The following is a 72,089-nucleotide window of genomic DNA, read 5'->3' as shown; positions in this document are numbered from 1 at the left end:
AGTGAGCAGACTATAGACAACCTAAATGGTTAACTTCTCTGTAAGCCCAACATCCATTGAGTTCGATAGATTTTTTTCTTTCCCCTTTTTTTTTTTACATTAGACAAGATTGTTCATTCTTCACTTGACATCACATTGTCTAATACTAATATAAATGAACGAAATTCATCAGCGGATTCCTTGTGATTCCAGTCGTTTCAACCGCACTTGCCATTTCCCAGAATTGGGCTTGCAAAGCTGGTGTCATACTGGGATGCCCCTCCCCCGGCAGCCATTTTGAGAGGGTCGGGGGATGTATACTAGCTATAGTAGCAGGGCTTGACATTAACTTTTTGAGGCACAGTGTCATCTGGACGGTCTTTTTTTATTATTATTTTTTTCTCAACTTTTTTTTGGACAAATAAATAAGACCCCCTTGGCCCCCTCCACTCCACAGTCCATAGTCTGCATACAGCACAAAGCTGCTAGGAGCATCACAGAAAAAGTGAAACCAAAAGCCACAGCTATATAGTAGCAGGGCTTGACATTAACTTTTTGAGGCAGAGTGTCCTCTGGACAAGTACATTTCCCTTTCACTTGTCCAGGCACAAAAGTCACTTTGTTAATTTGCCATCTCATAGTCTTTTTTATTTTATTTCTTTGGACAAATAAATAAGACCCCCTTGGCCCCCTCCACTCCACACGCCATAGTCTATCCAGCACAAAGCTGCTAGGAGCGTCACAGAAAAAGTGAAACCAAAAGCCACAAGTACATTTAAAAATGTTCCTTAGAGCTAGTACGCTGCATGCATGCATTGAGGCTCAACTTTATTATTTTTTTATTATTATTATTTTTTGCGCTGCAGAAAGGCTCATAGACATTTGGCTTGTCCTGGTGTCCGGGACAATTATAAATCCTTATGAACAAGTTAATTAAAAATGTACTTGACCGTGATAAATGGGTTACAAAATCGTGGGATAGAGATTTAACGAAAAATAATTAAATATACTTGTTGCTTTTGGTTTCACTTTTTCTGTGATGCTCCTAGCAGCTTTGTGCTGTATGCAGACTATGGACTGTGGAGTGGAGGGGACCAAGGAGGTCTTATTTATTTGTCCAAAGACTGAAATGGCTAATTGACCAGTTACTTTTGTGCCTGGACAAGTGAATGGGAAATGTACTTGTCCAGATGACACTGTGCCTCAAAAAGTTAATGTCAAGCCCTGCTACTATAGCTAGTATATATCCCCCGACCCTCCCAAAATGGCTGCCGGGGGAGGGGCATCCCAGTATGACACCAGCTTTGCAAGCCCAATTGGACTTTTCTTGTTTCCATTGTTGTCCTATGTAATCAATACATCAACATAAAAATCACACACAGTATTAAGTGAGCGGTGGCTTTCACTGCATGAAAAACATTGAATATGGGAAGCTTTCACTCGGGTAAATCCCCTCATTCCCTTAAGAATGCCTCCCTCATACCCAAGGTTATAGATACCTTCTCTGAGAAGATCATTTGCATATATTCCCCCGGCCAGCCAGCCCCCCCTTCTAGATTTTCACACCATCAGTACCCACAACCCCCCTCCTCTCTTTGTTGTGGGGAGGGGGGAGTAGGACTGCAAGAACTGATGGTGTGAAAATGGTGTGGTGTCATGGCTTGTGTTGCGGACCGCATGCGCCATGGAAGTTCGGTATCTTCCATGGCGCACGCAAGAGACGACCGGTTTGCCACCGTACGTACATATCTCCTGGACCGAAGACCCCCTGGAGAAAACACACACCTCTGGGAAAATTAGCCCTCAGTCCTTCCTGCATGGGGATGCCATTTCAGGTATAGGCCAGCTTAATGGCCTCCCACTACCTACCGAGAAAGCATTGGCTGGCCAACCGCCTTCCTCCGGAGACCCTGGCCATAGGAGATGAAAAGCTGAGTTGACAACCTGCCTAGTTCTTGTGACAGTAAAGCCGCAATTAAGGCTCTTGCCAGGCAGAGACAATGCAGTCGTTTTTGTCCTCCTCCGAAGAGAACAGAGGTGTATTTGTAAGAGAACCTCGTGCATTCCGGCCCCACCGAGAGTGCATGAATGTCACCTACCATTTAGCCGTCATCAGAGCGACCAAGAGAACGATCGTGAGACTGAGGACCTTGGCCGTGACATCAGCTGTGGTGATGTCTGTCTCTGCGTACTTTCTATGACGTTAGTCTCGCGTGACGCTAGTCTCGTACTACAGACATAGGGACACACAAAGCTTTATGTAGGAGCGGTTAGCACTGCTCAAAATGGTATTCACGTTCTATTACTATATTTTGTAAATCACAATGCAAGGTCGGACCTATAACTGACGACCAACAGAGGCCAACAGAGAACTAGGAATACTGTTCCTACGAAACAGTGTGGGCTCGCATGTCGCATTCAATCCCTCAGATCCCCGATATAAAGATTTAAGAGAACATACTACAAAAGATTTCACGTGGATGTTGTTGTTGTTACACACAAAGCCGGATTTAGGAGCTAAAATAATAATAATGAGGACAAATGGCGGCAATATGGGGTGGCAGTTGCTCATGGTGTGGAAGCAAGCCCCCAGACACCAGGGGGAGGGCTGAAGCCAAATTGACATGGTGGCCGTTTTAGGTACTGCTTCTTTTTTTACGAATGGGGCCAGAAACATGAGCGCGCTGATATAAACCTATGAATCAAAATCAAATCGAATCGAGAGGTAAGTGAATCATCCCAGGCCTACTATTTAAGCTTCGTACACCGACGGCAGATGACAACGGCAACCGGAAATGATCAGCGCTCGATAGATAAACCTGCCGTCGTAGCAGCCGTCTCTACTACAGCAGGAGCTAGCTTTCCACATAGCGTCTACAACGCCTGCTGCGTTGACGCGTCGCCATGGGAATCAAAGTGTTTAGCAAAAGGTGTGGGACCCCATCGCCGATGGCTGTTTGCTTAACCATTTTGACTGCTACGGCGATCGCGTCATAGCAGCCGTAGTCCCGCCTCACGTTGCGGTAGTAGAAATGGCCAACTTAAATTCCCCATTGTGTTGCAAAGATGCAATTGGAAGTTGCAAGTGTGGTTGCTGACGGTTGCTGACGTGACTATATTCTGTAGTAAGCTAACTGTCATGTGAAGCTTGACCTATTGATTCCCACTCCCATTTATTCGCTACTGATTCCCACTCCCATTGATTCCCTACTGATTCCCACTCCCATTGATTCCCTATTGATTCCCTATCCCTGTCGGACAGATGTCTGTCTTTCAATTTCCAGTGGCAGCGGAAAAGTTACCCTGGCTAGAAGTAGATAAAGTTTACCTAGGACTATGTGTTGCCTGGGCAACCACACTAACAAAAAGTTGGGTATTAGCGTGACATCGCTCTACAACATTGAAGTTGTGCATTGTTCGTTTGTGGCCAAATATAGACACGCCTCATGACACAATACTGACGTGGTCTGTGATGCCAACCAACCATGATCAAGTTCCAACATTCGATCATTATCGGCATTAAAGGAAAAAACAGCAATTCCAGGAAGTACGTCTGACCATGTGTCTCACGCAGCAGTTTGGATTACTATTATGGAAAAACTATCTATTGCAGAAACGTCAGACCTTGGTGACTGTGGTGGAATTGGCCCTGCCGCTGCTGTTCTCATGCGTCGTCATTTGTCTGCGTCTCTACGCACCCCTCGGGGAGAACCACGAAGACCATGTCTTTGAGACCTTCCCCGTCAACACACTGCCTGACCTGTCCAGTACACAGGACGGCAAGCTCAACGGATCCTTCCAGCTGGCCTACGTGCCGAGCGGCTACACAGCAGTGCAGCAGGTTGCAGAGTATGTGCAGCAGAGCCTTGAGGACAACACAAGGAACGATTATCAGAACCTGGGATGGCCACCAGGGTCACACATCACCTCTGTGCGTGGATTCGAAACAGAGCAGCAGTTTGAGGACTACGTGAGGAACGATAATGAGTCAGGGAAGGTCCTCGCAGCCGTGGTATTTGAACATACCTTCAGCCACCTCAATGAACCGCTATCCCGGCAGGTGAGATACCGGCTACGTTTCCCGTACAACCCTCGTTCGGCCAGAGAGAGGATGCATCATCCGCCGATGATGGTTTCCCCCCTCCGTGGTGTCCAATCAAATTGGCACACCCACCACCTGTTCGCCGTCTCCCAGCAGCCGGGACCCCGGACCTCCGTCCGCGGGATGGATAAGGGGGGTGTACCTGACTATTGTGAACAGGGCTTTCTAGCGTTGCAACATGCCGTGGACCAGGCCATCATGCGGTCCTACAACAGAACATCGGCGGACTCCCTGCTGAACCGGACCAGAGTGCGCCTGTCCCGTTTCCCAGAACCGGCGCACAGGTTAGACTATTTCATCATTGCCATTCAGCCCATTCTGCCACTGCTGCTGATGCTCAGCTTCACCTACACCTCACTCAACATCGTGCGGGCCGTGGTGCAGGAGAAGGAGACGAAGCTCAAGGAGTACATGCGGATGATGGGCCTCAACAACTGGCTCCACTGGAGTGCTTGGTTCCTTACGTTCTTCCTCTTGCTCTTTGTCTCCATCTTCTTTGTCACTCTGCTCTTGTGTCTTCCTGTGAGCCCTCGAGGAGCTGTTCTGAGCCACAGTGACCCCACACTGGTGTTTGTCTTCCTCCTGGTCTTTGCAGTTGCCACCATCAACTTCAACTTCATGATCAGTACTTTCTTCTCCCGAGCTGATGTGGCAGCAGCTGCAGGTGGCTTCATCTACTTCCTGAGCTTCATGCCTTACATGTTCCTGAGGCCACGCTATGAGCTGCTCAGCCATGCCCAGAAGACATCGGCCTGCCTTATTTCCAACATAGCCATGGGTATGGGAGCTCAGCTCTTAGGATCTTTTGAAGGCAAAGGCACAGGGATCCAGTGGTCCAACCTGTTTGACCCTGTGACGGTGGATGATGACTTGTCCATGGCCCTGGTCCTCGGGCTGCTGCTGCTGGATGCCTTAATGTACGGCCTGGTGGCGTGGTACATGGAGACTGTTTTCCCTGGTGAGTACGGAGTACCTCTGCCATACTACTTCTTCATCCTGCCCTCCTACTGGTGCAGCAGCCCCCACACGGCTCCGGTCAATGGGAATGGGGAAGGGGAGGATGTCGGGAATGCTGTGAAGGGCGAATTCATGGAGGAAGAGCCAACCGGAATGGTCTCTGGCATCAAGATTAAACATCTAACCAAGGAATTCAAAGTGGGAAGAAAGACGCGGCGGGCTGTACGGGACCTCACGGTTAACATGTTCGAGGGACAGATCACCGTATTGCTGGGTCACAACGGGGCCGGAAAGACAACCGCGCTGTCCATGCTGACTGGTTTGTTCCCGCCTACCAGTGGACGGGCTTACATCAACGGTTATGACATCTGTCGTGATATGGCTCTGATCCGCCATAGCCTGGGTTACTGTCCTCAACATAATGTCCTGTTTGATAACCTGACGGTCAGGGAGCACCTGCTCTTCTACGCACAGCTGAAAGGCTTCCCTAGAGACCAGGTCTTGGCTGAAGTGGACCAAATAATTCGTAACCTAAACCTGGAGGACAAGCGTCAGGTCCTCTCCAAGACCCTTTCTGGTGGCATGAAGAGAAAGCTCTCGATTGGCATTGCCCTAACCGGTAACTCAAAAGTGGTGATGCTGGATGAGCCCACTTCGGGCATCGACCCCTCGGCGCGTCGTGCCATCTGGGACCTGCTGCAGGGGGAGAAGCGAGGGCGAACCATAGTGCTCACCACACATTTCATGGACGAGGCAGACCTTCTGGGTGACCGCATTGCCATCATGACAGGCGGAGAGCTGCAGTGTTGTGGCTCGCCTCTGTTCCTCAAGAACAGATATGGTGCTGGTTACCACATGGTCATTGTGAAGGATGTTAATTGTAACGTGTTCGAGATCACCTGCCTGGTCCACAAGTATGTTCCCAATGCCAAGCTGGAGAGCAATGTGGGGGCAGAACTGTCCTACATATTGCCTAAGGAGAGCACAGACTCCTTTGAGTTGCTGTTCTCCGAGCTGGAGGTTAACAGGCAGAAGTTGGGCATCACCAGCTATGGAGCTTCTTTAACCACCATGGAGGAAGTCTTCCTCAGAGTGGGGAAACTGGTGGATTCCAGTTTGGACATCCAGGCCATTCAGCTGCCCGCCCTGCAGCATGACTCTCACCAGCAGAGCACAGATGATGCTGGCAGCACCGTCGGAATAGCTGACCATACTGACATCACCGACAGCCGGATGCTCAGCTCAGAGGACTTCACCAACTTGAAGCTCAACACAGGGCTCAGATTATACTTGCAGCAGTTCTATGCCATGTTCCTGAAAAGAGCCCTGTACAGCTTGAGGAACTGGAAGGTGATGGTGGCCCAGTTCCTGGTACCCCTCGTCTTTATGATAGCCACCCTGTTTGCTCTCCGCGCCTCGCCCAGCTTTCCCAATTCCCCACTCTGGCTGGATCTCAGGCACTACGGCCCCACCACAGTCCCAATGGTCCTGGAGCCCAGAGATGGTACCCTGGCTGACCTGGCAAGGGAATGTGAGTGCCACGTCAAAGCATCGCAGGCACAGATCATCAAAACAACCAACTTAAATGATTACATCCTGGCCCGGGTGAAGGAGGAGGGCAGGGCATTCAGCCAGCAGTGTGTGGTGGGCACTGCCTTCCGTGGCAAAAACAGCAGTGGTGGCTTTGCAGAGGACACAGTGATTGCATACTTCAACGACCAGGGCTACCACACAACGGCCACAGCCCTCATGATGGTGGACAACGCACTGTTCAAACATCTGGCAGGATCTGATGCTTCTATCCAGACAGGAAATCACCCCATGCCACCACGCACACACTCCGAGGGCTCCCAGACCAAAATCTTTGCGGACGGCTTCCAAATCGCCATGAGCCTGATGTTCGGCATGGCATCCCTGTCCAGCACGTTCGCCCTGCTGCTGGTCAAAGAGCGCTCTGTCAAGTCCAGACATGTCCAGCAGGTCAGCGGGCTCCATCTCCCCAACTTCTGGTTTTCCGCCCTGCTGTGGGATCTCCTGAACTTCCTGCTGCCCTGCCTCCTCCTGTTGGGGGTGTTCAGGGCATTTGCGGTCAAGGCCTTTGTGGAGGACAACCGGCTGGCAAACGTGTTATTGATACTGCTGCTGTACGGCTGGGCCGTCATACCTCTCATGTACCTGCTCAGCTTCCTGTTCGACAAGGCGGGCACTGCGTACGTACGCCTCTTCATCTTCAACATCCTATCAGGCTTTATCACCACTATGATTGTTGCCGTCATGAAGGAAATTGCTGTCAATGAGTGCCCCGTTCATAGTGGTGATAGGGCCGAATGTGACAGTAGAACGGCCGTTCTACTGGACAAGATGTTTATGATCTTCCCTAACTACTGCCTGGGCATGTCCTTCACTCAGTTCTACCATAATTACCTGTTGACCTCCTTTTGTACAACGAAGGGTGAGAGCCAGGCATTCTGCGAATATTACAAACTCACATTCGAGGAGAACTACTTTTCAATGTCCGAGCCTGGGGTCGGACGTTTCCTGGTGCCTTTCTTGGTGCAGGGCATAGTCTTCATCACATTGCTCTTTGTCATTGAACTGCAAATTGTCTGGACACTCCAACGTTTCCTTGGCTCCCTCCGTGGCATCCTGGGCAGAAGGCTCACACAGCGACCGGTGACAGCAGATGCAGCGCTTCTTCCAGAGGACAGTGATGTGGCTGAGGAGAGGAAGAGGGTTCTGGAGTGCCAGCCTGCGGTGGAGTCCATGGCCGGTAACCCCCTCATACTGCGGGAACTCAGCAAGGTGTACGGAAGCGTTGGGACTCTACAGGCTGTGGACCGGCTGTCTCTAGCTGTGGGGAAAGGAGAGTGCTTTGGTCTGCTGGGCTTCAACGGCGCAGGGAAGACCACCACCTTTAAGATGCTGACCGGGGACGAGAGCGTCACATCTGGGAATGCCTACATCGATGGATACAGCATCCTGAGTGACATCAAAAAAGTGCAGCGGCGCATCGGCTACTGTCCCCAGTTTGATGCACTTTTGGACCACATGACAGGCAGAGAGACTTTGCATATGTACGCCAGGCTCAGGGGAATCCCAGAGAAATATTTGTCTGTGTGCGCGGAGAAGGTCCTCGGGTCACTGCTGCTGGAGCCTCATGCAGACAAGCTGGTGAGCGATTACAGCGGCGGCAACAAGAGGAAGCTGAGCACGGGCGTGGCTCTGATCGGTGGACCTCCGGTCCTCTTCCTGGATGAGCCGTCCACCGGCATGGACCCCGTGGCTAGAAGACTGCTGTGGGACGCCGTCACACGCACAAGAGAGTCCGGCAAGGCCGTGGTCATCACGACACACAGCATGGAGGAGTGTGAAGCCCTGTGCACCAGGCTGGCTGTGATGGTCAACGGTCGGCTGCAGTGTCTGGGCAGTCCTCAGCACCTCAAGAGCAAGTTTGGCAGCGGCTACACCCTGCTGGCAAAGGTGGCGCGCGACCTAGAGGAGGTGGACCCGGAGGACAGCGAGAGCAAACTGCATCGCTTCAAGCGTTTCATTGAAGGCACCTTCCCGGGTAGTCTACTGAAGGACGAGCACCAGCGCATGGTCCACTACCACCTGACCGACAAGACCGCCACCTGGGCAGGGGTTTTTGGGACAATGGAGGCGGCCAAAGAGAAGTACGGCATTGGAGACTACTGCGTGAGCCAGATCTCGCTGGAGCAAGTGTTCCTGAGCTTTGCCCAGTTCCAACACTCCACTGTATAAAGAAAAGAACATGTGAATTTTTTTTTTACCTTATTAGTTCATTCCATCTGTATCCATCTGTAACCTTTAAAGTCCAGGGCAGTTCTGTTTAGAAACACTTTACTTTTTGTAAAACCATTTTGCCTTTTGTTCCGTTATTTGTTATGTCGGACAGTTCAGCTTAGATTGAAACGTTAACAAATTCACTGCCAAAAACGTGTTAACATGTTTTTTTAAACCCGAGATAATTTATTTTATATAGAGCAAAATAAAATTAAAAAACATACAGCTTTTTTCTTTCTTGCTTCTGAGTCTGCTGATGAGCGCTTTGAAGTCTGTTCTGTGCCTTCCTTGACCAGAGGTGAACTGAATGGTTTCATCCAGGCCAGGTCTATCACTGCAGCCAGAGCCTTCTACCTTCGGAGAGTTGTGTCACTCCGGTTCACTTCATGGGGCCAGGTCTTCTACGCACACATCTATTGGCGTATAGTGACAAACGGCGAACCGGAAGTTTACAGAATGCATTGAAGTCTATGAGGTGTAAAGTGACAATGAACCACGTGACCAGCGCTGTTTCTGACCCCGCAGTGGCAGGACTCTCTGATTAGACCCCAGTATAGAGCGTCGCAGCGGAAGTGGATTCCTGGGGTCACTTAATATTACCCATTCATTTTCGCCATAGACTTTTACAAATATATTTATAACAATTATGTTCTTTTCATAGAAAAAAAGGTTATATGGTCATGATTCACCTCCATCCTGGATGGCTTGGTTCGAGGCTTAACATAATTGTTATAAATATTTTTGTAAAAGTCTATGGTGAAAATGAATGGGGAATATTAAGTGACCCCAGGAATCCACTTCCGCTGTGATGCTCTATAACGTCTGGCCTTCGGCCAGCTTGAGAAGTGGGCGGGAGTACTTGCCTTGACAGACAGACTCCTCTAACCAATCAGCGTAGCAAAACATCTCTCAGCCAGTCGGAAGAACGGCAAACAAACACGTCTTTTCGGCCTATGAACTCCGCTAGCGCATCCACCGTGGTCCTTTTTAAGTATTTTAATTGATTCCAACTCTGAAATAGCTGCACTTATTGCTTGTTTTATCGTTAACTGTTACTTACACTTGTTGCATCGCGAGGGCAGCCATTGTCGTTTTGGAAATGCTGCAGCATGCATCTACGTCACTGTATACACATGGACCAATCAGGGAAAGCTTTTCACTTGTTGTCAGGAAGACTACGTTTGTTGTGCCTCGATCAGAAAATAATCAGGATACTCGCTGCCTATGCCGGGAAGTCCAGACGTTATACTGTGCTCTAGAACACATACCGCTTCACTTCGAACCGAATGTATATACAGAGTTCATAGCTCTAGAACACATAGAATAAAAGTTCACCGCTTCACTTCGAACCGAGGTTTGATTTTTTTTTTAAACTTTTCATCAATGGGGCGTGGCATTAAGGTAATCAGGCTACTGCTGAGGTGGTTGAGTCTGGTGTTTCTCATCTTCCTCTTGACAATACAACACAGATTCTCTGGGGTTCAGGTCAGGCCATTTGGCTGGGTCAGTTAAGCCCAGTAATACCATGATCAGTACACCATTTACTAGTAGTTTTGGCTCTGTGGACAGGTGCCAAGAGCTTCTGGGAAAGGAAATCAGCAACTCCAAAAAGCTTGTCAACGTACGGAAGCACAAAGTGCTCTAAAACCTCCGGGTAGATGGCTGTGTTGACTCTGAACTTGATAAAACAGTGGAGCAAAAGCAGCAGATGCCATAGCATCCCAAATCATCACTGACTGCAGAAACTTCACACTCGACTTCAAGCAACTCTGACTCAGTACCTCTCAGTCTGTCTCCAGTTACACTGGGACCTCGATTTCCAAATGAAATGCAGAATCCAAGTTGCTTGGTGGTGTCATACCATTTTCATTGGTTCACTACTTATAAAACCCACAAACACTTAACGACTTTCACTTCAATCATAAATACTGGTAGCAAAAATAGCAATGCAACGTAGTGTATTTGTTGCTACTTATCTGTATCATAATGAACACCACATTTGTACAGGTTTAAAGTGATCCCTGACTAATACGACAAATATGTCTTAATACATTATAATTGTCCTCTATAACTACAATGTAAAATTAAAAACACCTTAAATATTTTATTTCTTCTAGAAATAGCTAATCTTTCACTCAGTAGGGGGAAATGACTGTCGCAAGTTGATGATGTCATAAATGTCATGTGTCATTTTTATGGCATGCATGTGCAAAAAAACAAAACACAAACACATTTGAAATATTGATTTGATGCTCATATTAACCATAGGAAGTATTAAGTTTGTTTTTATTTTCACATGCATGCCATAAATTCCATAGGGATAGATCACACTTGACATTTATGACATCATCAACTTGCGACAGGCATTTCCCCTATTGAGTGAAAGATTAGCTATTTCTAGAAGAAATAAAATAATTGAGGTGTTTTTAATTTTACATTGTAGTTATAGAGGACAATTATAATGTATTAAGGCATATTTGTCGTATTAGTCAGGGATCACTTTAAGAAAATACCATGAGCTATCATTTTATTTCATAAATGCTAGTTTATTTCCATATTATTTGGGGTCCATATCCTCTCAGCACAGAGGTGGGGAACTGCTGCTCGATCATCTATTTAATTCCACTAAAATCATGCCTTAGCTTGAACCTTACCAGATGCAAAAGACAACACACAAATGTATGCCATACATTTTACTTTTTATTCAGATTTAGTCAGGGTCTTGCAGTATCATTGACAGCATACAGTTAAGAGGATACAAAACAAAAAAAAACGCTTAGAAAATACTTACCTAGGCCGTTCCTGGTTCGAGAGATAAAAATAAATGTATATGGATTCATGATAACTTAGTGAAACATGTTAGGCCCATGTCAATGATTACTGACAAGAACCCCCCTGCGTCCTGCTTTGAAGGACAACAGCCATCCAGTATTCTTACATTGACACATGACAAAAAAAAATCCAAAAGTTGGCATATTTGGTGACGGTGAAATAAAACAAAAATGTGGTTGTTCCTCAAATTTTCACGTCTAACTCTCTTGTAGTCAGATCTACCAGTAATAAGCTTTAAGACAAAAATAACGAGCAGCCGCAAACAAATTGTTATCTTTTGTTTTCTTTTTTTTTCATTAAACAAAATGCATAACAAAAGCGGATTAAACTTAAAGTCAAAAAAGTTGCAACATTAATTATCCCTTCGTAGGGAAAACAAAAAACACTCAGAACGAGTTAATCCCAATTATAAGCAAGCAAGACCAGCGACAAGATGGAGGAAGAACATTCTCTCCACAAGATCCAGCAAGGAGTCCCATACGCACAGAGAAAACGGGAGGGGCAAAGAAATAAATCCACCAATAGTTTTCAAGCACTGGATTTGGGCGGGTGGGGGTTGGTTGGTTGGGGTGGATGGTTGGTGGTAGGATGGAGGGGGTGGTGGGGTGCATTCTTTTTCCCTGTCACACACTCAGTACAAGTGTGCTTTAGGAGGAAAAAATTGTCTCAGATGAGAAGAGCATCAGGGTCGCTCGCCATCATCTGGCTTAGAGAGAAACACACGCACACACACTTGACGCCATGATCAACTGGGGGGGCTCAAACACCTGCAGGCTCGTTATCCAATCAGAGTCCTATTTACAGGAGAAACAGAAGTGGGGAGGGCAAGTGGGGGTTGATGAAAGAACAAGCTAGGGGTTCTGATATAGCAGTGGTTCTCAAAGATCCGTTAGGGTTCCTTTGACGTGGTTTTCCGAATGGACCCATTACTGGTCTTTAACGCTGAGAGTGTACAAATGGAAACCAAATGGTCCCATAAGGGTTCATTTGGTTTCATTTGTACGCCTCTCACAAGTTATTGTCATTGTGGTCATTGAAATTAAAACGGTTTGAGAACCACTATGATGTGTAGGATGAGAATATGGAGGGTGGGAGAAGAAGGGCTTGGTTGGGGTTTGGTGAGATGGGGTCTGGAGGAGGACAAGCGTGTTGGTTGGTTGGTTGGTGTTTCTTTCAGGCGCTGTTCTCGCCGGCCTCCGCTGGCGGGTGGAGGTTGATCAGGTGCTCTGGTTTGCCTCCGTTGGCGTGGTGCTCCCACATCTGCAGGTAGAGCTTCTCCAGCTCCATGGAGTACAGCTTGGTGTTGAACAGCGGGCTGCAGATTCGCTGCTTCCACACGCGGGATCGCACCATTTTCAGACTGTTCACAAGGTGAGGGGGGGAAAAAACAGGCGGTCAGTTTAACCCATTTAGGCCTAGGATTATTGACTGCTTTAACTATTGAAAAATAGCAGATATACAAGCTCACAGCGCGGCACCGAGTGCAGCGCTGCGAGCTTGTAGATCTGCTATTTTTGAAAAATCATGATTTATTTTACAAGTCTTTGAATATATCTACTTAAAAGAGAATATTTGTAAATCAAATATTTGCTTCTGGGTGGTCCCTGGAACAACGTATTTTGAGATGGGGGTCCGTGGCCAAATACCTGTAATTTTGGGGGTCCTTGACATGAAAATGTTTGAGAACCGCATGATTTAGAGGAAGGATTTAGAAGTCGGGTCAAAGATCGGGTCAAGATATTCAAAGACTTGCACTCATTTTCACGATTTTTCAAAAATAGCAGATCTACAAGCTCGCAGCGCGGCACTCGGTGCCGCGCTGTGAGCTTGTATATCTGCTATTTTCTAAAGTTAAAGCATAAAATAATGGTTAAAGTGGTTAAAATCTAACGCGACTCGGGCGCGTTCCAGGTATTTGAGAGTTAAAAGGGTCATACTTTTATTGATTAAATAATTGACTACTTTGTTTTTAGGATTATTTACCATTTTGTATTCAGTTATTTTGCAAATGTTTATATGGTCTGAATCACACAGATTAACTGAATTCACATATATTACTTGCAGGGTTGAGGGCTTGACATAAAGGCTTGTCCTGTTGTCCAAGAAAAGTAATAAATCCTCCCGGACAAGCTCATTAAAAATGGACTTGTCTGTTGGACAAGTGGCTCTTGGTTTCACTTTCTCTGATTTCCTAGCAGCTTTGTGCTGCAAGCAGATTATGGACTGCCCATACTATGGAGTGGAGAGAGCAAGGGGAGTCGTTAGCTGTCCTTTTGTTATTTATTCTATTTCAATGTCTGACTCCTATGCATGCATTTAAGAAAGAAATAACTGTGAAATGTCTCATTTTGTGACTTTTGTGCCCGGACAAGCGAATGGGAAATGTACCTGTCCAAAGGACAAGTGCCTCAAAAAGTTAATGTCAAGCCCTGGCCTGAATAACAGAAACAAATCAACAGGTTAATCGATAAGAGAAGCTTGTACGTACTATTCCATGTCGGAGCCTAGTTTGACGGCCACGTCCTCGTATTCCTGTCGAGTGTGAGCGATGAGCTCTGGACAGCCCAGACACATGAGCTGTGAGGCTGCCACGCGGGAGGCCAGGGTCTCACCTGGAAAGAAAACAAAGACATTACTTCAACGGTTAGAAACTTGCGATGGATTTCACACCAAGCAGCACAAATTAACAAGCTTATCAATGATCCCTTCTGGCCATTTGCTGGGTTCCACAACTTGAGCCATCATTACATGGGGACTGCCCATAAGCCTGACATCTCGTGGCTACGCGTGTGGTTACGAGTATGGTTAGTAATGGGGCGAGTCGGACCAATGCACCATCAGAGAAAAGCGCCGTCGGTACAATGACACGGCACTCGTTACGTTCCCCATAATACAATTCAGCAGTTCCCAAACATTTTAGCCCGAGACTCAAAAGAGAAACTTGGTGTCACTTTCTATCCGGAAGACAAATGTACAATTACAAAATCACATGAAAATAGCTGATCTTCAAGGTCACACTCCGTCTGTTCTTGACACGTTGTGAGCTTGTAGATCATCACCATTTCTTGAGTTAAAAAAATAGACATTTACTCATGACGCAAAAATGGGAACCATTGTTTCCATTCACACTGATCTAAATACTTAATTCACTTTCTCGCCCAGTGTCCCTTCTAATCTATGTACCTGGCATGGTGACCATGGTATGTTGTTCAAGCTTCCCACACATCTTTACCAATTAATTTCCAAAACTTTTCCAGAATATTTAACCCGATTTCCAGGACTATATAACAATAAGCTCAATAACAAGTCGCTTACTCCTATGCGCAATGCCCAAAGACAGGTAGTGTATGCCAGTGGTTCTCAAACTTTTCAGGCCGTGACCCCCGAAATAATCGTGTTTTAACTGGGGACCCCGGCACCCTGACGAGCACTAAGAGTTGAGGAATTCTGTTTAACACGGTTTCATGGTGAAAATATCAGATCTACATGCTCACAACGCCTCGCGAGGCGTTGTGATCATGTAGATCTGATATTTTCAAAATTTTTGCCTCTAATATTTGACAATTTGGCAAATGTTTCATTTGTCATTTCAGAGGTATTAACCAAATCAATAACCAAAGACAATGCACAGCTAATATTTCCAGGACCCTTGATAAATTCCAAAACTTTTCCAGTACTGAAAAATATTTTTCTAATTTCAAAATATTTCCAGGAATTTCATGACCGTGGGAACACTGGATGTTGGTTCTATCCTAATCTATGTACCTGGCATGGTGACCATGGTATGTTGGTTCTATCCTAGGCTGTGTACCTGGCATAGTGACCATGGTATGTTGGTTCTATCCTAGGCGGTGTACCTGGCATAGTGACCATGGTATGTTGGTTCTATCCTAGGCGGTGTACCTGGCATAGTGACCATGGTATGTTGGTTCTATCCTAGGCTGTGTACCTGGCATGGTGACCATGGTATATTGGTTCTATCCTAAGCTGTGTACCTGGCATAGTGACCATGGTATGTTGGTTCTATCCTAGGCTGTGTACCTGGCATAGTGACCATGGTATGTTGGTTCTATCCTAGGCTGTGTACCTGGCATAGTGACCATGGTATGTTGGTTCTATCCTAGGCTGTGTACCTGGCATAGTGACCATGGTATGTTGGTTCTATCCTAGGCTGTGTACCTGGCATGGTGACCATGGTATGTTGGTTCTATCCTAGGCTGTGTACCTGGCATAGTGACCATGGTATGTTGGTTCTATCCTAGGCTGTGTACCTGGCATAGTGACCATGGTATGTTGGTTCTATCCTAGGCTGTGTACCTGGCATAGTGACCATGGTATGTTGGTTCTATCCTAGGCTGTGTACCTGGCATAGTGACCATGGTATGTTGGTTCTATCCTAGGCTGTGTACCTGGCATGGTGACCATGGTATGTTGGTTCTATCCTAGGCTGTGTACCTGGCATAGTGACCATGGTATGTTGGTTCTATCCTAGGCTGTGTACCTGGCATAGTGACCATGGTATGTTGGTTCTATCCTAGGCTGTGTACCTGGCATGGTGACCATGGTATATTGGTTCTATCCTAGGCTGTGTACCTGGCATAGTGACCATGGTATGTTGGTTCTATCCTAGGCTGTGTACCTGGCATAGTGACCATGGTATGTTGGTTCTATCCTAGGCTGTGTACCTGGCATGGTGACCATGGTATATTGGTTCTATCCTAAGCTGTGTACCTGGCATAGTGACCATGGTATGTTGGTTCTATCCTAGGCTGTGTACCTGGCATAGTGACCATGGTATGTTGGTTCTATCCTAGGCTGTGTACCTGGCATAGTGACCATGGTATGTTGGTTCTATCCTAGGCTGTGTACCTGGCATGGTGACCATGGTATGTTGGTTCTATCCTAGGCTGTGTACCTGGCATAGTGACCATGGTATGTTGGTTCTATCCTAGGCTGTGTACCTGGCATAGTGACCATGGTATGTTGGTTCTATCCTAGGCTGTGTACCTGGCATGGTGACCATGGTATGTTGGTTCTATCCTAGGCTGTGTACCTGGCATAGTGACCATGGTATGTTGGTTCTATCCTAGGCTGTGTACCTGGCATGGTGACCATGGTATATTGGTTCTATCCTAAGCTGTGTACCTGGCATAGTGACCATGGTATGTTGGTTCTATCCTAGGCTGTGTACCTGGCATAGTGACCATGGTATGTTGGTTCTATCCTAGGCTGTGTACCTGGCATGGTGACCATGGTATGTTGGTTCTATCCTAGGCTGTGTACCTGGCATAGTGACCATGGTATATTGGTTCTATCCTAGGCTGTGTACCTGGCATAGTGACCATGGTATGTTGGTTCTATCCTAGGCTGTGTACCTGGCATGGTGACCATGGTATGTTGGTTCTATCCTAGGCTGTGTACCTGGCATAGTGACCATGGTATGTTGGTTCTATCCTAGGCTGTGTACCTGGCATGGTGACCATGGTATGTTGGTTCTATCCTAGGCTGTGTACCTGGCATGGTGACCATGGTATGTTGGTTCTATCCTAGGCTGTGTACCTGGCATGGTGACCATGGTATGTTGGTTCTATCCTAGGCTGTGTACCTGGCATGGTGACCATGGGCGTGCCGGCCCAGAGGACGTCCATGCCCGTGGTGTGGCCGTTGCACAGAGGCGTGTCCAGGCAGACGTCGGCCAGCTGGCCTCGCCTCACGTGCTCCTCCTTGGGCGCCACGGGAGAGAAGATGATCCGGGAGCCGGGGAGGCCGAAGTTGACGGCGTACTGCTGGATGTTGGGCTCTCCCACCGCGGGGAAGCGGAGCAGCCACAACACGCTGTTGGGAACACGCTTGAGGATCTGGAGAAAAGGACAGGATTGCAACAAGAGAGCAATGAGACTGCAGAGTTGAGCATAAACCAAAGCAGAAAACTCAATGGAACTGATTTCAAGCTAAAGTAATAATAAGGTTGCCGTGGGCAGAAACATCCACAGCCACTTGGAATCCTCATAAAAGCACAGGTGTTCCAGTGTTCTTTTCATAACCATTGACATTCCAATCTACAGCATAAAGATTGAATGGGTAAATCTCATCAGATGGGGACCATTGAGACTACATCAAATCCGGTCCGGAGATGTATGTTACAGTTAGTTGGGTAACTCAGTTAGTTTGGGGTAAGAGCGCTCGTTTTGTATTTCACCACACCCCCCTACCACCACCTGGATCAATTCACTTTGATAGTGTGACTAATCAACACATCACCTGTGTAATTCTGTGTATTCATTCTGTGTAGTTCTGCTTAATCAACACTAGATGGTGACAACACAACAACCCACTGTGTGTGGTATGCATACGCTGACGTCATTCGTCCGAGTCCTCTCCTTCCTTGTTGTTTACTATTAGTCTGGCTTAGCTGTAGCCATTAGTTTACTACTAACCCTAACTCTAACCATAACCTCAGTAAAACTATACCTAACCTCCGTGGGGTGAGGCGTTATCGGCGCTATCGTGAGGCTGCCGACGCTCCGTTGTCACCCAGGTGGGCACATCAAAGCGTGTGTATGGATCAAAGCCACCGCCTGCTCCACCTCGCGCCGCTCAATGAGCGCTCCTGTTCTCAATCTAACTGAACCTCAAACTAACCGTGACATATATACATAATGGTGGCCCCACTGTTCTAACCCAGCCTCTAAAGCGCCATTCCTACCAAGCATGATAAAGATGTATCGTTATCTTTATTGTGGCCGGTGGGAATGACGCTTAAGTCTAGTCTATGTAGAGTGACTTACATTAGCCCACATCTGCAGGGTGGGAGGGTCGATCTTGTAGAGCTGGTTGAAGTTGCAGTAGACGATGGAGTCCTCCGGGAGGCCGTACTGGGAGCGGGTCGTGACCACGATGGTGCGAGGCACCTCCTCTCCGGTCGCTGCTTTGTTATTGATCTACAAAGGAGATCCAGAAAAGCAATATTATCCGCCCTTTGTTTCTCCTTCTATTATAATCTCTGATTGAAAATAAAGGGGTCTTTCCCTAAATATTCAATACTGCCAATTCACTGTTCAATATGTAATATCGAGGAAAAGTAGTACATAAAAGGTAGTGAGAAACAAACACTGATGAGTCAGACAGGGCCTAGTGGTCACAAGAGGACGAAAAATAGAATTTGTGGACAGAGTGTGATTAAAGCTTCCCGTATCCATCCTGTGCTGGGCCCCTGAAGAACTGTGAGACAGGTGTCAATCAATCATATTGGTGACAGTGTGTTAGTGAGGTTCAATATAAAACCACCATTGGTCCCACCATTCACCATGAGCTTTGTGTGTTCCCAGTATCCCAGTACACCCCAGTCCACCCACAATACCTGGACAGTCCCATTCACAGACACTACAATGTCTTCTTTTGAAAATATCTGTAAAAGTGTTATGTTGAATAAATGGCTGTTCTTGCTATTGTGCATTTACAAAATGTTTAAACAACAATGATGTTAAAAAGTCTATAACAAGTACTTGCAACCTTTTTTTCCAAAAGATGTTCAGAAATATTCTATAACAAGATCTATTACTATTAGCTCTTAAGGGGTTGACACTAAGGTCTCAGAGGCACTTGCCCAAGTACAGGTCATGTTCTACCTGCCCAAAGTCATGGCCATTTGCCCAAAAAGTAAATCCATTGAATTAATGTTCAATTCAACACAAATCTTTTTGTGCGATAAAGAAAATGTCATACCTCCATTTGTATGCCAAATACCCAACATAGCTATGAATATGACAATGGGTTCACACTTATTTTATATTTTTCAGTGTAGCAACAGTAAAAAAAAGTACATTATAGGTCAACAGTGCTCTTATTTTACATTTCACAGACCAGAAGACAGAGCGATCTGGCCACGGTGAGGTATTTAGACAGATATCTTGTGTGTGTTGTGTTTATAGACTGTTGCGTCCCCTCTGAAATGGGCACTTGCCCGGTTGGGCAACCTGAAAAAAAAAACTCTGCCAGGCCCAAAGTTTTATTTACATGCCAAGGGCAGGTGGGCAACCCTTAGTGTCAACGCCTGATCATCACACACTATTTTGGTTGCTTTTGAAATGCGGTTCGTTAAGGATGTGTTGATGTAATGAATTAATTAGTGTGTGCGATGTGTGTTTCTCCATACCTGCGTCGTAGCCAAGCCGTTGCTGACGGTGAAGCCATTGATGGTGACCTGTATCTGTCCCTGGTTGATCATGTTGATAATGGCCTCGGCTGCTGTGTTCATTGGGATGACGGGCATGGACAGCGCGCCGTTGGTGTCCCCGGACGATTCCTGGTTGTTGTCGCACTTCATCTGGACACAAAGCACAGCAACGTTTCAACTTTAACCCATTTAGGCCTGAACACATTATGACGCAATATTTTATGCTTTAGCTATTGAAAAATAGCAGATATACAAGCTCACAGCGCGGCACCGAGTGCCGCGCTGCGAGCTTGTAGATCTGCTATTTTTGTAAAATCGTGAAAATTAGATTTTTGACCCGATTACATAAGTGTCTTTTGAATCCTTCTAAGATTTTTTGAAAAAACGATGTTTGTATGTCAACAATCTGGCCAGCCATCGTCAAAGAAAAGGTCCTTTTCATTTAACTGGAGCTCAGTTAGTCTGTTCTTGAGAGACTACTATGTCAGTGGTTCTCAAACCTTTTCATGTGAAGGACCCCCAAAATGATATTTATTTGGCCACGGACCCCCATCTCAAAATATCTAGTTCCAGGGACCACCCAGAAGCAAAATTTGAGTTACAAACGTTCGCTTTGAAAATACATATATTCAAAGATTTGCACACATTTTCACGACTTTTTCAAAAATAGCAGATCTACAAGCTCGCAGCGCGGCACTCGGTGCCGCGCTGTGAGCTTGTATATCTGCTATTTTTCACTAGTTAAAGCATTCAATAATTTTAGGCCTAAATGGGTTAAAGGAACACTGACAGAAATGTTTTCAAAGCTCATCTCTGTGTCTTTATTGGTAGAAGTCATGAACAATACATGGTACAGACTAGAGTCTGCCTGTATTGCAGGATGGGACAACAAAGCACCGTGTTCAGAATGAGACAAAAACATTCCTTTTGTTATCAAAAGGGCATTTGCTTTCATCGACGGATGAAGCCGCAGATTAACTACACATCCACGAATGTGACAGTGGTGCATCCCTTCAGCAAGGCTTGGAAATGGTTTATGAAACAAAAAACATATCAAGATTCTTGACGTTTCCCTTCTTCAGGACAGTCCAACTCACCTTAACAACCTTCACGTCTGGCAGACTGTCCAGGAAGGCTTTCAGGTCGATGCCGTTGAGCACGATGCGATTGTCAAAGATGTGTCCGTTAGACTTGAAATCTATCACCGCCTTTTTCTGTTGGGTCACATATGGAAAAAAGAAAAACATTCAGATTAATTCAAAATGTACCACCATTGAGAGCTATTATTAGAAACACAAACATGGCTCAAACATTTGACATTTGAAAGCTGGAGTACTCGACAGCAGCTGAACCGAGAAAGGAGATCAGTAGCCCTGACGACAGGCGAAAATAACAGACCTAAAAGCTCACAACGTGGCGCGATGCGACTCGACGAGAGCTTGTAGATCTGCCATGTTCGGAGAGCGACCCCAATACACGACGGCGTATGATAGATAGTTACCTACTCCTCCCGCGGGGGAAATCCGGGTATCGCAGCCCAACCCAGCTGCTTTTTCTCAGCTTAACCCAGCTGAACCCTATGAGGCAGCCCACAAGGAGCGCAAGGGGGGGGAGCAGTGATAGCTGGAGCGGGGGATCGTACCTGCGACCTCTGGGGTCTCTGGAGTCCTAGGTATGGACACTAACCACTCAGCCATCACTGCTCTAAAATATAAATTAAGCAGGAGTGGTCCCTGACCTTGAGGTGAGGGAACATGTTGGCGTGGTCTCCGATGAAGAAGGTGTGAGGCATGTAGGCCATCTTCTCAGAGTACTGCTCCGCCACGTCGGCCGGCGACGTCTCCTTGTCGGTGATGATGTAATCCATGAAGGGAGCTCCGCTGGTCCCTGGGTAGCCCAGCCACATGGTCTGAAGGACGGGGGGAGACAAAGATTAGATGCATAAAAAGCTAGACACCTCTTCCGCCGTTGGAGTTCATCGGAGCGACTCATAAAACAGGATAGTCGGAAGTGCCGAAGGCACGCTGCCACTCAAGGTGACTACTGTACTGGCCAATCACAGCGTGTCTTTTCCAGGACTTAAAAATTAACAGAGCTTTATTGGCACGTTTCCTCAGCTGTTCTTCCTACAGGGTTCCCACACGTTTTTACCAATTCATTTCCAAAACTTTTCCAGAATATTTAACCCAATTTCCAAGACTATATAACAATAATTCAGCTCAATAACGAGTCGCTTACTCCTATGCGCAATGCCAAAAGACAGGTAGTGTATGCCAGTGGTTCTCAACCTTTTCAGGCCGTGACCCCCGAAATAATCATATTTGAACTGGGAACTCCGGCACCCTGCCGAGCACTAAGAGTTGAGGAATTTTGTATGACACGGTTTTATTGTGAAAATAGCAGATCTACATGCTCACGCGCCTCGCAGCATGTAGATCGGCTATTTTCACACTTTCTCCCTCTAATATTTGACAATTTGGCCAATGTTTAATTTGTCATTTCAGAGGTATACATTTTTTTCCAGGACCTTCCAGGACCCTTGATCAATTTCAAACCTTTTCCAGTACTGGAAAAATATTTTTCTAATTTAAAAATATTTCCAGGAATTTCATGACCGTGGGAACCCTGTTCCTAGCTGCGTACGAAAAGACCTGCCACCACCTGCCTCTGATTTGCCTACCGAACTTCCGTTTCTGTTACGCACGCGGAAGAATTCCGTCAAGAAATGCCTATCCTTTTTCACGAGCCCCAGAGAGCCGGAAGAGGCGTCTACCTTTCTTTCTAAGACTTATCAAAAATCCATCGCTTAGAATTCATTTCAACCGTAAATTCTGGTGAGGCCTCATTCATATGGGTTGAGGGCTTTTATTAGTGGCCCAAAAAAACAACAAAAAAAAGTATTTGTTAGCCTTACATTCAAGTTGCATTCACTTTCTGTAAGGATTTTCTCACGTCAAACAGCAGTTAATGTGAATCAATGGCAGGAGATCGAGGGGGAAATTCCCCAGACACATAAGCAATTTCACTGCCCTTGCAATAATAACCCTCTACCCAAAACAGACAGCTGACCGGATAGTGTCGACCACATCATCAAAACATCTCTACTTTCAATTCCTGCTGGAGGCCTGAGCTGCATTGTCCTCTGACCTCAGCTTCCTGTCTATTCACTCTAAATTTAACTACAAAAGCAGTTAGTTATTCTATCTATAAAACCCCAGTGTAGCAGAACACCTGGGAGAAAACATGACAGAAAAGTACATCATTTCTTGCTTTATGCTGAATTAAAAGGGTCAATATTTTATTTTTGTATCCACTAGAGGGAGCTTGAGTTCATGTGTTCCAACTGAAACCAACTGACATTTATACTGGGGTTGCTACCATAAAACCTGGAAATATCTGTAGGAAATGTTATAAATTATAAATAATGACCTCAAGACAACAGTTTCATATATCTACTACACAAATCGAATTACTTTTAGTGTGTGTGTGTGTGTGTGTGTGTGTGTGTGTGTGTGTGTGTGTGTGTGTGTGTGTGTGTATGCAGTGTGCCCTGAGTTGTAAATATTAGCAGAAAGCAAAGTAACAGGAGAGGCACCACTCGGGTTAAAGCAGCGATCCATAACTTTCATGGCCGCCTAGCCAGGATTTTGAACCTGGTTTGAGAAGTTGTCTTCGTTATAATTAATTTACATGCTCTACCACCTGTGAGTCGGGACTCCCACATGACACGTGAAGCAATTCTACAGATGCATGTATAATCTCACAGCGCTGTCTCACAACCCAACAGGGCATGGACGGTACCTGGATGGGGGCGGGGCGCAGGGCGAACAGCTCGTTGCGCGCTCCTTTGGTGTAGCCGTTCATGTTGACCAGGATGTGGACGCCGTCCTGATGGATACGGTCAGCTGCCTTCCCGTTGCACGGGATCTGAGAGAAGACAAGAGAATAGCACCAAGGGTGAGCGGCGAGTACAGATGGTATAATATAACAAAACTAAAAATCTAAATGAAACGGGTCATGAAAAAGGTGCAAAACAGGTACCTGGGAGAGGTCTGTGAAGTGATGAGCCTCTGCCACCACTTTCACACGGAAGTTGGTGCTGTCGTCAGGGCTGAGGGCGTAGCAGAACACCTGAAGAGAAGACACACACAAATTACTTTCAGTTTTCTCCCTCCTTTTGTCCTCCATTTCATTTTTATTTGGACAATTTGCTTCAACTAAAAAGGGACCATGTTTTATTTGTTTGTATCCACTAGAGGGTGCTTGAGTTGATGTGTTCAACTGAACCAATTACATAACAGTCCTACTGGGTTGCTCCATAAAAGAACGTGGAAATATCAGTAGGAAATGTTGTAAATAATGACCGTTAGATAATGGTATAACATGCCCGAGGCAGCCTGTTTCGTAACTAAGTGAAGTGAAGGGGATGAAGTTGGATGTAAATTTAAGCGAGGAGTAGTTTCAATAAGAGGCAACCCACGGACATATGGTACACTTATACTGTATATGTCACACATATTAACATTTCCTGCCTATATATTTCCAGGCTATGTTATGCCAGACTAACAGTAGAATAGGTGACAGATAAGTGTGTCAGCAAACTCCCTCTAGTGAATTGAAATGACACTTTAACCCATTGAAAACAGGAAAGCGTCGGTGTAATTTTGTCGCCGCTTATGGCATTTTTGAAAGATATTGAAAGAACTACTGGTTTAGAAGGCATTTGTAGAATCGGCCTCAGGTCTTACTGGGTCGAGCACACAAGTCACACACCTCAAACTTCTCAGAGTTGTGCATTCCAGGAATCGACTGCATCAGATGAGAGGTGGGGTGATTGCCGAAGTCGGAGCTGACGTAGCCGATACGCAGACGCCCTCCACTGGCCTTCAGGTCCTTAGGGTGCTCATAGGCGGGCTTATGAAGAGCGTTGATCTGTGGGAAACGGCACAACAGCACCGACCGTTAGGATCCTTAGTTTATCGTTGGAAAAGAAGACTGAACTGGTCTGGCTGTTGGGGTGGTAAACAAAAGACAGGGCCCATAACAGCTTCCCTGGATCACTGACATCATGGTGATAAGGGAGCAGTGGTTTTAGAGATTAGTTTGCAGACACACAGACCCTCTTCTTCCAGACGGCTTGGCCTCCTAGGAGCCACACTGTAGCAATATGACGGTGTGGCTCCTAGCAAGCGAGCAATCTAGAAAAAGGGTCTGTGTCTGTCTGTCTGGGGCTAATCTCACAAACCACTAGACCGACCAGTGCCATGTGCATGCTGCCAATAGCCTATTGGCATAGGCAGCTGAATATGTTTCACACATTGTGATTTTTTTCTTTTTACAAAATACACAAAAAACCTAAATAGTAATTCATGCTGAACCTTAGACCATACCTTTATCCTTGCCAGCTAACCACCCTCCACCACCTAGCCATTAATTATTATTACGCTTGTAGACAACTTTCATTTCTACAAGCGTTATAAATAATTTATGGCTACTCCACCACCCACCGTTATTTCCTACTCAAATAAAAACTATTCAGAGAGAGAGAGAGAGATGAACTCCTCAATCCAGATGCAGAACTGCATCACGTCATTAAATTCCTCCCTTACCAAAGCACGTGCCCTCCCCCCTGCAGGACAGACCCAGCCATCACCAGCCACCTCGGCCTCAGCCCCCAAAATGTAAATGGAATGGTTTGTACTTGCTTTGATCAGTGCGTGTACCTTGTCCAGACAAAGGTTTCCGTGTCGCTCTGCGATGGCCTTGCGGAAGCCGTGAGAGAGGGGGTAGAGCATGCTGTGGTGGGGGTGCACCGAGGGCAGCCGGTTCTTGTCCAGCTGATCTGCCACGATGCTGACCAGCTTCTTCATCCTCTCGTCGTAATCCGTCCAGTCGCAAACGATCTGGAAGCAGAGCGAGGTTTTATCAGTCCCAAGGATGCAACTGAAGTATCATAGTCACGTACATTTTGGGGTTCTTCTTTGTATTATTCAGGGCAATTAATGTACCGTAGACTATAAAATAAACTTAGGGTAATAAAATAAAAGATTATGGTAAATGCTAATCACAAGTTATCTGAACACATCTTTACCCAGCAGTCAAAAACAATAAAATGTTCTTTTAAAATAAGGAACCAAGACAAACATTCATATTTCTTCTTACATGATACATTGATAAACCAGTTGTTTAACCTTTAAGTGAAGGTGCCATGGCATTGGTCCGAAGGTTCATTAGTCTGGAGGTTCATTAGTCCGAATTTGTTAAGAATACTATGCCCAACTCTAACCCTAACCTCAGTAACCCTAACTAAATTCGGACTAATGAACCTTCGGACTTATGGGCAGTCCCCTAAGTGAATCATTATCTGTCAATTAGCCAGTAGCTATGCCCCTCCCAAAAAGCTTTTGTCCAATGCTAGCTTAGAATAACTTCCTGCTTGCCAAGGTTTGCCTTGGCAACAGCCTTGGCATAAGCTGCCGGTTGCTAAGCTAGCATTGGACAAAAGCGTTTAGCGGAGGGGCATAGCTACTGGCTAATTGTCTTGTACGCATGATTTCATAGCCACGTACAATACGCAGAGCAAAAAGGTTTTAACAGATGAAGATAGGGCTACCTGCAGGCAGTGTGCCAAGTTGCAGTAAGCATCAGGGAAGTCTGGCTTGAGTTTCAGGGCTGTGCGGTACGACGCGATGGCTTCTGGGATGTTGCCAGAATCCTGAGAGAAGACGAAAAAGACGTCAGGGAAAATGGCAGGGTCAAAACGAAAAAGCACAAAAAGACAAATGTTTGAATTAATAACAGGGTTCCCACACATTTTTATCAATTAATTTCCAAAACTTTTCCAGAATATTTAACTTTATTTTCAGGACTATATAACAATAATTCAGCTCAATAACAGGTCGCTTACTCCTATGCGCAATGCTCAAAGACAGGTAGTGTATGCCAGTGGTTCTCAACCTTTTCAGGCCGTGACCCCCAAAATAATCATTTTTAACTGGGGGGACCTCGGCACCCTGACGAGCACTAAGAGTTGAGGAATTTTGTATAACACTGTTCTATTGTGAAAATAGCAGATCTACATGCTCACAACGCCTCGCGTTGCGAGGCGTTGTGAGCATGTAGATCGGCTATTTTCACAATTTCGGCCTCTAATATTTGACAATTTGGCCCAGGTTTAATTTGCCATTTCAGAAATATTAACAAAATCAATAACCAAGGACAATGCATAGCTATTTTGCATAGCTATTTTCCAAAACTTTTCCAGTACTGGAAAAATATTTTTCTAATTTCAAGATATTTTCAGGAATATCATGACTGTGGGAACCCTGTAATAATAAAAAAAAGGGTTGTTCACTAATCACTACCTTGTGGATGGAGGCCAGGTTGCTGTGAGCGTCAGCGAAGGCGGGGTTGATCTGGATGGCACGGGTGTAGCACTGCAGGGCTCCCTGCACATCCTGCATTTCCTTCAGAGTGTTGCCCATGTTGGAGTAGGCATCTGCAAACGTGGGGCTGATCCTGCGACCAGAGGAGAGGAAATGCATGTTAATTAACCCATTTAGGGCCTAGAATTATTGAATGCTTTAACCGGTGAAAAATAGCAGATCTACAAGCTCACAGCGCGGCACCGAGTGCCGCGCTGCGAGCTTGTAGATCTGCTATTTTTTGAAAAAGTCATGAAAATGTGTGCAAAATCTTTGAATATATGTATTTTCAAAGCGAACGTTTGTAACTCAAACTTTGCTTCTGGGTGGTCCCTGGATCTAAATATTTTGAGATGGGGGTCTGTGGACAAATACATATCATTTTGGTCCCTCACATGAAGGTTTGAGAACCACTGACATAGTAGTCTCTCAAGAACAGACTAACTGAGCTCCATTTAAAGTTGTACTATGTAACTTTTTTTATAAAACAAATCTTAAAATTCTCCTAACTATTAAATCACAAAAGTTTTAGAAGATCCGCGCCGTGAATTTCAGCCTGTAAAGCCTTCTCTATATGTAAACTGAGATCCTTGCCGTGGACCGGATCTCGCGCCAAAATTGCGTCATCACACTACCGGCCAATCACAGCGAGGGTTATACAACTGCCGGCCAATCACAGCGCATCTTGAAGTGGGGTCGCTATGGCAGCCATATTTGTTGTCGCCCGTTTGTACCATCCCTTCTCTAGGTAATTTCGCCTACCAGGCAGGGTGAAGGAGTCCGTATCTCTGGAATTACTGAACGCACAGGAACAAGGGACCCCTTAAAAGATAGATCTCAGCGAGGTGGAGGCAGACGCGGGGGTCTGAAGGTACGAAAAACGGACGAAAGACGCGGACGCGACCGCGGTTTGCTATAGGGCTAATGACCACTAGTTGGGCAACTTACACAGTATGGCTTTAAGTGAAAAGGACCTTTTCTTTGATGATGGCTAGCCAGATTGCTGACATGGAAACATAGTTTTTTTTTCAAAAAATCTTAGAAAGATTCAAAAGACACTTATAGAACCGGGTCAGAATTATGATTTTCACGATTTTTCAAAAATAGCAGATCTACAAGCTCGCAGTGACTGTGAGCTTGTATATCTGCTATTTTTCAATAGTTAAAGCATAAAATAATGATACACAATAATGTGTACCCGTTCTGAATGGGTTAAATGGAATGCGGTACAATCATAGAATTCACAATCCCAATTATAACCCAATGCCACTCGTGGTTTTTTTGATTAGTAAGAAGAGTTTTGGTTAAAATTGTGGGTTAATCTTGTTGCTAATCACTAGTAGCAACCATGTACGGAAATACAGATCCATCTAAAAATATATATATATTGTGTAAAAAAAGCATTGCAGATGCCATAGCACCCCAAATCATAACTGGCTGTGGAAACTTCCCACTGGACTTCAAGCTACTCTGACAGAAGGTTCAGAAGGTTGACATTTCTCGGTTATAAATCCTTGTTTTGAGTGGTCTCGTGTAATATTGTAATAGTTTGAAATATGGACTGGATATTCATGAGCTGTATGCCATAAAAAAATTGTAACAAAAAAAGTGTTGGAAAAATTAACTGAATGTGCAATGTATCTAGAATAAATGAAAGTTTCAGAAAAATGTACTTTAAAGTTATACTATGTAACTTTTTTTATAAAACATATCTTAAAATTGTCCTAACAATTAAATCGCTAAAGTTTTAGAACCCCCACTCCGTTAATTTCAGCCCCAAAAGCCTCTTCTTTATGTTTTCTACTTAGCCTTGACAGGGGCGGGATTTCGCGGCAAAATGACGTAATCTGCATCATCTGTATACGTTGTGTATACGTTGGCCAATCACATCGCAGATCATACACACATGATACACTAACGGCCAATTACAGTGCATCTTGCGTCTTTTCAGGAAATAGCTTGCTTCAACAGCTTTGTTTACGCTGGTCTAGAAGTCTAGCATGTAGCTCCCCAACCGCTGCTCGTAGAGGCACACGAGAGACCTCGATGGATGCGTCTCGGCGAGGCGGACGCGGTGGTCTGACGGCCCGGTCCGCGGCGAAAAACGGCCGAAAAAAGCAGACGCGACCGCGGTTTACAGACCACTAGTTGAGCAACTTACACAATATAGCTTTAACACAATATTATTTTTTGTTTTTTTTAGATAGATCTGTATTATGATCACCAGTGAGCATCAATGTGTTACCTCCATGTACATAGTTATCATTACTAACCTGATGGCCTCCTTGTAGTGCATGAGGGCCTCCGCGAGTTTCCCTTGCTGTTGCAGGACGCTGGCGAGGTTAGAGTGAGCTGCAGCAAACTCAGGGAAAACCTGATGAAAGGAAAAGGATCCACCAGCCAGTCAACAAAGGTCATCAAGACAAGTGCCAGTTATGGCATGCTGCTCAATACAGGGTTCGCACACATTTTTACCAATTAATTTCCAAAACCTTTCCAGAGTATTTAACCCAATTTCCAGGACAATATAACAATAATTCAGCTCAATAACAGGTCGCTTACTCCTACGTGCAATGCCCAAAGACGGGTAGTGTATGCCAGTGGTTCTCAACCTTTTCAGGCTGTGACCCCCGAAATAATCATATTTTAACTGGGGACCCGGCACCCTGACAAGCACTAAGAATTGAGGAATTTTGTATAACACATATCTATTGTGAAAATAGCCGATCTACATGCTCACAACGCCTCGCAACGCGAGGCGTTGTGAGCATGTAGATCGGCTATTTTCACAATTTCTGCCTCTAATATTTGAGAATTTGGCCAATGTTTAATTTGCTATTTCAGAGGTATTAACAAAATCAATAACCAAAGACAACGCATAGCTATTTTTTCCAGGACCTTCCAGGACCCTTGATCAATTCCAAAACTTTTCCAGTACTGGAAAAATATTTGTCTAATTTCAAAATATTTCCAGGAATTTCATGAACCGTGGGAACCCTGTCAATATGAAAAGGGCAGCTATCTATGATCTAAAAACAGATGACCAAACGGTGACAAACACAACAAAAGTAAAACACTTGTTGCTCACCTCCAGAGCCTTCCTGTAGAGCTCGACGGCCTGCTCGATGTTGCCCTGCTCCCTCTTGATGTTGGCCAGGTTGTTGAGGGAGTCTGCGTGGGTGGGACACAGACGCAGCGCCGTGTTGTAACACTCCTCTGCCTCGGACACCTGTGAAATATGTGTGATCTGCATAAGGTGAAATCCTGTCAATGCGTTAGGCGTAGAACACACACAAACAGGGTAGTACACAGGGGACACTACACAGATTGAGACTTAGTCATGCACCCCTAAAACGGTCCTAACATTCTTCTTAACACATCTGGTGCCAACCCCGAGTTTCCCGAGTTTGTATTGATACCAACGCTGTGCCAACCCCGAGTTTCCCGAGTTTGGGCCGTTTTTGAAAAAAAAAAGAATTTTCAAAAAAAATGTCTTCAAAAATTTTTTTTGGACCTCCAGAAATGTATTAGGCATGATCGCGATCGCGAAATTGCATGTTTAACCCCCATACCAGCCCATTCTTTCAAACATGGCAGCCATGTTTGTTTATCTGACATAATGGCCCATAAATCATGAATGCCTGAACGGATTTCCAAGCGGATTCTTTTGTTTGAAAGCTGTGAACAGCATCTACACACGTGGTGCATCATCTAGGCATGGGCGTGCACTTTTTACACAATTGCACAATTACATGGAAGTCTATGGTAACCATGGCAACGCGAGACATTGAAGAGAAAAAATCATTGCAACATAAGTGTTAATATTCCTTGTCTGCACATATTGGAAAAGCTTGTAAATAATACATCCAGGGGGGAGGATATGCAAAGCAGAGACCCAGTTGTGTACAGTCTCACACACACACACACACACGCACACACACACACACACGACAATCAGAAATACGATTGGCTATACTGTAACCGTACATACATTGGCTCGATACATAGACAGGAATAATGTATATAATGTGTTTTAACAAAATACCTACATAAATTTGTGGTGTGATTAAATAATGATTAGGTGTCTCGGTAAGCTAGGCGAGGCGTTGTGTGCTTGTAGATCTGCTGTTTTCACTGCTTTTGTGCGACGGCCTTGTGTGATTTGCAAAAGAAAGTGCAAATTTGGAGATACGAGATTTCCACCCGACAACGACGATATACTAGTGTTGTTGCTGCTCTTATACCACCATTATTAATGGGGTTGGTGGGGGCCAGACAGTAGCCCCCTGCAGGCCGCAAGGGCCGCCTATTGGGGAACCCTGCTGTATGTCATATGTAACCTGCTGTTCCCAAAAAAAAAAAAAAAAAAAAAAAAAAAAAAAATATATATATATATATATATATATATATATATATATATAAAAAATAGTCAGGCGGTTCTAAAAAAAGCAGCCAGCTGGATGTAATGTGCAGATATGGAGGCCGGCGGCCAGCGCCTGTGAACACGTTTAGTAGCGGCTTACGTTTCCCTTCTCCTTGAGGGCGTTGGCCAGGTTGCAGTAGGCATCGGGGAAGTGCGGCTGCAGCTCGATGGCGCGGCGGTAGGTGTCGATGGCCAGGTCGATGAGGCCCTGCTCGTAGTACACGCAGGCCAGGTTGCCGTGGACCACGGCGTGGTTGGGGCTCAGGCTGAGGGCTCGCAGGTAGCCAGCCACAGCCCTGGAGGGACAGGGAGGAGAGAGAGAGAGGTCAGTGGAAAGAAATTATGAAAAGAAATACAGGACATAGTCAAAAACCATAGCGAAACAACAGCAGCACGTGAAACAAAGTAGTGTCAAATTAAGGTTTCAAACCGTTATGGCCTTTTGTGAACAAGATAATTATGCCGATTGATGTCAGGCCATGACATCGCAGCGCTTCTGCATTCCCTTCACTGGCATTCACCTCGCACCCATTTCAAATTTAACACTGGCGATAGTGACCCACAGGGTAATCACAGTCATTTTCTGTAAAAAGCCATTTTTGTTGAATGTGGGCCAAGAGAGATGTGCTCAGCTATCTTTAATGTTATCCCATTTGATAGCAGGCAGACAGATGGACAACAACCCAGACAAATAGCAGACAAATGTACATTAGTTTGTTTTAGTGTTTGTGTGAAATATGCTAATTGCACAGAATTATTAAAGAGAGAAAATATAGCAAATTGCTTTGATTACAAATTGTGTCATTGACAGAATAGAAATGGAATTCCAAGCTATAAAATAATTCACATCGCACTTGTCTTACGTTATGTCGAAATAAAGCAAATAAAAGAGAGAAGTTATCAAGTAATGTCATTTTATCAACTGGCCCGCAGCCCCTTGACATTTTTGTAATGTGGCCCACTGGTTCAGATGTTTGAGTATCCCTGCTCTATATAATAGCTGGCCAGAATGTGGTAGAGCTTTAAAAAAATAAAAACATTCTCAAATCGTTCATGTGCAATGTTTGAAACCTTTCCAAAATAGACAATCTGACATTCATGCCCATATCCTATAGCAACTGGTCAAGTGTGAAAATGGGAAGAGTTACAGGGTTCCCACACATTTTTACCAATTCATTTCCAAAACCTTTCCAGAATATTTAACCCAATTTCTAGGACTATATAACAATAATTCAGCTCAGTAACAGGTTGCTACTCCTATGCGCAATGCCCAAAGACAGGTAGTGTATGCCAGTGGTTCTCAACCTTTTCAGGCCGTGACCCCCAAAATAATCACGTTTTAACTGGGGACCCGGCACCCTGACGAGGAATTTTGTATAACACGGTTCTATTGTGAAAATAGCTGATCTACATGCTCACAACGCGAGGCGTTGTGAGCATGTAGATCGTCTATTTTCACAATTTCTGCCTCTAATATTTGACAATTTGGCCCATGTTTAATTTGTCATTTCAGAGGTATTAACAAAATCAATAACCAAAGACAATGCATAGCTATTTTTCCAGGACCTTCCAGTACCCTTGATACATTCCAAAACCTTTCTAGTACTGGAAAAATATTTTTCTAATTTCAAAATATTTCCAGGAATTTCATGACTATTTTTTTCTGTTCACTTTTCACACAACTTCCTTTTGCCATCATGTTGACCTGCTCAACCGCTCACCGTGAAGCCTCAAGCAGAAACTCCATTTAACAGGAAAAAACTAAATACAAGACTTCAGCCCGTCTCTCCCATACACACACACGCACGCACGCACGCACGCACGCATTCTTGAGTTGAGGTGCCATCATTTTATGCAGAAGAAATGGCCACGGTTGCTCGAACCCATGTTAAACTTTGCAATTGCTAAATCCTGGAAGGACTGACTAGTAACACAAGTTCCATCACTAAGGATTATGCCACTCTTTAAGTAAGCCATTTTCCGAGTTGTTTGGCACTCTGCTTTGCCTCGTGCCACAACCCTGAAACAGTGGTAAATCAGCCAACAAGCCACGAACCTCGAATGGTAAATTGCTTTTCTACCACTTTTACCATATAAATGAAACACAGTTCTAACTTGCAAGGATCGTTAGTTACAATCATTAATTGTTTCAGTGGGCGGGGTCCATGAGCCAAACTCAAGGTTGTTGTCTGATTTACCACTGTTTTAAACCAATCAGAATCCAGTATTTGAACATGTGACCACAAAAAGTGGTAGAATGCTTGATAGACCACCAGACCATCACCAACAGATCTTGGATAGCAGCAACTAGGGCTGTCACGATTATGACATTTTATATGACGATTAATTTTCACTCAAATAATTGCGATTAACGATTTAATTGTGTTTTTTTCATGGACAATCACATAGCCGGAAATAGCCGATCTACATAGCCGGAAATAGCCGATCTACAAGCTCACAACGCGTCGCATCGCGACGCGTTGTGAGCTTGTAGATCTGCTATTTCCACTATTTTTTACATTAAAAAAATATATATGAAGATTTTTCAACATGGAAACGATTATGACGATTATGAAAAATAATCGCGATTATGTCAAATAATTGCAATTAGACGATTATGTAATAATTGTGACAGCCCTAGCAGCAACAACACATCCCTCTCCATGATGGACAACTTCGCGCCCCACCTCGACAGTCACAAATGTTGGCTGTCCTTTGTGGTCAAAACATGTGTCACTATTTCTTTAGAACCATGCTGAAGGCTTAAGCCTGTTTTTTATTGGTCAGGTCACGTCAGGTGACGGTAACTTGGTACGTGGGAGTCGCCGGGACCGAACAGTGAAATAGAACATAATGACACTCTAAGCAATAATATGAACAGAGACAATGAAAACAAGTTTGGCAGCATTATTAAACAATGTTCTAAGCTGGGGTGTTAGTTGTCACGTATCAATGGCAAAAGGAAGACTTTGCCAAAGAAGAAGGGAGTGTTTCACTGCCTGCATTTAACACAGTGGTTCTCAACCTGTGGGTCGGGACCCTCAGGGGGGGGGGGGGGTCCCCAAATTATTTGGGGGAGTCCCCAGATGATTAACATGCAACATTAATATGCAACATTTCAGTAAACAGTAAACAAACCAACAAAGTTTAAGTGTATAGAGGGTATCTGCACATTTCTAAAGTGACAATTTAAGACTTTGGCCAAATTGTCAAATATTAGAGGCAGAAATTGTGAAAATAGCCGATCTACATGCTCACAACGCCTCGCGGTTGCGAGGCGTTGTGAGCATGTAGATCTGCTATTTTCACAATAGAACCATGTTATACAAAATGTAATTCCTTAACTCTTAGTGCTCGTCAGGGTGGGGGAGGGGGTCCCCAGTTAAAATATGATTTTGGGTTAGGGTCGCGACCTGAAAAGGTTGAGAACCACCGCTTTAACACACCAAACTCACCGGTCAAAGATGCGGGCTTCTTTCAGTACGTTGCCCAAATTGATGTAGGCATCAAGGAAGTTGGGATCCAGAGTTACTGCCTATAAATAAAAAAGAACCGTTTACATATTTACAGTACGTTAAAGTTCATCGTGAGCTTATTCAAATCATTGAAAGTGGGTAAAAATGCATGAACGACATGCCAACCGACCTTTTCAAAGTGGTGTATGGCCAACCATATCTCTCCCTGGGCATTGAACACACAGCCCAGGTTACTCCAAGCCACTGCAAAGTTGGGCTGAGTCTCAATGGCTTTCAGGTAACAAGCCTTGAATGGGTTAATATAAAAAAATAAAATAAAAAAAGGTAGAGAGGGAGAGGTATAGTATATAGAAGGGGAGGACAAAGGGATCGTAAAAGAAGAGAAAATAATAGAAGATTGAGAATAAAAAAAGGAAGAAAAGAAAAAAAGGATAGAGGGAACAGAATTAGTGACCGTCTTCCATCACAGCAAAAAGTGAGTCTGCAGCATGGGCTCGCGTGCGCTCAACTCTGCTGCGCTAAAGCTGCTTAGCTTTGTCCCTACGCTGCGCAGATCCAACCGACACCCACACACAGGCCACCATTCTACAGTTATGACCTCAGAACACGAGGTACCCCCACGCTAGCTGTACTACTGCTCCCACTAATAAGCTAGAGTACATCCATGTTACAAAACATGAATGTCTGTCGATGCCTAAGGATGGCTGGTACATCGCCCCGAGTTAAGTTTTCACACAACCTTGAATAGTGGACTCTGCGTGCAGGTGAAGGTCCCTGTAATGCGTGCGCACGTGGGCGTGCAAGGTGTGCGTCTACAAGCACCACCTTGACGCACCACATATCGCTGCTTGCGCGACCCCCGCTGCTCTGCAAGGGGTCATGGTAAATCGCCGCTGCGCTCGCTGACTGGCCGTGGTGAAGGCGGCTGCAGACCCGGATACCCCTGACAGAACCCTTCTACACCAGACTGGCACACACTCAGAAGCCACTGTCACTGAGGACAGCTTATTGGAGGCGATATAGGATGACTGTGAGTGGAATTCTAACACTATATGGAGTGAAGATCCAATTGTATGTTGTCACGTGATTGCGGAATCACGGAAATTTTGACTTTGGGGGAAATGCAAGAGATGAGCCAATTAATTCTCTTTCATCTGTGCCGTGAGGGCTTTTTGTGGGGTGCGAGGCTAGCAGAGGGAGGGGAGAGGTCCGCAACCAACAGGCCAATAGGGATGAGGGTGGGGGTGGCTGGGGTTTGCTCGCGCTTGCCGTCTTTTGGGTGCTTGGAAGGCATTTCGCTTGCGCAGCCCCTGCGCGGCTGCAGACTCACAGCGCGCAATATCTGCAAGATCAGAACGCTGCAACTCCAAATAAAGAAGGAAAAAACAAAACAAAACAGGAACAATTAAAAAAAACAACATGTAAAGAGTTAGGAGGTTCTTACTTTTTCTTTTCTTTCATTGCTACCAAGTTGGCTTTTTTTTACTTTGATTACTACAGATGTGGGCACTGCTGTTTAGTATAACATGTTTCAAAAGGAAAGATTACAGTACTTTCCGTTTCTTTTAATCTTGTTTAGCTCTTCTACAGGAAGCCACAAGACAGAGGATTCTCAAACATGGAGTGAGGTGGTTTTTCTTTTGCTGGCAGTTACAAACCCGTTACCATATTTTGGGACTTTGTCAGAGTGGCGGTCACGGCTGGCTGGAAGAAGGGGAGGAGAGGACTGATGCTGCCCTAGTGTTCCTTATCCGCCAGGCACCTACGCAGGAATAGTGTGTCACCCACCTGAAACCTTCTAAATAACAATATCAGTCGTGGAAAAAACCAAGAGAGACAAAATAAGAATACAAGATCGTTAGTATGTTTTGCAAACAAATACAATCGTTTTCTTGTTTTCTGATATGGAAATAAATTAAATTTCAAGAAAGTGGTTCTGATAACAAAAACTTAAAAAAAGAACTGTTCTTATTTTTTCATTCATGCAATGAATGCGTCTCAAAAGAAAATAAACAAAAGAATGCTTATCGGGGAAATCGGGTAGGGAAGAAAGGCTTTTTGTGCGTTCTATTGAATCACTGCAGTAACTTAGTTCTCCAATTTGTTATGAAACTAATTAAAAAAAAAGGAGAGAGGTTACTGGCTTGATCTTCCCCAAATGAACTGATGACATTTCTTTGGGAAATAAATAATATCATTGCATATTTGAAGGAAAAGGGAAGAGGTAATAATCATTACTTTTCTTCTTTTTCTTTTTCCTTTTTCTTTTTGCACAAAAAGATTTTAGAGTTGGAAATTTTCGTTAATCCTGTCCTGCCTTCTTGAACTCCTGGGCCAATGAGGTAAGGGAGGGAAAAGAAAGACTGTGGTTTGATTAATTGGTATCTAGAGAAGCCTCCACAGCTCTGAAATAAAGAGGTCATTTGCTTGTTTGCTGCGCGTGCTTTGTTTCTGTCTTTCTCTAACCCAGCATCTGACGCAGACGGCAGAGTGCAGATGATGAGCTGTCTGCCTGGCACAGCTTGGACGACCACACTGGACTCGTGGGGGACTTTCTAAAATGCCTGACTAAAGATACACCCAAGATTGACCCGCTGGGCCTAACGGAGATAAAATACAAGGGGAGGGTTTTGTTTGCAAAAAAAGAGCACTGTCGGGGCCATCATTGGGGCCTCGACCGGGGCCAAGCTGGGGGGTCAGGAAGACAGCTCTGTGCGCGCGCATTCTGCCGGTCCTCAGCGAGCGCGCGGGGGGTCGGAGCGACAGAGCAGGGGAGCTGAACTCCCTAGTGCTCCTCCCCACTCCTTTACCCCCCTCTAGGGCACCAAATAAGATGGCCTGTAACCACATCTCCAAGGTTTTTCACCCGACCCAAAGGACAGAACAGAGCCCCTGTAACTTAAATGTTTAGTTACGGTTACTTTCAAGTGGTGGGGAGGGGAAGGGAAGCGCACATGGGGGGAATATATAAAGTATAAGAAATCGTGCAGCTTGAACAAGTGGTGTTCTTTTTTTTTTTTTTTTGTAATATTTGGAGTACAGTGGTTTGGTTAGAGACCATCTTATCTTTTGCATTGCAAAGGTAAACTAGCTTCTCATCAGTCCATTTATTCCTCAAAGACCGAACCAGCATTTTCCCTCCAAATATCAGCATCGTCAGAATGCATGCATTTTAACGTAAAGACAATTATCTACATCGGGGGTTTTCAAAGCGCGAGGTGCGCCTCCCTGGTGACAAGGTGAAACGTAAGAATTGAGTGACAAGGATGGACGACGTTAAGTTGCCGTTTCACGCAACAGAGGTTGCAATTCTTGTAATTATCCGACCGGTGCCAACAAAGACAGCAGTCATGTCATACGTAGGAAAGGTTGGTGTATGTGTGTGTGTGTTAGGAGGGTTGTCTGATCCTTGTCTCAAAGGAGGCCGCTGTGCGAGACTTTGAAAACCCCTGATCTAAAAATCTATTATAAAAACCTAGAGCTCCAGCCTTTCTTCCTGAAAAGGGAGGGGGGAGGTCACAGATCAACGGTCGGGGTGGAACAAAGGACTGAGAGTCAGTGGTAAGAGGTGGAGGGGATGGCGATTATGTCCATTCTAACAAAAAAAGATATATAAAAGTTTAACTAACTGGAAAAAGTCATCAACAAAAATAGGAAGGTTGACTGAGATACGGGGTGAATAAGAGTAGAAATTTTGAAGGAATTTGCCTCAGGTGGGAAGTGACAAGTAGTCACGTCAGTCTAGTGTTTTCCAATGTGTTTGTAAAGTTATTGTTATAGAATTTATAAGGGTAAGTAATGTACTTCACTTCCAGGTTGTCTTAAGTCTGACAATAGCCAGGATGAGATCGAGGCGATGGGATGTACAGGGAAAGGTACCATGGAAGTAGGGGGAGGAGTTCAGAGGTCAAAAAGGCTAGAGAGATTTATGGCCTTGGGTGTTCAAATGGCAGCTACTGAATAAATAAAAAAGTAAAAAAGTTTTTCTTTTTTAAAATAAAAGTCTGCAATAATGATCAAATGAAAACGAAACAACGGTGTGTTGAGACAATCGGCTGGGACATACCTTGGCCTCTTCCAAACGTCCAAGGGCTTTAAGCAAGTTGCCCAAGTCGCTACGAACACAATAAAGTTCCTGGAAAAGGAAAGAAAATGGAACGTAGTTGGTTACAACAACAACACAACCCCACTGCAGATTAGGGCTGTCACAATTATTACATAATCGTCTAATCACAATTATTTGAGGTAATCGCGATTATTTTGCATAATCGTCATAATCGTTTCCATGTTGAGAAATGTTAATATAGTTTCAATCAAACACTTTTAAAAAGTAGTGGAAATAGCCGATCTACAAGCTCACGACGCGTTGTGAGCTTGTAGATCGGCTATTACCACTATCAATGTTATTCTTTTAAGTATAAAGTTGTAAAATATGCCTGTCATTTCTTTGTATATTTAGGTTATGTGTCATATCTACCATGTGCAACTTCAAAGCCTACAAGCCAAACAAAAATGCAATTGTCAACGACAAAAACACAATTAAATCGTTAATCGCAACTATTTGAGCGACAATTAATCGTCATGTAAAATGTCATATCGTTGACAGCCCTACTGCAGATCAACATAATGACTAGGGATGTCCCGATACCACTTTTTTGCTGACCGAGTACGAGTACAAGTACTTCATGTTGAGTACTCGCCGATACCGAGTACCGATACGAGTACAATTAATAATACAAAATGTATTTAAATTACGCTTTTTTTTTTTCCTCTAAAAATATATATTATCCAATTTCCGCAACTATAACATAATGTCAAATTATTATTTTTTTCTGGTATTCTCAGAAATGCATTCATTGATTTAGCCCACAGCAATCTGAGTTCCCAGAGGTAATTTCTTCCACCACTAGGTGGCGAAGCCCACAGAATCTCTATTCTCTTCAATCAATCGTCTTTTTTCAGCTGTGCTACACTGGCAGGCAGGCACGTACACACATTGACAATTTGACATCAACGGGGGCTTGAGCCCCTGCCAGATCAGTCTGTAAAAAGTGTCCATGAATGCATTTTTTTACTATGGTAAAAAATGCAAATGTCCCCGGGCCCTTTCCATACCATAACTGAAGGCTGCATTCAAGAGAATTGTCCACCAAAAGGCCTTCTAGAAATATCAGCCCCTGCCTCTCTAAAATTTCTCTGCACGTCCCTGCAGACAGACACACACTTCACCGAGAGAGCGAGCTTGCAAGACAAGAGCGACAGAGACAAACAAACAAACACACACACACAGCTTTCTAGTGGGAAGTTTAACTTACCTACAGTAGCCTATACTTTGCAATTTGCGTGAGGTGGTGAAGGATATATGAAAGAGATTCAACTTTAGAGGTAAGTTTAGCGCAACAAGGCATGCCGTGATGCTGATGCCTTTAAGTGGTCGCAGCTGTATCGTTGGAGCACTGGTGCCTTGTTCGCAGTGCGGCACTGTGAGCTTGCATATCTGCTATTTTTCAATAGCAAAAGTATAAAATAATTAAGGCCCTGGCTTTCACCTTGAGCCCTAGTAACTCAGTCCCACTTTTCTCCCCCTTGTGACGCCCCAGCAGAGTATCGGGCGCTGCCGTGAGAAGTATCTGGCGAGTACGAGTACAGCAAAATAGGGTTGTATCGGGTCGAGTACCGATACCACGAGTACCGATACCGCATCCCTAATAATGACCATAAAACGGTTGGTTTCATGGCTTCCCTTAGGCCTCCACACACCACCAGCCACTTACAGGGTTATACTGTAAGGCGGAGACGTAAGCCTGCACCGCTCCCTCCATGTCCCCGGCCGCCACCAGAGCGGCAGCCAGGTTGATGTATCCGTCTATGAAGTCCGGCTTCAGCCTCAGGGCGTGGCGATAGTGTTCGATGGCCTCCTGCAGCTGCCCGCGCTCCTTGTACACGTTGCCCAGGTTGGAGTAGGCCTCCGCCAGCATGGGATTCTGTTTGATGGCCAGGGTACTGAAGTGAGCGGACCTGTAAAGGGTCAGAGTGGATGGGAACAGTCAGGGAGACTGAGTGATGATGGCGATGCTGAACAAGACAATTCCAGCAACGAGAGTTGATTTCAAACGGTATTGTTTTAAGTCCATTTTTCTAGGGGTGAAACAGTTCAAACTAATCGATACAAATACAAATAAAATGTATTTAAGAAAAAGTCATTAAACGTGAAAAATCTAAAATAGTGAAAACAGCTGATCTACAAGTGGAGGCAGTAGATCTGCCATTTTCACACAACACTGTTGTGCTACAAAGTATAAAAAAAGAGATATTATAATTTAGATTTTAATAATTTGATAAACAAGATAGTAATCCATTAATCGTTGAGAAAAGAATCGATAGTAGAAGCCCCATTTTTCTTAATCTGCACCCCGAAATCTACTTATTGAACAGAAATTACATTTGCAGAAAGCAGGACATAAAGTTAACCGATTAAACGACCTTCACCACTGACACCTGAAAAGAAAACGAAATTAGCACAGCTTCAAAACGGCAAGGTAGATTCTTGTAAGAGAGAAATGATTCAGAGGAGACCAAAACAGAAGCACGTCCTGCCCTCGTAGCCTCATCCTGAACTCCACAACCACCACCACCACAGCTGCTCCTCCACCTCTCATCATGAGGAAGCCCACGGTCTCCCTCACCCCACCTCACCTGTCGAGTCTACGGCACTGGAAGTGGATGGAGGAAAGGAGCAACAGGACGCCGGTGTTGTCCGGCTCCTGCCTCCAGAGCTGCATGCAGTGGCGCTCTGCCGCCTCAAAGTCCCCTGACTGATACTCGCGGTGCGCCAGCTCGGCCAACCCTTGGAAGGAAAGCATACGTTTTGTCGGTTCTGGAGCACCAACACGGCCCAAGGCAGGTGGGAAACAACACGTTAGGGATGATGGAGGAAGAGGAGGCAGACAAAAATGTAAAAAAATGTGTGAGAAATAATGGAGAAAATTGCAAGCTACAAGGCTATGCAGCCTTAACATAAAAAGAGATAACCATGTTGTGGATGCAAAATTCAAAATAAAGGAAACGTCAGATTACGCTTAACTGGTCTTCACGGCTTGGAAATTTGGCAACGATTGCACAAGATATGATGCTGCCTGGTGGGCTCAAAGACATTTTGAGAAGTCAACGAATCCCCTTGCCAAACAAATTGTGTGTGTATTAAAACGTGCTAGTCAGTCTGTTGGACAATGGTCCGTTACATCAGTGTAGATTAAAACAAAGATGTGCACACCAAATAACTGCCATGAAGAGGATTGTTAGAGGATTTAATGCAACAAACTGTTGTTTCAGTTATTTTTCCTCAATTGGAACAGTGCCATGAATAAAGCCGAAGACTGCCCGGGAGTGGATAAATATTTATGAAATGAATGTACTTATTATTCGTTTCCTTTATTTTGACAGCTACCTATTTGAACACATGCAAGTCTGATCAACACACTACCAACCAAAGTTAACAATTACTTAAATGGAAAGAATCCACCCAAGAAGACTCACATCATGGTTTAATTTGTTTCTGTAAATCTCCATTACAATAAGGAACCCTCTAGAAACTAGTGGGAACCACTGGGAACAGAGCTTGGCTTAGAGCTGGCATAATGAAGCCAGTAATGAACTGGTAATTTTCCATTTTGGCGCCCTGTGGGAAATAGGCGCTAGGGAAGGAAAACAAAAGAACCGAGGCGCAAACATATTCCCTTTATAGATGTGTCAGCAGGTCATGAAGTAAACAAGGCCAGCAGCTATTCATAGTGGCTCCAATGTTGATGGGTGAAATTTGGAGAATATCAAGAACTACGCCCCTAGCTTTAACATGTCGACTCTTTAACTTGTGAGATGGATTCTTTTGCTTTAAGAAATGTAGCTTTGACACATAAATGTGAGTTCCACATCAAAGTACAGGACAGCAAAGACAATGAAAAATGTTATATGTGTAATGAAAGAAACAAGAACTGTTACTGGATGCAACATGATCTCAGGCAACAACAAAAAAGTGTCTTGAATGGTTATGTTAGTATTGAATGGCTGTTGTGCAATATAGTCGTGCCACAGATATGGAAGACAGACCATGCAAAATTAACGTCAACTAAATATTTAGTTAGCAACTAGATGAGGGATCCCATGCATCAACAACCCAACGATTGTAATACTGGATGATAACATTAGCTGGCAAAAAGCTTTGGTTAACTTTTTGTCTGGAGAAAAATATATACAATATGAATAGAATGCATCGTGCTATTTGAAACAAAATGGGCCTTGTACATTTTGATGAACACAACCCAGCCCACACAAACAAATTCCAGTCTAAGTAAGTCCTTCAATGAATATTTCCAAAACAACTAGGACAGCCAAATTGAAAATGAGAATATTACACTAAGTGTAATCCTCAGATAAATATTAGCCTTGGATCGAGACTATCATAGATGTATTTTATCAAGTCTGACTTTTACTATTGTCAATGTCAAAATCGATCAATTGCATCTACAACAGTCTTGATCCAAGGCTAAATAAATGAAAAACCACAAATATGTTTATACATTTTTGATTTATTGTATAGTACTTATTATTTACATATATATATTTCATGTATAAACATATCAAACATGTGCTATATTGGAGCAGTATCAGTATCGGATCGGTATAGATTCTGCCATATCGGTAATGGGATGGAAAGTGAAAAATCTAGATGGCAGCATCTCTATTTTTGACAGAATAAAAATCTAACAGGCTAACAACAACAACAACAATAGGCTAATGCTTTAGTGTTTCTCAAATGGGGGTACATGATGTACCCCTAGGGGTACGCAAAAGTACTGTAGGGGATACATGGGGGGGGGGGGGGAGGTCTTTATGGTCTTTATGGTCAATAATAAAACATTGACAGACCGAATGAACCTGCTCATCTGTATTCTGTACATTGTTAAACCAAACTACATCAATACCTTGACTAGTACAACTGTTATTGAATAGAATGTAATGTGTATTTGCCATTATGCTGTTTTGTTCTGAACATATTGGACTTTTGATGTCAAATTTTCATAGCAAAATGCTGCATTCAGGAGAAGAGGGTACTGGGCTTCAGAAATCAGTACCAGAGGGTACTGCATGAGTCTGCACCCAACAAGTTTGAGAACCACTGCTTTTTAAGCTCCAACATGTAGATGCCAATTGAATTGATGCATTTATATCAAGTTGCTGCTGCTAGTAACGTTACCCTCAGCAGCCATATTGAAAAGCTGCTATTTCATTTCACGTGCAAGCACGCAACAACAAGGCTAACGGTTAGCAACTTAGCAGTCTATTCTAAGCGTCGTTTACAGCCTATTCACAACGTACTACTGTGTCTGTTCTACTACTGTACTAGCCACTAATAGCAGACATACAAGCCCTCAGAACGCTTGTGGGTCTGCTACTAAGCATACATTTTTAATATAATATATTGAGCTTTACCTGTGCTGTCGGCCACGTTCCCCACGGAGCTCGCCATCTCCTCGCTCTTGGACTCTTGCACCGTGGTCGTCAGTGTGTTTGTCGGACAAATTCCGATTCCAAGAGAAAAAAATAACCCCCTACGCCAACCACAGCCCCGTGGCCTGGCCTGCTGACTGTGAGCCCTTTGGCAAAACACACAAAAGAGGGGTTCGTTTTCGAACAAACAACCCAAAAGAGGCAGGTTCACCTTGGCTTCAGCACCACAGCCAGACCCCAACGGAGTATTATATAATAATACACTGTAAAAAAAATACCGGTCGAAATTACCTCCTCGAAGCCTAACGGTTTAAGATAGATATTTTAACGGCATCTGGTCTCTTGTAACCGTCGATCTAGACCGACTAAAACAGCGGTTATGGTTGTTTATTTGTTAATGTTACAGCTCATATGTGATGGATGCTTCTCTCTCTTTCTTGTTCGTTGACAAACAACGAGGCGGCCAGCAGGGAGAAAATGGCGACACGCGGCCGGGACTACTTTCCTCTGACGAGAAAGTAGACCCCACAGTGGCGTCAGTTCAGCAAAAGCTAAGGTATGGCAACATGACTGATGTCTTAAGACACCAGTCATGTTGCCATACCTTAGCAACAGGCACAATGAAAAGTAAAAATGTATTATTTCCCCCAGGCTGTAGCCAAGGTATGGCAGCTAGCTGCCATAGCTTGCCATACCCAATTGACGCCTCTGTAGACCCCACCACCACCAGTGATGTGTGAGTACATTTACTTGAGCAATGTGTACTTATATGTCTCATAAATACAATTTTGAGGCATTTGTACTTTTTATATTTCCAAATATTGTACTTTTACTCCACTACATTTATTTGAAAACTCTAGTTTAGTTTAGGCCTACTTTGTAGATGTTGATTAATATTATTATTAGACAAAACATTGGCTACATTAATTAATCACTTCAGCCATTTGAAAACTTGAAATGGGACATATTCTGCAATTTCTGCACAATGAGTAATTTTACTTTTGGTATTTTAAGTACAATTTGATGCTTTTGTACGTTTACTCAAATACATTTTTAATTCCGTAGTCTACTTTTATTTGAGTAAAACATTTGAGTACTTTTTTTCCCCCACCTCTGCCCACCACCACCGACACGCGTGTGGGTGCGCGGATGGGGACTGGTGGTGGTAGTGTAGTGGTGGTGCGCCCGTGGGACCGTGTTTCATATAATTTTTTTAATCTATTTTATCTAATTGTATGCGTTTTATACCGAGTGGTCAGTGTGTTTGATTTAACAGAAAGCATAAGTAAGAACGTGTGAGTTAAATAAATGTATGATATCTTCATGCGCGGACTGCGGAGGGATATTGGTGCAGGGAGTGAGCCGGTCGAACACTGCGGCATTTGCGATTCTGATGTAATTGTGTTGAGTTCTGATCATAATTTCACACATTAATCTCTCTCTCCTCTGTCTCGCTCTCCTATGAAATTATGACAAATTATATGGGCTATATAATGTATAATTATTTATTGTAATATCAAACACAATTAGACTAGAGACAGTCTAAAACTACGGGTGAGAGATAAGGTAACCCAACCCACCGTGGTTGGAGGTGCAAGGTATCATGGTCTCCATAAGGTGGCGCCCTCCACACACTTACAGTAGACAGATGGAAATTTCAGGAATTAATCTTGCAAAATGACTACATTTTGGGTATTTCAGAAACCCATGAAATTTCATCATTACGCTTGTTAGGTTCCCCTGTCCCGTGTTTTGTATCTTTGGTTGTGTTTTACTTAATCAGAAGCTAAAGCTAAAAAAAGAAAAGAAACCCCCTTAGGGGGGTCCTCAGAGTTACTTCTGGGGGGGGGGGGGCTGCCAAATCTTTGTGTGATAGGATCATTCTTTTAAATGAACTTGAAACCTCGCATCCCTATTTTGAGGAGAACTTTAACCAAAAATAGCAGATCTACAAGCTCTCAACGCCTCACTAGGCGTTGAGAGCTTGTAGATCGGCTATTTGTTTGGTGTAGAGGTAAAAAAAAAAAAAGAGTGAAAGGTCAAAGTTACGAAGTAAACAATCAACGATTTAAGTGGCTAAATGTCTGAAAAAACACATTAACACGAATCCAACATAGACTGATGACAGTGCTGTCAAACAAGTCGATGAAAATCTGCAATATGTAGTGGGGGGTCCCTGCTTTATCTCCCTCTCAGCTAAGGGGTCCTGACCTTGGCCTGAAAACGTTGAAGACCCCTGCCCTATTTTATACTTTGGATATACATTGCAGACCTTCAAGCTCTCAATGCATTGTGATATGTTGCGAGATTGAGATTTCAATGTGTAAAAAGGAAAAGAAAAGTGGAATAGGCCTATAGTTTTTAAAAACAAACAACAACAACAAAAAAAAAATCTCTCATGGGGTTTCCTGGCAATACATCTTTAGGCCTACAGATGGGGGTCCACAGCCAAATATCAATTTAGGGGTCCTTGACAGGAAAATGTTTGAGAACCACTTTTGTATTTATTAAGGTGTATGCAATTTGCGTTTCCAGTATGCTATTTAGATTTATATATAGTATTTAGATATATATATCATTATGTTTTATATAGACAGGAGCTTTTTTTGATACCTGCTATTAGTTACTTAGCAGCGCATAGCCTAACTTATTCTCTTCTTAGCACTTTATTTACTCAACCAATTGGTGCTATGGCATTCATTAGTCTGAATTTGTTAAGAATACTATGCCTAACTCTAACCCTAATCCTAACCGTAACCTCAGTAACCCTAACTAAATTCGGACTAATGAACCTTCGGACTAATGGACCTTCAGACTTATGGGCAGTCCCCAACCAATTAGGCTTTACCCTGTAGTTTCCAGTATGCTATTTAGATTTATATATCGTATTTAGATAGTTTTTTTATATATATATATAGACAGGAGCTTTGTTTTATACCTGCTATAGTTACTTAGCAGCGCATAGCCTAACTTATTCTCTTCTTAGCACTTTGTTTACTCAACCAATTAGGCTTTTTACCCTGTAGTTTGTTGAGTAGGCTGGTTACTCCAATCTTGCACTTTGTAAACCTAGTGTCTAATCAATACCTAAATTACAATTGTAATTGTATTGTGAGGTAGGGCCTATTGCGATCTTATCAAACTCCAACATCCATTCTCACTTGGCCCATAGATATAACCCAAGTCCAGGCGGGCAAACGGATCTAGATTTATTTCCTTACTTTCCCCTCTATAGGTTCTCCACCTGATTGACAAGTTTAAACACATTCAAGAGCATGTGGCCTCTGGTGTGATACTCATTAACTTCCCATTCTTAGCCTGAAGATGGTTGAAAAGGGGGCCACTGCTTAGTGCAACCCCCCAATTTTTCCCATAGACCCTATGGGAAAACAGTTGACATCATTGCCCATGTTGAGTTTGCTCTGTGTGCTCAAAGCAAAGTACACTTCCATCCGTGCCTCTCTGGGGAGTCACACCAAATTCTGGGCCCCGGGTACAAGGATTCACTGCGGGGCCCCCCTGAATGTTAACTATTGAAAAATAGCAGATATACAAGCTCACGGGCTTGTAGATCTGCTATTTTTGAAAAAAAAATGAAAATGTGTGCAAGAAACCCATGTTTCCATGTCAGTGATGCTCAAAGTTTTTCATGTGAAGGACGCCCAAAATTATATGAATTTGGCCACGGACCCCCATCTCAAAATATTTAGTTCCAGGGACCCCCCCCCCCCCCCCCCCCCCCGGAAGCAAAATGTATGAGTTACAAATGTCCGCTTAAAAAATATACATATTCAAAGATTTGCACACATTTTCACGACTTTTCAAAAATAGCAGATCTACAAGTGAGCTTGTATATCTGCTATTTTTCAATAGCTAAAGTTACTAGGGCCCCTCCACCTTTGGGCCCTGGTAACTCAGTCCCACTTTCCTACCCCTTGTGACGCCCCCGCGTGCCTCTCTCTGGGCCCTTGCTCCGCTGCCTCTCTCCGCGCTGCTTGGCGGTCGCTAGTGCAACCGATGATGTCATGGCCAGCGTGTCTATGGCGATTGCATGTGACATGCTTTATCTTTGTGCAAGCTTCAATCACTGGCCATGGCTGCCTGTCAGGATGGGAGCCTGTCCTCTCCTGGCTTTCAAGAGGGCCGGCCCGGTCTCAAGCTTTTCCACAACAAACTCTGCTTTCACAAAAAGGCTATTTTAGGCAACACGTGAGCGTTTGTGAGGGTCAGTCACTCACTCACCGGTCAAACTGGGCCATGTCCCCAATGAAGTCTCAGCATAACTGAGAGATGACCGCATGATGTTGAGTGTTTTGTCACTTAATTGTAGTGCCAGCGTTATGAAATGACCCACCAAAATGAGTTGTTGTTGTTTATTTAGGATACGGTCCAAATTAATTAAGCTGTAGAAAGATGTGTAGAATTTTGGAATATGCCTACTAGCCTATACAGCAGGGTTCCCCAATTAGTTTTCCCCAAGGGCCACATTATGTCTAGGGTATAAGCCGAGGGCCACAACATTGCAGGGGGCGACGGTGGCGTTCCCGCTACTCCAGCGACAGTTCAGATATCGTCAATGTCAGGTGAAAATCTTATATGTCCAAAACCGTTCATTTTGCATTTAGCATTTTAAAAATGATTTAAACAAGTGAAAACAGCCGATCTACAAGCACACACGTTGTGTGCTTGTAGATCTGCTGTTTTCACTACTTTTGTGCGACGGCCTTGTATGATTTGCGAAAGAACATACAAATTTGGAGATACGAGATTTCCACCCGACAACGACGATATACTAGTGTTGTTGCTGCTCTTATGCCACCATTATTACTAGGGTTGGTGTGGGCCAGACAGTAGCCCCCTGCGGGCTGCAAATGGCCCGCGGGCCACCTATTGGGGAACCCTGCTATACAGTTATCATGATTGGTTTGCCTATATATACGCGACGCATTGGTTTGAAACAGAAAGGGATTATTTAGCCTGGTTTGGTTAACTTGTCTGTACAGTTGAAATCACAGATTGCTTGTGTGGTTCAGACTGCTATGAAAATTATGGGTGTTAAAAAGCACTCGTCCCTCCAAACAATCTATGAGCAGCAGTCTATTATCAGACAGGCACAGAAAATAGTGTCTAACCCAACTGCATTCTCCACCCTGAGTTCCAGATCTTACCCTCTGGTAGAAGACGGGCTCAACAGAGCAGACTTGAAACAACATTATATAAAGATGAATTCCTGCCTCTGTGCATTAACATAACTAGAATTTCGGGCCCCCTTCGGGGGCCCTCAAATCTAGAGCTCGGGCCCCCTCTGGGGGCCCTCGCGGTATACCAGCAATGAAATGGATTTGTAATGGGCAAATATGGGTAGTTCTTTTTTTGAGAAAAAAATTTTTTTTGAGAAAAAATAGTTTTTTGAGACAAAAACATTTTTTTGAGAAAAAAAAAAGTTTTTTGAAAAAAAAGATTTTTGAAAAAAAAAGTTTTTTGAAAAAAAAAAAGTTTTGTGAAAAAAAAAAGTTTTGTGAAAAAAAAAAAGTTTTGGCCTAATTGTGTTATTATTATTACTATAATAGGCCTGCCAATGTTTTATTTTCAATGTTTTCATTTTAGCAACACACACACACACACACACACACACACACACACACACACACACACACACACACACACAGACAGACAGTATGTTGCTGTGAAGAGGTGAGTGGGCCGAACTCTAGATGTGAGTGGCCCGAAGGGCCGGCAACTTCTTGTAAGATACAGGCTCTCGGCTAGCTAGGCTCTCGCTGCGCGCCCGTCACTGCTGAAGCAAACTGTAACCTGATACTTTCGTGACGAAAATTGCGTAGGAGAAGCTCTGGGGAAAGATTTGCATAGTAAAGCCACACATTACTTTTCTACAAAGTGTACATCTTGCGAATACAATAGGTTCAGGAGAAGCTGCTAGGAACATTGGGGTAAAAATGCGCGATTTTTGTGCAAAAGGTGGAGTCTTTAGATGCAGTGTAAATGTGATTCTATCGCGCAGGATGCTTAAAAATATTTAAAGAGCGTCGCTGTGGGTTATGGCTGCTGAGATTATGTGAATGAAGGATGTTGGTCATGCATGGGGGTTGTGCAATTTGTCTTCATTTGGCATTTGTATACTGTGCAAACTATTACATGAAAGCTAAAGGCATGTGTTAATGAGATGACGTCGACTTTTATCTTCAGAAGTGTGTAATTTACATCTATCTAGGTCGTCCTCAGACGAGCCCTCCATCGTTGTTTCCAGTCATCTCGGTTCTCCATACATCTGGCCAGCTCATTGGTGTTCTGTGTCCCTACGTCTTCCTTGACTATGTCCACGTATGTTTTTGTGGGACGTCCTCGCGGCCGGTGCCCATGTGTTGGCTCCCACAGTACCAATTTGCTGGCTGGAAGCTCCTGGTGTCTTTGGCAGTGTCCTGCTAGTCTCATTCTTCTGGTGGCAATTTTCTCGCTTACCTTTGGTATTCCCTCATACAGGCTCTCGTTTGTAACATGTGCACTCCTGTTGATGTTGAGTACTGCACGCAACATTCTAGTGTAGCACCCGTCTAGAGACTTCTGCAGGGTTGGCTTCAGGGTCCAGCATTCACTGCCATAGAGGAGAACAGACTCCACCGTTGCAAAGAAGAAGCTAAGTTTGATTTGGCGGGGGAGGTTAGAGTTCCATACACTGTTCATGCCGTTCAGGGCCCTCCAAGCGAGTGCCTTCCTTACTTTAAGGTCTTTCTCAGTTGAGTCGACCCATGCGCCCAGGTACTTGAAGTCCTTGACTTCCTTCAACACAGCTCCTTCTGTTGTTGTCAGAGGTGAGTGATCAGGTAGGTTATAGGTGATAACCTCAGTTTTCTTAGCGTTTAGCCTGAGACCAACTTTGGCACACTCTATCTCCACCCTGTTCAGGAGTTCTTGTGCTTGTTCCATGCTGTCGGAGAGCAGGCTGATGTCGTCCGCATAGTCCAGGTCTGTCAGAACTACTGCGGGATGCCGTCTTGACCTCCTTGGTGTTAGCGTGAAGCCAAGCTCTTGTTCCCGTCCCCCTATGGCTTTCCTGAGCGCATAATCTAGAACTATGATGAAGAGGTAGGGGGCTAGGGTGTCTCCTTGCAGTAAATATTCACTGACATCATCAGATTCAGCAGCCTTACTATGCACACAATCATCTCAGAACCCCAATACAAATGTCATTAATTGTGGGCTCGCCTGAAAGGCGAGAACACTATGTTATCCTCATTATTTATATAAAGCTAAAGGCATGTTTTTGTCAACAAAGATGCTCTCAGGACCTTAGCTGGAGCCCTTATTCAGCCCATATTTGACTATGCTTGTACCTCTTGGTACTCTAACATCACAATGTCACAAAAAAATAGGCTTCAAACCTCTCAAAACAAACTAATTCGACTCATCCTTGGGTTGGGACCCATGACACACCTTTGTGCAGCACATTACAATAGCATAGGATGGCTCAGAGTAGAAGCTAGAGTCAATCAACTGAAATTGGGGCTGACATACAAAATTGTAAATGCATCGCTGCCCTCCATGCCCTCTGTGCCAAATTATCTAATTAATTACCTAAAAAGAGTGAGCAACTCTCACAGTCATTACACTAGAGGGAGCTCGAATAAGGATCTGGTGCCACCCATTTTTAAAACAAATATGGGTAAATTCACCTTCCACAACACTGCCACCCAGGTGTGGAATGCTCTCCCCCCTTCCCTCAAAAGAAACAATTCACTGGCTTCATTCAAAACTTGCTTGAAAGTCCACCTGTTAGCAGGTCATATGAAGAGGTAAGCCACCTATGATAGTATGTCCATCATAACCTCAAATTATCCATAGACCTCGAGTTTATAAATGTTTTAGAGTTGTTTTATATATTTATATTTTTTTTGCTGTTTTTGAGGTTTCTTTATTATATCAATGTGTTTTGCTCTAGTGAATGAATGCAATAGGACCTGAATGGAAACAAGACCACATGGTCTTTCTTCAGTGAATATCCTTTTTGGACCAAAGTGCTTTGTACTGTATGCATCTTTTATGTCTAAATAAATAAATCAATCAATCAAAAAAAGTGAGTTCCGCCGCATATTTGTGCCGCGGACAGTACAAAGGCAGGGCCCTTAGCCAATGAGGCGCAATTGGTGGAAATCTGGAAGTGGTGTTGGCTGGAGTATTGGTTGAGCTTCACACATCATTTATATAGTGAGTGAGTTCCACCGCATATATCTTCCGCAGACAGTACAAAGGCAGGGAGTGGGAGTGGTGTTGGCTAGAGTATTGGTTGAGCTTCACATGACAGTTAGCACGTTGCAGAATATAGTCATGTTGGCATGTTGGACTATTGTCCTGGGGAAACTTTATTTATTGTGGGCTCGCCTGAAAGGCGAGATCACTATGTTATCTTCATTATTTATAGTGAGTTCCGTCGCGTGAGTCCCGTCGCAGACAGTACAAAGGCAGGGCCCTTAGCCAATGAGGCGCAATTGAGGTGTGGAAATTCTGGGAGTGGTGTTAGCTGGGGTATTGGTTGAGCTTCACATGACAGTTAGCCACACTGTTTCGGAGGAACAGTATCTCCAGTTATTTAAGATATTCTTTCAAGCCAAATTCCACTTAACCATAACCTCAGCCAGGGAAACTAACAACAACTATTTCAATGTGAAATGACAGATACTGTATACCATAGTCCTCTCTGCTTGAACTGTTAAGCATTTAATAAATTAGATACATAAACATTACACTTTGCGGCCACTGTGAGGCCAATCTATGGATGTTTTTATATAAAAAATCGCACCCGTGCGAAGTGAGCGGTGCAAACTAATTCCTGCGCAAATCAGTGTTGATAGGCATGCATGGCAATATTCTTTTTGTAGAGGTCTGCTTTTGTAGAGGTCTGCTCAGACTATATAAGTCTTTATTGTCATTTCTAATCAGTTAGTTGACCAAGCTACGGATTGTAGCATGTAAGAGTGTCATAGTGTAATGATAAGTGACCTTATTTACCTCCAGAGAGGCCTCCAGAGAGGCAAGAAGAGGCCAGAAGATGAATATTTTAGTTTTTCAAAGTCTGTTCATTTGTATTTTAAACTTATTTATAACCTGTAAGATTTTCCACAGTCTGTCTAAAAGTGTGGTTATTTTATCGCTTATAAGTGATATTCATCTAATATAATTTTGAAATTCAAGGTTAGCACCGCTCAATAATTTTTTATGACGTATTTTACGCGGCCTAAACGCGTTATGACGTATTTTACGCAGCCTAAACGCGTTATGACGTATTTTACGCGGCCTAAACGCGTTCTAAATCAGGGTGAACCAATCGAGTGCCTATGTGACTATGACATCATGGACAGATCAACAGAATCAAAGTGTTTCATTGGTCTAGCGAACTCATGTCATCATCATTTGTGACATCATAGTTTTGGTAAAAAAGCGGTCTATAGGAGCGGTTAGCACCGCTCAAAAATATAGGACGTTCAAGACAGTGCCGCATGTCGTTTTTAACACAAAGGCTGAATTGTAGCCGAATGACCGTATGAACTCTATTCTTCCTAACCAGAGGAAAGAGCCACCACTAGGTGTACCATATACATATACTGTACACAATATCCCTTGTTATACTAAATACATCAAATACAAATGAACTGGAAATGGTTGTGGCTGTTGTGGGATGTTAATATAATATGATCAAAATGATGACGACGACGATGGTGATGATAGTGGTATTATAACAATCATTATTATAATGCTTAATAAGCAATATGTAGTGTATAATGTGTATAATGACAGCATATATGGATCCAAGTAGATTCTTATAATGACACACTCTTTGTTTGTCTTTGTTGCTCGTTTTTGTTGTATGTTTGGCTTGATTACTATACTTCTCAATCATCTACCTTTAGTAACTAAGGGTACGTGCAGTACGTAGGATAGGCACTTACGAGCTTTAAGCTTCAGCCTATTCCTTATGCACTACTTCTAGGCCTACTACTAGACTGTTCTGTTGCAGTAGATGCTTAATAGCCTTCAAGAAAATACATGCTTGTTTTCGTTTTTGTTGTAGTTTTTTATCTTAACCCATTTAGGCCTAGAATTATTGAACGCTTTAACCAGTGGAAAAATAGCAGATATACAAGCTCACAGCGCGGCACCGAGTGCCGCGCTGCGAGCTTGTAGATCTGCTATTTTTGAAAAAGTCGTGAAAATGTGTGCAAATCTTTGAATATATGTATTTTCAAAGCGAACGTTTGTAACTCAAATTTTGCTTCTGGGGGGTCCCTGGAACTAGATATTTTGAGATGGGGGTCCGTGGCCAAATACATATCATTTTGGGGTCCTTCACATGAAAAAGTTTGAGAACCACTGACACAGTAGTCTCTCAAGAACAGACTAACTGAGCTCCAGTTAAGTGAAAAGGACCTTTTCTTTGACGATGGCTTCCCAGATTGCTGACACTGAAACATAGGTTTTTCAAAAAATCTTAGAACAATTCAAAAGACACTTATAGAATCGGGTCAAAATTCAAATTTTCACGATTTTTCAAAAATAGCAGATCTACAAGCTCGCAGCGTGGCACTCGGTGCCGCGCTGTGAGCTTGTATATCTGCTATTTTTCAATAGTTAAAGCATAAAATAATGATACACAATAATGTGTACCCGTTCTGAATACTGGTCTGGGAGGTTTCCACCAAAAGCATTGCATCTTTCTTCTGACAGCAACGCAAGAGCGTCTGCATCCTGTTTACTCTGTTGGCAGTCATTTGAACCAGCATCGTCTGCCATACAGTACATCTAATTACTACCTACAGTACATACAGTACGTATACTTACTACCTAGATACAGTATAGCTACTTGCTGTGCTTGTTGACACACTGACACACTGTGTGATTCACACCGACTGAGTCAGTTCCAGATGTGTGAGGCCTATACTGTAAAACAACACCGCCATTCAGTTTATTATAATTCCTATCACATTATGGCCACTCGGGCCCTGTTTTAGACTTCGCTTGTATGATGGTGTCGCGTGGTGTTTCGCCCATAATGACATGCCCGAATTAGTTCGGTTGTCATTCAGAGTGCTTTCGGGGAACTGATGTGTGTGCAGAATAGCTGCGGCGAGCGGCGTGGAAAATAGTTACTGAGGAGTAGTCAAACTGCTCTGGCAGGAGGCAGGCAGACAGATGTAATATTGGACCTGCCTAACCGCCAGCCAGCTCTTAATCATCAGGTGCTAGCTATTTGATTCACAAGGTGCCGGCCTTTTATTTAAGACATTTGTCAGGTGCCGACTGATACACGTGTTTTATAGCCACACATTTTGTGGTCAGGAGTTGTTTGCCCGAACAAAACAGCTATGTGGAAAAATGCACCCCTTGTAAACCGTGCGTTTTCTGTTTGAAGTTGCCTCGTCTTCTTCCAGTGATGCACGTGAAAGATTATTCGGCACAGATGGGGAAGAATGCAAATTGCCAAAGCACAGGGCCTATATGCTGGCACGTTAAAATATTTTTTTATTATTTTTTATTTATTATGATGTCTTTGGACAATTTCTCATATAAACAGTGTTACATCACTTCAGCATGTGGTCGGAATGATGTGATGATGGAATATTATTAACCACATTAACTCTGGTGCCCCTATTTTGGGAGTGACGTTATAGGCGAAAATACTCTACAATAGCCTATGGCCCTGCTACTTGCAAATATAGCAAATCTATCCACAACTTTCCAACATCCCATTGTGCATTGCGCAGAAGTTGCACGGAGCCTCCGGCGCCGCAGCCGAGTGTGATCTACAAGCTCACAACGGTTGCATCTGCGACGCGACGTGAGCTTGTTGTATGTCTGCTGTTAACCGGAAGTGTGGTGCAAAAAAATCTCCAGTAAATTCCCGCGGAAAGAGGTGGTAAGCTTAGACTACAACAGGGGTTCTCAACCTGTGGGTCGGGACCCCCAGGGGGGTCCCCAAATTATTTTGGGGGGGGTCCCCAGATGATTAACATAGTGTATAACATTGTTTTCTCACTCAACAGTAAACAAACCAACGTAATGTTTACGTGTATAGCGGGTATCTGCATTCTGCACATTTCAAAAGTGACAATGTAAGGACTTTTTAATACCTCTAAAATGAAAACTTAAACATTGGCTAAATTATCAAATATTAGAGGCAGAAATTGTGAAAATAGCCGATCTACATGCTCACAATACCTCGCAACCCGAGCCGCTGTGAGCATGTAGATCTGCTATTTTCACAATAGAACCGTGTTATACAAAATGTAATGCCTCAACTCTTAGTGCTCGTCAGGGTGGTGGGTCCCCAGTTAAAATATGATTATTTTGGGGGTCGCGTCCTGAAAAGGTTGAGAACCACTGAACTACAATATGTCGCAAGCAATGCAACACTTTGTGAGCTTGTAGATCAGCTATGAGGGTGTCAGGCGTAAGTGGTTAACCCATGGCTGGATGTGTTGGAGGCTTGAGAGGTTTAGCAGGCCAGAGACGAGGGGAAAACGCGCAGGTCACGAACAGCGCATGCCAACACGTTCGCGCGCACACGCCGAGCCGAGGAGGTGTCAGGGCCTGTCCGGCGTGCCCTCTTTAAATCTCCCCCATTCATCCCCTGTCATCCCCCTGACTCCCTGACCCCTCTCTCCTCCCGTCACACCCCTTCGTTCTGCTATCAGTCCCGGCCCTCATGTGACGATGACGCGCCGATGACACGCCGGTCATGACAGCAGCTGTCAGTCCTCTGCTGTGAATTACGCCCGGCTGACTGACAACTCCTCTGCTGCTGTTCCTCTGCAGGCCTTTATCATCCCCCTGGGAATCTCCACCACAGTGGCGTCAGTTCAGAAAAAGCTAAGGTATGGCAACATGACTGGTGTCTTGCGCGCATGTTGCCATACCTTAGCGACAGGCATGATACATTTATTTTAAGAAGTACATTTAAAGTTTCTACGGTTTCTTGGGCTGGATATGGCAGCCTGGAACGGTTGTTCAAGTGCAGCTAAACTTGGCATGTTAGTAAACGTGCCACAATTAACAATAATGCATTGCACCTGTGCAGCTGACCTGCGGAACCTGGGAATATACCATTCTGTGTGGAGAATATAATTATAAGACCTTGTTAAATTTTGCATTTGTAGTTATTGTAGTGTAATTTAACAACATAATAACCAGCAGAGATAGACAAAGAGACATTCATGGACAATCATGGTATGGCAGCTGCATACCCCTGCCATACCCAATTGACGCCCCTACTCCACCAGCTCATTCGCCCCCCACCTCTGTCCCGTCCACTCTCCTCCTCCATCTGCAGCCCACCCTCTCCTGTCCGCGAGGGTCTGAGGCCCTAAGCTAGTTGCAGAATAGATATTCCAAGACTCGAATTCAGAGTGAACATTTTTAACTCAAATCTTTGCTTCTTGGGGTCCCTGGAACAATATATTTTGAGATGGGGGTCCACGGCCAAATACATATAATTTGAGGGGTCCTTGACATGACAAAGTTTGAGAACCACTGATGTAGGCCGATTCTACAGCGGTTTTCTGAAAAAGACTTATGTTGCTATATCAGTCGTTCTAAAACTTTGTCGTGTCAAGGACCCCCAACATGATATGTATTTAGCTAGCGGACCCCCATCTCAAAATATTTGTTCCAGGGACCCCCAGAAGCAAAGATTTGTGTTAAAAATGTTCACCTTAAATGTGGGTCTTGGAATATCTATTCTGCATCTAGAGTAGGGCCTCAGACCCGTTGGCAAATGCCAGGTCGCCTCCTGTCCCCACAAACACCAGCTCCTGTACCTGGGGATAACAGACCTCCCCTTCACAACGGTCCGCCCGTTTACACCAACAATTTAGGCATTTAGCAACCGCTCTAATCCAGTGTGATTTACATGTGTGGGATCAGATCAGGGTAAGCGTGAACCCTATTCCACAAAAAGTAAATAGTCACGCTAGTTAGTAGGCCTACAATGCAAAGAGAACAAAGTATACGTGCCTCAAAGAAACTAAGATACCAGGTAAACATGATCAAACGCAGCATCTGTGCAAACAACATGTTATCTGCACAACACGCAGATAGAGCCCTGAAGACTGAGCTTACCTCAGCCTGTCACATAGTGTTAGTAATCTCCCACAAACAAGCTTGAAATGATTGTAATATAGACACCCAAACAATGGCCTTATGAACAGCTTTCCCCTTCGTCGCTAAGCCGCGCCGTTTATTGCAACAAATGCAGGATGTTTTGTATTGTTTCCAACTGAAAGTGCTTTTTAACCCATTTAGGCCTACAATTTGTGGTTGCTTTAACTATTAAAAAATAGCAGATATACAAGCTCACAGCGCGGCACCGAGTGCCGCGCTGCGAGCTTGTAGATCTGCTATTTTTGAAAAATCGTGAAAATTTGAATTTTCACCCGATTCTATAAGTGTCTTTTGAATCCTCCTAAGGTTTTTTGAAAACCCTATGTTTCTATGTCAGCAATCTGGCCAGCCATCGTCAAAGAAAAGGTCCTTTTCACTTAAATGGAGCTCAGTTAGTCTGTTCTTGAGAGACTACTATGTCAGTGGTTCTCAAACCTTTTCATGTGAAGGACCCCCAAAATGATATGTATTTTGCCACGGACCCCCATCTCAAAATATTTAGTTCCAGGGACCCCCCAGAAGCAAAATTTGAGTTACAAACGTTCGCTTTAAAAATACACATATTCAAAGATTTGCACACATTTTCACGACTTTTTCAAAAATAGCAGATCTACAAGCTCGCAGCGCGGCACTCGGTGCCGCGCTGTGAGCTTGTATATCTGCTATTTTTCACTGGTTAAAAAGCATTCAATAATTCTAGGCCTGAATGGGTTTTAATCATGAATGTGTGACTTTTTTGCAGGGCTTTTGGAGAAAATCTCCTTCATATGAAGTCCCCTCAGATGGAAAAACCCCACTGATCCGGGCTTTGCCAGATCTAATTTAGATCCACCTGGGGGGGGGGCAGAGAGTGGCGTGCAACCCCAGAGACTAGATGTCTGAGGTGGGGAGGATTAGAGCGCACTCCCCCCTGGGCTGGAGGAGGGCTCCTGGACCTAAGATGCTCCCCCATATGTGTTTGTGTATGTGTGTGCTTGCGGTCATGCATGCGTGTGTGTGTGCGTGTGTGTGTGTGTGTGTGTGTGTGTGCGCGTGTGCGTGTGTGTGTGTGTGTGTGTGTGTGTGTGTGTGTGTGTGTGTGTGTGTGTGTGTGTATGTGCGTGTGCGCGTGTGCGTGTGTGTGCGTGTGCGTGTGTGAGCGCATTTGAAAAAGAGAGAGCGTGCGAGAGAGAGAAGATGAAAGCAAAACGACACGCAACAGTTAGATATTTATCACCAGTAAGACTCCCTAATCGGGAGATAAGCGACCGTAGGTCACTTATCTCCACAAATAGGGCAAAACATTTTTTTTCCAAAAACTTCCTGATCCATGTTGATGACATGAGTGTAGACATACTGTGTAGTGATTTTCGTGATTTGAGGGCCAAAACTGTAGGAGCAGTGGCCAAAAATGTGTTTTAAAAATCGGCCTGTAGGTGGCGCTAGAAGAGGGCCATGTGAGAAATGAGGGGTGGGGTGTTCGCGTTGCCTTGGCATACGAATAGGTACCGGCCCCGGCTCTCCCGGACGCTCCTAGCCCGAGTTACGGCATTTTATGTGAGCTGCAGTGGCAGGGGGTCCTCCACTGGGGGCGTCACCACTTTTGCATCCGTTCTGGAGCACCAGGAGTGGGTGGTCCCCAGGAATTCCCCGTGAGCAGCCCCGTTGGGGTGGTCATTTGGTAATTTTTGCACATGTGCTCATTTTTTACACTTGGGGGTCCCCCAGGGAGCTGGGGGTCCCTGGAGCTCTGGGGGTCCTTGGAGGTTGTAGTTTGGCAGGTAAGGAGTGTGTGTGCAAAATCTGGCATGGATCGGGGCAACGGTTGCGGAGATATGAGCAGGGCAAAAGTGTGACGTGTGATGTGTGTGACGGACGGACAGACGGACACCTGGTGGAGCTTTCTGTAGTAAGTGCGACCTACGGTCGCAACCAGTAAGACTCCCTAATCGGGAGATAAGCGACCGTAGGTCACTTATCTCCACAAATAGGGCAAACATTTTGTCTTCCAAAAACTTCCTGATCCATGTTGATGAGATGAGTGTAGACATACTGTGTAGTGATTTTCGTGATTTGAGGGCCAAAACTGTAGGAGCAGTGGCCAAAAATGTGTTTTAAAAATCGGCCTGTAGGTGGCGCTAGAAGAGGGCCATGTGAGAAATGAGGGGTGGGGTGTCCGCGTTGCCTTGGCGGACGAATAGGTACTGGCCCCGGCTCTCCCGGACGCTCCTAGCCAGAGTTACGGCATTTTATGTGAGCTGCAGTGGCAGGGGGTCCTCCACTGGGGGCGCCACCACTTTTGCATCCGTTCTGGAGCACCAGGAGTGGGTGGTCCCCAGGAATCGATTTCAAAATGTTAATTCTTCAGTTATCTATCGACTATCAGATCAGCTAAAACAGTGATGTAGACAGAACAGAACCCTCGCTAAAAACCCCAGGACAGAAATCGTCCTAGACAATTTACCCTCTTGGCCCCCAAACTGTGGAATAAACTCCCTGTCGCACTTAGAACTACAGACTCACTCCCTAAAGCTTCTGCCGTGGACTGAAGACTCACCTCTTCAGACTCCACCTAAGCCCATAGCACTTACCGTAGCACTCGCCTACCCTCAATGACCATACATGAAGCTAGCATGTTTTAGGTTTTTATTTAAAGCTTTTTTACTGATTAGGGGCTCGGTCTACCTACGTTCTTCTTTGTCTAGATTGATATTTCTATGCATTTGATGTATTGATGTATTAACCTGCTTATTAAGTCGCTCTGGATTAAGAGTGTCTTTTAAATGCCTAAATTGTAAGGGGGCTCCATTAGAGAACACACAGACAGGGTTCAATCCCAATACTGCTGGTTCCATCTGACTTAATTTTGACTCCTAGAGCGTTTGCCTATAATAATATGCCTCTGTTTGTCCTGATGAAACAGAGGTGGAAACTTGAATCCTTTAAACGAGACACGTTAAGTCTTCTTAAGCTTAACCTTTCAGTTAGTTCTATGTGCGTGCGGTGATGATGAATCTGGGTCAACACTCATTCACTCCTACTCCCTGCACGATTATGATCCCCGGCAATAAAAAGACATCTAAATCTCTCTAAATCTCTAAATTCCGTCTTATATTTTCGGTTGCGGGCCTACAAGTTTTGTTTCTATTAGAACCTGAAAGAGTTAATGGGCTGGAGCGGACTACGGAGCCTGTGATTCACCTGACACCCCCACAACGCATTGTTTATTTTCTCTCCTCTCTTCCTCTCAGTTCTTGCCCCATCTCTCTCTCTCTCTCTCTCTCTTTCTCTCTCTCTCTCTCTCTCTCTCTCTCTCTCTCTCTCTCTCTCTCTCTCTCCCCCCATATGTATCAATGCAGTGACAGCCATTACAGCATAATTGACCCGCGGCCAGCCTTGAGCAAATAGGCCGTTTCTCACTCTCTCGCACAGAAGTCACACACTTTGTGCGCCCTTTCACCCCCTCCAGAAAAATGGATCACCCCCTCCCCACTCCCACTCGTTGCGTAACGGGCCATACCTTGTGAGTCAGGATTGTTGGAGGGATCGAGGGAACACTGTGTCCAGAAAGAAGGTCATCGCAGAAATCAGTCTCTCCCGGCCTCCTCCGCCCCCGGGGTACAATACAACACTGTTCACCCTAAAGACCAGTGGTCACCCCGGACTCGGCAACCTGTAGATCTGGGTGCGCTAAGCAGCTGAGCTCTACACCAGTTTTTCCTCAAACTTGCAAATTGCAAGGTCTCCCCTTAACTCTGACAGTGTACAAATCGAACTAAATGAACAGGGGTGTCGCACCAAATTCTGGGCCCTGGGTACAAGGGGGAGGGGGTTTAACTCATTTAGACGGGGAACACATTATTATTACGCATTATTTGTTCTTTAACTATTGGAAAAATAGCAGATCAAATCATCTCAAAATATTGAGTTCCAGGGACCCGCAAGAAGCAGTTTGAGTTACAAAATGTGTTCACTTAAAAAATACATATATTCAAAGATTTGCACACATTTGCATACAAGCTCACAGCGTGGCACTCGGTGCTGCGCTGTGAGCTTGTATATCTGCTATTTTTCAATAGCTAAAGTATAAAATAATTAAGGCCCCTCCATCTTGGGCCTTGGGCCCTAGTAACTCAGTCCCACTTTCCCCCTCCTTGTGACGCCCCTGCAAATGAACCCGTTCCATTTGTACACTGTCAGAGTTACAGACTTGTAAGGGTCAATTTAGACCCCCATAAAGGAACCCACCGAGTCCCTGGAATCCACTTCTTTGAGAACCACTGCTCTCCTACAAGGTGAGGCACCTGTTCTCGTCGTGAGGCTGATAGTTCAACCATCAAGTCTGAGTCATTATCGTTAGGCCCTTTCTGTCGGAGCGAGAAGAACCTTTTCCCCCCTTTATTGCTACAGGCCCGATGTTATGTAACTGTGCACTACGCCATAATAAAGGATTAGCCCAACTTTGAGATGATAAGCCTCATAATAATAACAGGCTCCAGCTTGGAACCTCCACATCATTCGCCTGGTTCAAGGTGTTTACGTCTAATCCCATTCAGCATCAGAACATGCCATGCGCACACACGCACACACACACTTGCTTTTTGTGTGGCAAAGCAAAGCAATTAATTAAGCAGCCAACATTTCTGCCGGGTGTATTTTATCAGCAGCCCTTTCAAATGTCATTTACCGGTTCATATTATAATTACATGTTCATTTGTTCATATGGCAGTTCGAACAGTTTACCTCTAATCTCAACTTCCCACCCTGTTCCCTTCCTCTGCAGGTATCCTGTTTACACGGCGGACTCAGTTATAGAAATATTGTGGCGACCGGGACCGGGCCAGGGGCGTCAATTGGGTATGGCAGGGGTTGCCATACCCTGGGTCCAGGGGGTGCTGGTTATTATGTTGTTAAATTACAGTAAAATAACTACAAATGCAACATTTAACAAAATGGTCACTTTAACAAGGTATTATAATTATATTCTCCACACTCGTATTCTCCCCAGCTTGACAAAATGGTAAATTCCCAGGTTCTGCAGGTCAGCTGCACAGGTGCAATGCATTATTGTTAATTTTGGCACGTTTACTAACATGCTAAGTTTAGCTGCACTTGAAAAACCATTCCAGGCTGCCATATTCGGCATATTCATATAAGAAACAGTAGAAACCTGGGTAAAAAACTGACAAAACTCGTTTTCTTTTTAAGATATTGTGAAAATAGCCGATCTACATGCTCACAACGCCTCGCAGCGCGAGGCGTTGTGAGCATGTAGATCGGCTATTTTCACAATAGAAGTGTGTTATACAAGATGTAATGCCTCTTTTACATGAGGACTCCCATCTTTGCCATACCCTAGCTTTTGCTGAACTGACGCCACTGCCCACATGTTTGAATCCTGGAATGACACACTTATCCTGCTACAAGTGTTTTGTGCGGAACAGGGAAGTGAATTCTTTGATCAAAATGTAATGTCATGTGTTCAGTCTGGTGTAAATACCAAGCGAGTGTCAGCCTTTTTCCCATGTGGGTTTTTAAGTATTGTTTGCCGTTATTGAGCTATGTAACGGCCTATTCATAATTGTTGTTGAAGTCTGAGGCCTCTCAAAATCATATCCTAAACCCCTCAAAATCAGACAAAACCCACCACAATTCATCAAAATGCTATTCTGTAGTTGCTGTTCACGCTTAGATTTTGTAATTTCGAGTGCATTGTGCCATAATCCATAAGTAGGCTCCATAAGGGGACTTACTTATGGCACAATGGACTTACATTATGAAATCTAAGTGAGAAAGTATAGCATTTTGATGAAAGGTGGTACGTTCTGTGTGATTTGGAGGTGTTTGACCGCATGCGCTTAAAATAGCTTCAGTGACAAAAATGAATTGGATGACACTCTTTGGCTTGCAGAGTAGGCCTACATCTTCATGATGTCAATGATCAGTGATCACATGACCATAGAATCAATCCTCCAGTTCTAAGCAACACAGAAGGCTGGGACTTTTTTCTTATTTCCACACAACAACTCTATGGTAGCCTATATTAATAGTTCAAATGAGTGGTATTCCCCTTTAAACCTTTTATTCTTAGTAAAGTGGACCTGATTTGCAACTGTACTTGGGCCGTTTTTTCCCCCGTCTACACCAGGGGTCTGCAACGTTTTTTTAGTTGAGAGAGAGATGAAGCAGGGACCTCCACAACTTTTCCATATAGTTTCATTGTTTGACAGCACAATCATCAGTGTATTTTGGATTCATGTCAATTTGTGTTTTCACTTTTCAGAAACGTATTTAACCACTTGAACCGTCAATACTTCTTTTTCAAAAAATGTCCCCCCTCTACACCAAACCTCTTTGCCGAAAAATAGCCGATCTACAAGCTCACAACGCCTCGTGAGTATGTAGATCGGCTATTTTTGCCTAAAGGATTCAAGTGGTTAATAGAAAAAAGGAGAAAAAAGTTTCTATCACACCAAGATGTTGAGGACCCCCTGTAGTAACTCTGAGGACCCCCTGTTGAAAACCCTTGGTCTACAGTCTCTACACCATTATCGACACATCGTGAGCTTGTAGATTGGCTATTTTTGGCGTATGTTTCCCACAGTGATAGGGCCACTGTGGTTCAAGTGGTTAGAGGGTGGGGTGTAGGCCTACATTGCTCTTTAGAACGGTCAGCGTGGAGTTGAGTTCAGTGTCTCAGCTTACAGGTCAGGTCGTTTTAGCTGATGGGTGTCTGCATGTTATACTTTGTGCACGTGCAATGGTGTGCACGTGGCTTTTTGTTCAGCCAATGTGGTGTGTGTGTGTGCGTGAGTGTGTGCGTGCGTGGACGGAAACGGGCAGCAGCTTGGAAGGAACAGGGAAAGAGTCGGGAGGAAAGGGCGTGTTGTTAACAGCCTGTCGAAGACCACATCCACCCGCATGCACCGCTCTGAGCTCGCCGCTGGGCGCAATAAAACATGCACTGACTGCACACAGGTTCACACTCACAACCAAACGCATATTATGCACACACACACACAAACACAGGCATGTTATGGAAATGCATGCACATGTGCAGAATGTGCATGTGCACACTGCACACTCACAGGCACACACAATGCAGTGGCTTAGTTGACCTTTTGATTGATTGATTGAAGACTTTATTAGAAGAAGTTTGCATAGGAAAAAGTACAGTTTCATGATGGTACAGTTCACCGGTACAAGGTCTACTAAAAGGAGATCCTAGAAAAGACTAAGCTTAGGAAACCATTGAAGTATCTCATATAACATTGAATGACAGACAGATAGAACACAGTACTATGCAGTAGATATAGTCAGGAAAAAAAGGGGAAAACAATTTAAAAATAAAAAGTAATTACAAAGAGCTGGGGTCAGGGGAGGGTAGGGCTATGTTTGTTTTTACCAGTTGCGAACGGCCCATGGACAGAATCACGGTGGAGGCCATTTTTTATGGAGACATTGACGTCGGGCCACCGAAAATGTCACGTCAAAACAAGGGTTATAAAAACACAATCCTGGGAAGGAGATTTGTGCGCTGTAAAACGCTAGGCTGAACACCTCCCAGGGACTGATGATGGCAGTGATTTTATTCTGGGCTTGAGGAGTCTGAGAAAGGAATACTCTGGCACTGAGCGGGGTGGTCTCTGACCACTGAAACCCTATACTTGGTTTACAGGAGTCCACCAGGGGTCCATACTAGGGAATTCACCAAATATTAGAATATTCCAATATTCGAATATCAAAGTCACTATACGACGTTGTTCACAAAAGTCGAATATTCGCTTCTTTTTTTCCTGAGTTGTGGAGTTTTTCCCCTGGTGGATAAATTTGTTAATGCTCTATACCAGGGGTTCTCAAACCTTTTTAGGCTGTGACACCCAAAATAAACATATTTGAACTGGGGACCCCCATCCTGACAAGCACTTGGAATTGTAGGTATTACATTTAATGTGACTCGGTTCCACAGATAAATATTGTGAAAATAGCAGATCTACTAGCATGTAGATCGGCTATTTCACAATGTCCGCTTCTTGCTTACTTAATATTTGACAGTTTGGACAGTCCTGTCGAACATTCGACTATTCGAATACTTTGAGGTCGAATAATTCTAATACTAAAAATCACTATTTGTGAATGCCCTAGTTCCCCTTCTTTTTAATCATAATAATGGATTTCATTTTCATAGCGCTTTTCTAAGCAAGTTGCGAACTCAAAGCGCTTTACAATGGTCCATGGTCCATTCATTCATACATTCATTTCCCCCCCCTCTACATAAAATCTGTACGCTTAAAATAGCTGATCTACATATCTGGCAGATCTGCTATTTTCACAGAACGTTTGCCTTTTTCCGCAGAATGTTTTGCCTATTACGATATGCCCACTGGCCAGAATAGGGACGCTATAGGGTTCATTCATTCATGTGGTTAACCGTAACAGAAAGCAGGGACGTGCTGGCCATTGGGAAAAGCGGGACAACTCCCGAACGGCCGGTTCATTAGGAAAAATAAATAAATAAAATGTGGGCCTTCATTCCATTTTGGAGGCTGGGCGGCCAACAAAGTAAATCGTCACTGTCGGGCAGAAACCTCGTATCTCCAAGTTTCAAATTTATAATTTTTTTCGCAAAGCAAAGCCCTGCTTCATCATACAAGGCCGTTGCACAAAAGTAGTGAAAACAGCAGATCTACAAGCACACAACGCCTCGCACCGCGAGGCGTTGTGTGCTTGTAGATCTGCTGTTTTCACCAGTTTAAATCCTTTTTAAAATGATAAATACAAAACAAACGGTTTTGGACATACAAGGTTTCCACCCGACAACGACGAAATATAAATCATGTACAGTAATTGGCTCACTGGCTTGTCACTTGTCATGATCTGAAATGGAAAATCTTTGAGTAGCAGCTGCGCTATAGAGAGAGATCTCTCTCTATAGCACGCAATGAGGGCCTCTCCAACTCTTTTTCCCGGGCTGAATCAGGGGCCCAGCACGTCCCTGAAAGGGACGCCTCTCCAGTAGCCAGCAGTAGCAAAGTGAAACTGATAATGCCTCAATGTGCAGACCACTGCAGTAATGCCAGTTCAAACTCTAGTATCATTCTCGGTTTTTGGCAGACGCAAGCATGGACCGTTCGCCCATATTTGCTGACTGTATGTTCCACTGTTACAGCATGTGAGTTATGCAGAGTCTGCAGCCGCTCAATGTATCATTCATTCATTCTCCACTGCCGTTGGCACTCTATAAAAGATCAAATATCTAGACATGTGGATCTTGGGATCCACTTGGGAACACCGTGGCTCCAACGGAGATCCCGGCCTTCATGTGGCCAGCCTGTGACGTCAATCATCCGTTGACATGTCTTTTGATTGATTGATTGAATATTTTATTAGAAGTTTGCATATAGGAAAAAGTACAGGGCAGTACAGTTAAACTACTAAAGGATTTAAACAACAAGAAAGCAGAATGGCTTGTTTGCATTGGGGTCCTTTTGTACTCAATTCATAAAATAAATGTAAGTCTAAAATATTTTAGGCTATGTGTAAATAAATTAGTGGATGTACTTCTTTGGCCTACTCGTGTTTTGAGATTATATAGCTTCGGTCACACACGCACACATGCAGGGGTGTTGCACCAAATTCTGGGCCCTGGGTACAAGGATTCACTGTGGGGCCCCTGTGCTTTAACTATTGAAAAATAGCAGATATACAAGCTCACAGCGCGGCACCGAGTGCCGCGCTGCGAGCTTGTATATCTGCTATTTTTGAAAAATCATGAAAATCTTTGAATATTTCAAATCCTTCTATGTTTTAAAAAAAAACCTATGTTTCGATGTCAGTGGGGCTCAAACCTTTTCATGTGCAGGACCCCCAAAATGGCATGTATTTGGCCACGGACCCCCATCTCAAAATATTTAGTTCCAGGGACCCCCCAGAAGCAAAATTTGAGTTACAAATGTTCGCTTAAAAAATACATATATTCAAAGATTTGCACACATTTTCACAACTTTTAAAAAATAGCTAAAGTATAAAATAATTAGGCCCCTCCAACACCTTGGGCCCTAGTAACTCAGTCCCACTTTCCTACCCCTTGTGACGCCCCTGCACACATGCACACATGCGTGCGCACGCACGCACGCACGCACAGACACACAGACTGACCCTCTTTCAGACGGCTCGGCTCCTGTACGCCGTAAAAAACACACGGCGAAACAAAGCAAAATCCTCCAATTGCTGCATCCTTTCACTTTTCTATAATGAATCAACAACAGCAAGAAAGAACGTCTGTGGACAGTGACACTTATATTTTAGGTGTCATTGTTCGGACACATATAATTAACTCTCTGGGGGAGAGTGGTGAACAGTGTTCTCGTGCCAGAGTCCCCTGAGTTTAAAGGAGTCAATTTAAACCCAACGAGGGGACTTCATGCGGTGGCATTCACTCACACACACACACACACACACACACACACACACACACACACACACACACACACACACACACACACACACACACACACACACACACACACACACACACACACACACACACACACACACACACACACACAACTGGCCAGAGCTCTCAGGTCAGCAGCACTGTAAAACCCCAGGATGTTATTGTGCAGCCTACTGCAAATGAGGGCTGCAGCGGTTAATTGAACTAACCAATTAAGAGGAAAGAAATTTAAAAACAAAAGATTTTCAAAGTATTCAAAAATGTTCAGAAAAGTGTGTTAAAAAAAGAGAGTAAAAGAAATTGCCAATCTACAAGCTCACAACACATCACAATTTTAAGGGTTTTTTCCACACTTTTCACTATTTTCGTGCACCGTAAAATATGACTTAAAGGATTATGTTGACCCATTATCAACATTATGTTCATATAATTCGTCCTCACTAATGCTTTAATATTAGGCTATAACCTGGCACCATTTCTGACTCACTCTTTGTCTCAGAGGAGGGCTGTGGAAAGTTGAGTAACCCGCCTTGTTGGTATAGGCAGTTTTGGTAATTTCAAACTTTTTTTAAATCAATGCAGAATAATGGCTTCTATATTTCAGCATGCTAATCTTCCAGGAAGAGAAAATCTGTAGTTTCTTGAAATTCCCATTGATGATGTAATTGGTAAGCGCAGGTTTCTGAACACAGTAGGCTACATTTTCTCCCCGAACATTTATCTGCAAACTGTCAAGTTGAGGGGAATTCATCCTGTAACGTTTCCTGTGTTATCTCTTGTACTACAATTACAGGAATTACAGGGACTTTTCTGCCCCTCAGCCTGTGTGAATGAGAAAGTGAAAACAAAGAACAAATATAATATTGTCGCCAGGGGAGTCGCACCAAATTCTTTAAAAAAAAACTAGCGCGGCACTTGAGCTTGTAGATCTGCTATTTTTGAAAACTTTTGAAAATTTCAAAAAAAGTCTTTGAATATTTTAAATCCTTCTAAGGTTTTTTGAAAAACCTATGTTTGTATGTCAGTGGTGCTCAAACCTTTTCATGTGAAGGACCCCCAAAACTTTATATGTATTTGGCCACGGACCCCCAACTCAAAATATTTAGTTCCAGGGACCCCCCCTCCAGAAGCAAAATTTGAGTTACAAATGTTCGCTTTAAAAATACTTTAAAAAAATAGCAGATCTACAAGCTCGCAGCGTGGCACTCGGTGCTGCGCTGTGAGCTTGTATATCTGCTATTTTTCAATAGCTAAAGTATAGAATAATTTAGGCCCCTCTACCTTGGGCCCTGGTGACTCAGTGCCACTTTTCCCCCCCTTGTGACGCCCCTGATCGTCGCTGTCGGGTGGAAACCTCATATGTAAAAAAAAATAAAAAAAACTATTCAGGAGATGGAACGAAAAATAATTGCGACCGTAGGTCGCACTTACTACAGAAAGCTCCACCAGGTGTCCGTGCGTCCGTCAGTCAGTCCGTCACACGTCAGACGTCACACTTTTGCCCTGCTCATATCTCCGCAACCGTTGCCCCGATCCATGCCAGATTTTGCACACACACTCCTTACCTGCCAAACTACAACCTCCAAGGACCCCCGGAGTTCCAGGGACCCCAGGTCCCTGGGGGACCCCCAGGTGTAAAAAAAAAAAAAAAAATGTGCAAAAATGACCAAATGACCACCCCCACGGGGCTGCTCACGGGGAATTCCCGGGGACCACCCACTCCTGCTACTCCAGAACGGATGCAAAAGTGGTGGCGCCCCCAGTGGAGGACCCCCTCCACTGCAGCTCACATAAAATGCCCTAACTCGGCCTAGGAGCGTCCGGGAGAGCCGGGGCCGGTACCTATTCGTCCGCCAAGGCAACGCGGAGACCCCACCCCTCATTTCTCACATGGCCCTCTTCTAGCGAGACCTACGGTCGCTTATCTCCCGATTAGGGAGTCTTACTGGTGTTCAGAAATGTGACGTGTTGTGAGCATGTAGATCATCTATTTTCTCTACTTTTGCTTGACACTCCTGTCTGACAAGGTATAATGCCATTAAGCGACATGGAGATACAAGGTTTCTGTCCCACAGTGGTGATATAATATATTGCTCTATGCTGTTCCTGCTTTAAAAACAACAGCACGTTTATATGAGAACAATGACACTCCAGATAAATGATATGATGAGATCTGGGTCAAGTGGTGTTTGAAAATACCGGCACTTCACTGTGCAGTGTCTATATCAACCCACTGACCCAGCTAACCTTTAGTTTGAACTTTCCCAATGCAATAACCTCCACCCATTGCAGTCCTCCACCCATTGCAGTCTACTGAATGCGACGCTGCAAGACATGCATGCGTAACTTACGGGTTTTAATCGTTTCTTTTTGCGCTCGTGAGTTCACGTGTGGCTTTTTTTATATCTGCTTGCTGAGAGCTAAACTATATATTTATCTTGGGGGCGTTGATTGATTGATTGAAAGCTTTATTAGAAGATTGCATAGGAAAAGGTACAGTTTCATGACAGTACAGTTCACTGGTACAAGGTGTTCCAAGAAAGCCTTTCGGCTTATTTGTATAGGAAACCTTTTATGTATCTCATATAACATTGAATGACAGACGGACAGATATCATCAATAGCAAAATGAAGAAAATACAGTCGAAAACAGAAGAATAAGAAAGAAGAAGAAAATAAATAAAATATATTTAGGCCTACAGTGGAAAAGCTTAGCGGAGGCAAGTATGGGCTTAGTCTGAACCAACAGCGTTTTTAGGTGAGCCCCTTGGCGAAAACCTTTGTTCGGTGGACAGGTTTGAACCTC

The 72,089-nt window shown here is 44.2% G+C and overlaps 2 protein-coding genes across 7 annotated transcripts; one reads left to right on the top strand and one right to left on the bottom strand.

The window, feature by feature from the left end:
- Window positions 1-3,538: 3,538 nt before the first annotated feature.
- On the top strand, window positions 3,539-8,800 carry LOC308302289 (phospholipid-transporting ATPase ABCA3-like; the record flags this gene model as incomplete). Its single annotated transcript, XM_080746546.1, has 1 exon — window positions 3,539-8,800. One exon carries the CDS (start codon window positions 3,539-3,541, stop codon window positions 8,798-8,800), a length of 5,262 nt encoding a protein of 1,753 aa, XP_080602672.1.
- A 2,734-nt stretch (window positions 8,801-11,534) lies between these two features.
- Window positions 11,535-44,976, bottom strand: LOC308302119 (UDP-N-acetylglucosamine--peptide N-acetylglucosaminyltransferase 110 kDa subunit). Of its 6 annotated transcripts, none has more exons than XM_080746321.1 (22): window positions 44,663-44,976; window positions 41,870-42,050; window positions 40,948-41,191; window positions 39,240-39,308; window positions 35,343-35,459; window positions 35,153-35,232; window positions 31,798-31,993; window positions 30,363-30,521; window positions 29,548-29,648; window positions 27,215-27,368; window positions 26,464-26,565; window positions 25,556-25,753; window positions 24,624-24,782; window positions 23,892-23,981; window positions 23,652-23,777; window positions 21,589-21,759; window positions 20,948-21,064; window positions 19,830-20,000; window positions 18,463-18,615; window positions 17,280-17,532; window positions 14,163-14,286; window positions 11,535-13,034 (listed from the first exon to the last, which is right to left on the bottom strand). In XM_080746321.1, exons 1-22 carry the CDS (start codon window positions 44,697-44,699, stop codon window positions 12,848-12,850), a joined length of 3,189 nt encoding a protein of 1,062 aa, XP_080602447.1. In that variant the 5' UTR covers window positions 44,700-44,976; the 3' UTR covers window positions 11,535-12,847. The 6 variants fall into 6 exon arrangements, with proteins under 6 accessions (XP_080602447.1, XP_080602448.1, XP_080602444.1 ...); XM_080746322.1 differs by having other exon boundaries at window positions 25,574-25,753; window positions 30,363-30,503; XM_080746318.1 differs by having other exon boundaries at window positions 25,574-25,753; window positions 44,663-44,829.
- Window positions 44,977-72,089: the final 27,113 nt, after the last annotated feature.

The sequence above is a fragment of the Nannobrachium achirus genome (genome assembly GCF_963921795.1).
Source record: "Nannobrachium achirus genome assembly, chromosome: 17".
Lineage (NCBI taxonomy): Eukaryota > Metazoa > Chordata > Actinopteri > Myctophiformes > Myctophidae > Nannobrachium > Nannobrachium achirus.
This window is presented reverse-complemented; position numbering and strand designations above follow the sequence as displayed.

Bases quoted from the DNA above. Each gene is read 5' to 3' on its own strand.
- LOC308302119 (XM_080746321.1), bottom strand. From the start codon at position 44,699: ATGGCGAGCTCCGTGGGGAACGTGGCCGACAGCACAG. The intron at 41,192-41,869 runs GTGAGGTGGGGT...GACCCTTTACAG, and splicing joins CAGTGCCGTAGACTCGACAG to GTCCGCTCACTTCAGTACCC. The intron at 31,994-35,152 runs GTGAGTTTGGTG...CTGTCCCTCCAG, and splicing joins GAAGCCCGCATCTTTGACCG to GGCTGTGGCTGGCTACCTGC.